Source organism: Moschus berezovskii, chromosome 8 (genome assembly GCF_049115385.1).
Source record: "Moschus berezovskii isolate FMDL1 chromosome 8, NW_MosBer_1.0, whole genome shotgun sequence".
NCBI classification, from domain to species: Eukaryota; Metazoa; Chordata; class Mammalia; order Artiodactyla; family Moschidae; genus Moschus; species Moschus berezovskii.
Genome location: NC_142467.1, coordinates 93,275,005 through 93,344,469, shown reverse-complemented (window position 1 = coordinate 93,344,469; position 69,465 = coordinate 93,275,005). Strand labels below are relative to the sequence as shown.

The window sequence follows — 69,465 nt, the reverse complement described above, 5'->3', positions numbered from 1 at the left end:
CCACAATGTACAAGTTCATGCACAGGGTCAGCCCACTGCCCTCTCCCCTGCCTGGACACCCATCTCCTTTCTTCCGTAACAGAGTTGGATTTTGCATTGGGGACCAATGAGATTTCAAGGGCAGCCACATCAGCCCCCACACCCCACCCTGATGCCTGTGAGGGGACCAGTGTACAGGGGTAAGGGCTGCCCAGGGGTCAGAGTCAGGGAGGAGGGGTGGGAGGGAAAGAGGGAAGGGAGAAGGAAGGGGAATGGGGAGGGAGGGGGAGGGGAGAGATGTGGGGGAGGAAGGAGAGGGAGCCGGGAGGGAAGGGAAAAGGCAGTGCAAGTCTTTCACTCACTCTTGGCTCCCTGTCTTTGCACCTGCGGTTCCCTGTTCTGGAATTTCCCATTCCCCCTCTCCCCACTCCCAACTCCTGCTTAAGCTTCAGGCACCCTTTCCAGCCCTGCTGCCAAGGACAGACAGAACCCCGAGTCACATAAAACCCTCAGCAAACCTTTGACCTTCCCATCTCCCATCTTCATGTCCTTGAACTTGGCAATGGATTCTTCACCATGACACATACTGCACAGGCAGCAAAAGAAAACATAAATGAACTTGGACTTAATCAAAATTTAACACTTGGGTGCACCAAAAAGGACACCATCGGGAGAGTGACGAGAAAGCCCACAGAGAGGGAGAAAGTGTTTGTAAATCCTGTAGGGGAGACGCGTCTATGCCAGAAGAGATAAAGAATCCTTAACTAAAAACACAAAAGAAAGAAAAAATAATCCTTATACCTTAGCAACCAAAAGAATCACCACAATTAAAAAGGCTGGTGTCTGGTCTTCCCTGGAAGTCCAGTGGTTAAGACTGGGCACTTCCAGTTCCGAGGGCCAGGTTCCACTCCTGGTCAGGGAACTAAGATCCCAAGTGCGTGGGTGTGTTCTCAGTCACTAAGTCGTGTCTGATTCTTTGCAGCCCCATGGACTGCAGTCCACCAAGCTCCTCTGTCCGTGGAATTTTCCAGGCAAGAAACCTAGACTAGGTTGCCATTTCCTTCTCCAGGGGATCTTCCCCACCCAGGGATCAAACCCGTCTCCTGCATTGCAGGCGAAATCTTTTACCGCTGAGCCATCGGGGAAGCGGCCAAAAAAAAAAAAAAATCCTGATTCATAACCGATAGGTCATTCTGTGGGATTACATCTAAAATAATATTTACATTTTTTTAAAATAAAAGACGGTTATCTCCCAAAGATGTACGGGTGCCCAGTGAACACGTGAAGAACTGCGGGATGGGGGTGTCCCCACACCTGGAGCTGGGCTGGAGGAGAGGGCGGGGCGAGGGGCATCCGCCTCCACACAGAGGGCTGGGGTCTCCCTGTGATGTGTGAACACGGAGGAGCGCTGTCTCCTCTTTACCCCCACATTAAAGAGCAGGAAGTGGCTCCGGAGTGGCAGGAACGGGGTCCTTGTGACTCCCCGCACTCCTCCTCCTCCTCCCCTGCGCTAGGGGCTACCCTCCAAAAGAGAGGCGGGAAGCCTGGCACAGGTGCGAGGAAGCCGCCTGCCTACCTGCCCTCTGAGGACGCCCCGCCCCGGCCCCGCGCTCCTCCTCTCTCCCCTCCCTCCCCCTCCTCTTGCCGCTCCTCTCCTCTCCCCGCCCCTCTCCTCCCCGGCGGCGTCCTGCCCACCCCCAGCCCAGCTCTTCTCCTCATTAAAAGGGAGTGGCCGCTTTCCGGCCGGTGTTCCAGACTGCCGGCCCTGCTGCTGCTCCGGGTCGGCCCCTGAGGTTCTGGGAGGTTCTCAAACGCTCCCTTTTGACGTTCTGGGTTCCCAGTGGAACCAGCCAGGGTAGGGGTGGGGAAGAGGTTTCCCCAGCATCCAGCAGAGACCCAGGGAGTCTGGGTGCCAGGCTTGCCCCTGTTGGGGGGGGCTGCTCCTTCTTTCTGTATCTTTTAGAGTGTGCTCACCCTAATCGCCCAGAAAACTCGGGGTCCCCAGACATCAGTTATGGTGGGCTGACATGCACCAATCAACACCTACTTGGGTCAACACCTGCCTTCTTTCACAGCAGCCCAAAGTGCAGACCATCCAATGTTCATCACTGCATAGTGGATACACAAAAAGTGGTCCCTCCACACCTGGGAGTCTCACTCAACCATGAAAAGGAGAGAAGCCCTGACACTCGCCACCACGTGGACTGATCCTGAGAACACGATGCTCAATGAGAGAGGCAGACACAGAAGGAGACACAGGGTGTGATTCCACTGATGGGAAACGTGCAGAGCAGGCAGGTCCACGGACACAGAGAGTGGGTTCCTGGTGGTCAGGGGCTGGGGGAGGAGCTGGGGGTGATGCTAATGAGGATGGGGTTTCCTTTTGGGGTGATGAGAGTGTTCTAAGATTAGATAGACCCGTTGCACAACACGGTGAATGTCCTCAAAACCACTGAATTGCACACTTTAAGTGGGTAAACTGTATGGCAGGTGAATTATATCTCAATAAAGCTGCTAAACTAAAAACGAACCACCCTCTCTCATTGGCTCCCACCCACATTCTATCTTGCTGAGTTGTTTCCTTTTTGTTTTAATATTTATTTTGATTTATTTATATGACTGCGTTGGGTCTTGGTTGCAGCCCATGGGATCTAGTTTCCTGACCAGGGATCCGAACCCAGGCCCCCTGCATTGGGAATGTGGAGTCTCAAGCCACCAAACCACCAGGGAAACCCCTGAGCTGTGTTCTTGACATCCCCAAGGTGATTCTCCCTGGCCTCTTCTTGCCCAGTCTGGGGAGTCCTTTTCAGGCCCTGAACAGGGTTCTGGGGAGAGAAGACTGGGCCCAGGTCCTGCCATCCAGGGCTCTCAGCCCAGCCCAGAAGGCAGTGGATATGTGGCCCAGAGGTCAGCTGTGGGCCCGCCACCCTGCAGGAAGAACAGCAGTAGTGAGGGGGACAAGGGCACACCATTGTCCAGAGACAGGCAGGCCTACTGGAAAGCCACTGGAGCAACTGGGCCTCCAGACACTTCTGCCAGAACAGGAGCCCCACGCCACAGCAGGTGAGTCCAGGGGACTCCCCGCCCACCCCCGACTCCAGCCACATGGAGGGAAGCCTCCTTCCTGGTGCTTTCTGGGCCAAGGGTCCCTGCTGGGTGAAGGCAGCAGACATCCTGTTCTGCCTGGGACCGTGCTCCGCCCCCTCCCTAAGGGGATGTTGTGAGACTGTCCTGGGTCAGCAGTCAGCAGGGCTTTGATCTTCCCAGCATCCCATGGGGGCGGACGTGATCCCCAGCCCCACTTTTACCGGAGGCTGAGGGTGGGATGGTGCGGGGAAGGAGTCCAGGATAAGAGGGTGGCTTGTGAAACCCAAGGTCGCAGTGGGAACTTGCCCTTGACCCCTTGACCTTTACTCTCAGGATTTACCCTTCAGAGGAAGGTCAGGGAGGGAGCTGCAAGCAGGCGGTGGCCCCGCAGGACAGGACAGGGCAGAGGCTGACCCCAGCCCCCACCCCGCACCTGATAGGGCTGCCCTCCCTCTCTCTGGCTCCCTCTTCTCCTCTCTGTCTCTGTCTCTCTTCTTTCTCTCCCCGAAAGTGAAACCAGTGACACCAAACTGAAACCGAAGCCACTGCCTGGCCGCCAAGCTGGCGGAGGGAGACAGCAGACAGGCGGGCCAGTGGGCGACTCCTCCGGCCAGCCCACGTGGCCGGCCGCGGGATGGAGGGAGGAGCCGCTCCTTAAATTGCGGTGATTTTAAAAAAAGAAAAATCCGAGGGGGAGGTCTGGCCGACCGGAAAGGCTGCCACATTCTCCTCTTCGGCTCCCCTGCTGCCTTTCCTGGCTGTGGTCCCCTGCTGCTCTGCAGGCTCCCCTGGGGAGGGGGGTTGCCATCTTGGAGAAGGTCCTGGGGGGGGCGGGGGCGGAAGACAGGACTGGCCTGGTTCGCTCGGGGTCCCTCGGGTGAAGCGGACCATGGAGACCGTCTCCACTGAATATCCAGCCTCGGGCCCCTTGCACAGATAAAAAGCCAAGCCTGGAGACCGGCATGGAGACGGGAGGCCTGAGACAGTGTGGGGGTGGGGAGGAGGCTTTGCTGGAAGGCAGAGGGACGGCTCCAGTGCTGGGACCAGGCCACTGGTCAAGCTGAGGCCACAATGCAGTGGTTTTCCTTCTCTGCAGAGCATAGGAAGCAAGCTGGCATGTTAGATCCAGGCTGGTGTTTCTGTCCCCTGGTCACTGTGGACACTTGGGACCAATTGTTTTCTGGGTTGGGGATGTCCTGGCCACTGGGGGGCTGCTGAGTGGCACCCCTGGCCTCCACCAGCTCCATGCCAGAAGCTCCCCCAATATGATAAGCACAGTTGTCCCCAAGGGGTGGGGAAATCACACACACCCTGTCCCCCACCAATGTGACCCCCTTGCCCTAAGCAAATACCCTCGTGGGACCCTGCTACAGAAAGAAGGACAGAGGCAGGGCTCCAGGGTGGACCCCAAAGGCAGGCAGGCTGGCCCCCAGCTTTAGCTTTAGAGCATGCCTTCAAGGTCCTGAGAGGCTCTGGGGAGCTATCACCCAGCCTGGAGTGAGGGGGTGTCTGGGAGACCAGCGCTATTATGCTGGGTGGAGACTGGGAGCTTCGGGCTGGAAGGACCCGTTGCACAGACGGGAATCCTGAGGGGTGGGTGGGTGGAGGGAGGGACGGAGGGACATCAGTGCCAGATCAGACCACCACTTCCGTCTCTTAAGTGAGGCTCCCTAGCCCCACAGGAAAACAGCATGGACCACCGTCACCCCACCCTCTGCTTCTTAGAAACACTTCTCAGTGCTGCTGGGGGCCATGCATGCAGCTGCTGAAGCATTTTGATACTTGCACACCTGGTTTGACCACCCTGGGGTGTGCTGGTTAAATGTTAGCTCATCTGGGAGGGGCCCTGGGGACCTGGGAGGAGCCTGGGTGGGAGGAAACTACCGTCCACCCACCAGGGAACCAGGGGCTTCCGGCGGCTCACCTGGCCTGCCCTGCAACCAGGGTACCAGTTCCGGGTCTATGGGGCACCGGGGACAGGCAAAATCCCTGCCCACAAACCCAGCAATGTGCCTGTGAGTGGTCACAGCAGGGCTGGAAGTCTCCAGAAGCCGAGCTGGGAGCCATTTGTCTCTGCACTTGCGGCTGGTGGCTCCCGGGTTCTTTTCTTTCCAATGTCATCACTTGCCAAAATAAAACGGCTGGACTCTCTTTAGTTGGGCCCCAAAATAGTTTCTTTTGGTTTTATTTTTTTAGTCTTTTTTTTTTTTAAACAGACCTGGATTTTTTCACTGTATTCAATTATACATGAAAGTTACTGTCTTAACCATTTTTAAGTGCACAACTCAGTGGCATTCGGTATGTTCACGTTGTTGGGCAAATATCTCCAGAACTTTCTCATCTTCCCAAACTGAATCTCAGTCCAGATTAAACACTGACTCTCCATCCCCTTCCCCCAGACCCTGTCTCCTCCCCATCTTACCTTCTCTCTCTAAGGATTTGATTTCTCTAGGGACCTTCTGTGAGTGGAATCAGATACTATTCACCCTTCTGTGTCGGGCTTCTCTCGCTGAGCATCATGACCTTGGGGGTCCTTCCACGTTGTAGCAGGTATCAGAACCTCCTTCCCTTTTATGGCTGAGTAATATTCCACTGTGTGGATGCACCACAATTTGTTTATTCATCATATGTCTACTTGACTGCTCTGGACTGCTGTGATGAACACAGGGGTGCAAACACCTGCACAGTTTTAGAAACCGAACTTTGCTCTGGATTCTCTGATTTAGGCCTCGGCAGCCCTGTCAGCACTTTGACCCAATGAGTCTGGTGGAAAGACCCCCACAAGGCTTCCAGAAGGTTCTCTTGATATTGTGCTGATTCAGCCCCCAGGAGTCAAGTGTACCACCCATTGCCTGAGCCCAGTGTGGTATGCCAGGCAGTGAGAGGAACTCAGATAGGACGGGACCATGTCTGACATTCATTTTTCCATCCCTCCCTTCGGAAGACCCCAGAATCAGTTTCACCTTCCACCCATAAGCCAAACAGAGGACTTCTGTGAACCAGACCTGGTTATCGTCTATCTGTCTTTTTCTTGTGGGACATGGCTCTCTATCTCTTTTCAGCATCCTGGTCACATCCCTGGAATGTTTTGAAAAGACCCACCATCTCCCTTGAGCTAAATGCTGCTGCTGCTAAGTCGCTTCAGTCGTGTCCAACTCTGTGCGACCCCATAGAGGGCAGCCCACCAGGCTCCCCCATCCCTGGGATCCTCCAGGCAAGAACACTGGAGTGGGCTGCCATTTCCTTCTCCAATGCATGAAAGTGAAAAGTGAAAGTGAAATCGCTCAGTCGTGTCCGACTCATAGCGACCCCATGGACTGCAGCCTACTAGGCTTCTCCGTCCATGGGATTTTCCAGGCAAGAGTACTGGAGTGGGGTGCCATTGCCTTCTCCGGAGCTAAATGCTGCTGCTGCTGCTGCTAAGTCACTTCAGTCGTGTCCGACTCTGTGTGACCCCATAGACGGAAGCCCACCAGGCTCCCCCATCCCTGGGATTCTCCAGGCAAGAACACTGGAGTGGGTTGCCATTTCCTAGACCTCTATTAATGCGGCCTGAAATCACATCAGCTTTTTCAGAATCTTAGCTGCATTTTTTTCCCCCCCATGCAATACAACATGCGGGATCTTATTTCCCTGACCTGGGATCGAACCTGTGACCCTTGCATTGGAAGCTTGGAGTTTTAACCCTTGGACCACTAGGAAAGTCTCCCTAGCTGCAGTATTTATTGCCTGGTTTGTCCCTACAAGCTGTGGAGGGCAAGCTAATGGTCTCCCAGGGACATCTGAATCCTAATCCCTGGAACATATGAAGATGCTCCCTTACATACGTGGTAAAGGAAATCTGCAGGTGGTATTAAGTTAAGGCTTCTAACAAGAGAGATGATCCTGGATTCCTCGGGGGCCCAGTGTCATCACAGGGTCCTTGTAAGAGGGAGGGGGAGGTCAGAGGCTGAGAGATGGGAGATACTGCTCTGCTGGCTGTGAGAACGGAGGGAGGGGCTGTGAGCCAGGGATGTGGCACCTTTGGAAGCTGGAAAAGGCAGGAGCCAGTGCTCCCCTGGAGCCTCTGGAGGGACCAGCCTAAGACACCCATTTTGGACTTCTGACCTCTGGAAATGGAAGAAAATTAATTTGCATTTTTTTCAGTCACTACATTTATGGTAATTTTTGCTCTAGTCGATCTGGGAAACCCATACAAAACCCTCATAGGATATTCTGTCTGGTACAATTACCCCACCTTTTTTTTTTAAGAAAAGAAATATATGCTAATTGAAGAAAAGGCAAATAATCAGAGAAGCAAGAAAAAAAAAATCACCCTTTTCCCACCATGTAGAGATAAGCACTGTTGATACCTCAATGTATATACAAAGATTATACATGTATATATATTTAAGAATAGTGGAACCTTACGTTTTGGGGTTTTTTTGTTTTTTGCCACACCATGCAGCATGTGGGATTTTAATCGAACCCGAGCCGCTTGCATCCCTGCTTTGGAAGCACCGTCTCAACTTCTGGACCACCAGGGAAGTCCCAGGACCTTTTAAATGTACTAGTTTGTAACCCATTTTTCTAGTTACTATACCTTGACCATTTCAAAATATTTCCTTTGGATAAATTTCCAGATATGGAATCTCTGGGCCAAAGGGTATGCATATTTTTAGGCACTTTTGGTCAAGCAACTTCTTTTTTCAGGTGTTTTCATTTCTGTGTGTTTTTCTAAAATTAATATATAGGCTATAGACAATAAAACATACAGATATTATGTATAGAGTTGGATGAATTTCACAAATATACACACCCATGAAAACTCAATTTTTGCTTTTTTTGTGATTAAATAAATGTTTTATTTTGGATATAGTTTCAGTTCAGTTCAGTTCAGTCACTCAGTCATGTCCAACTCTTTGCGACCCCATGAATCACAGCGTGCCAGGCCTCCCTGTCCATCACCAACTCCCGGAGTTCACCCAAACTCATGTCCATCGAGTCGGTGATGCCATCCAGCCATCTCATCCTCTGTCGTCCCCTTCTCCTCCGGCCCCCAATCCCTCCCAGCATCAGAGTCTTTTCCAGTGAGTCAACTCATTGCATGAGGTGGCCAAAGTATTGGAGTTTCAGCTTTAGCATCAGTCCTTCCAATGAACACCCAGGACTGATCTCCTTTAGGATGGACTGGTTGGATCTCCTTGCAGTCCAAGGGACTCTCAAGAGTCTTCTCCAGCACCACAGTTCAAAAGCATCAATTCTTCGGCGCTCAGCTTTCTTCACAGTCCAACTCTCCATACATGACCACTGGAAAAACCAGATATAGTTTAGATTTACAGAAAAATCACAAAGATTCCAAAATTAGACTTCCTATCTACCCTTCACCCAGCTTCCCCTAATGCTATCATACATCACCATGGTGTATCCATCACAAAGAACCAACACCTGTAAACCCTACACTGTTTTCACATTTCTCCAGTTTTTTCCATGAATGCCCTTTTTCCATTCAAGACCACATCCTGCAGTGAATCAACTGACTTTCCCCCCTCAAAAAAAATTGTAGGCACTTTCCTGGCAGTCCAGTGGTTGGTTAAGACTCTGAGCTTCTGATGCAGGGCGCATGGGTTAGAACCTTGGTCAGGGAACTAAGTTCCTGTGGGGAACTAAGCCCCACACTGTGGCCAAATAAATAAAGATAAATAATTATAATAAAATATACATACCAGGTCTTCCGTGGTGGCTAAGACAGTAAAGAATCTACCTACAGTGCAGGAGATCCAGGTTCAATCCTGGGTTGGGAAGAGCCCCTGCAGAAGGGAATGGCTACCCACTGTAGTATTCTTCCCTGGAGAATCCTATGAACAGAGGAACCTGGGCAGCTACAGTCCACGGGGTCACAAAGAATTGGACACAACTGAGTGACTAACACTTTCACTTTCATACATACCATAACATTTACCATTTTAACCCTTTATAAGTGTGCAGTTCAGTGGCACTAAGTACATTCACATTGTCATGCAACCATCACCACCATCCATCTCCAGGCCTTTCTCATCTTCACAGACTGCAGCTCTGTCTCCATTCATTCAGTTGGCTTTTGAGAGTGTGCACAGAACTTTGCAGCCCTGCCAGGAAGGCAAGCGTGTATTTGTGTGTTTGTTGTGATACACTGTGAATCCAAATTTATCTCCATTCTCTCAGAACTGATAAGCTAGCCTTCACCATCTTGGCATCTTTATTCAAAGTCACTAGTGAAAAAGATTAGATTGATAAGGACTTCCCTGATTGTCCAATGGTTGGGATTTCCCCTTCCAGTGCAGGGGATGTGGGTTCAATCCCTGACTGCTAGGATCTCACATGCTTTCTTGCCAGGGGACCAAAACATGGAACAGAGGCAATATTGTAACAAAGTCAATAAAGACTTTTTAAATGGCCACATCAAAAAAATCTTTAAAAATTAGATAGATAATGCTTAGATAGATGTATAAACATAGACACACACACACACACATATATATGACATGTTGAAGTCCTAACCTTCAGTACCTTAGAGGGAGACTTTATTTGCAGATAAGGTAATTGAAGATGTAATTAGTTAACACGAGATCATGCTGGAGCAGAGTGCACCCCTAACCCAATGTGACCACTGACCTTACAAGAAGGGGACATTTGGACAGAGACAGATGAGCACAGAGGGGAGATGACCTCAAGGGACTTGCAAGCCAGGGGAAGCCTGAGGCTACTGGAAGGAAATGAGGAGAAAGGTCTGCAACAGATCCTTCCCGCAGAACCTTCAGAGGGAGAATGGCCCTGCCCACAACTCACCTCTGGGCTCCTGGCCTCCAGAACCAAAAGGGAATATATTTCTGCTGTTCCCAGCCACCCAGCTTGTAGTCCTTCATTACAGAAGGTCTGTTGTTGTTCAGTTGCCCAGTCCTGTCTGACTCTCTGAGACCCTGTGGACTGCAGCACACCAGGCTTCCCAGTCCTTCACTATCTCCCGGAGTTTGCTCAAACTCATGTCCATTGAGTCAATGATGCCATCCAACCATCTCATCCTCTGTCATCCCCCTCTCCTCCTGCCTTCGATCTTTCCCAGCATCAGGGTCTTTTCCAATGAGTTGGTTCTTCGCATCAGGTGGCCAAAATATTGGAGCTTCAGCTTCAGCATCAGCCCTTCCGGTGAATATTCAGGGCTGATTTCCTTTAGGATTGACTGGATTGATGAGCAAAAAGATATAACACAGAAGCTGTAGAAAATGAATTTATAGACATATTTCATAGGGTCCTTATATGAGGGAGTTCCAAGGGTCAGAGTCAGAGAGAAATGAGAGGCTGTTGAGCTGCTGGTTTTGAAGATGAAAAAATAGATCATGAGCCTTTAAAATACAAACATAGGGGACTTTCCTGGTGGTCCAGTGGCTAATACTCCAAGCTCCCAAAGCAGGGGGTCTGGGTTTAGTCCCTGGTCAGGGAACTAGATCCCTCATGCTGCAACTAAGATCCAGCTCGGTCAAATAAGTAAATAAATAAATATTTTAAAATATAAGTGTGGGGACTTCCCTGGTTGTCCAGTGGTTAGGACTCCAAGCTTCCACTGCAGGGGGCACGAGTTCCATCCCTAGTTGGGAAACTAAGACCCCACATACCTCATCACATGGTTGGAGGGAAAAAAAAAAGATCCTGTCCACCTTCCCCCACTGTGGTCTCTATCTATATAGGCTGGGATGCCCATACCAGCATCCTAACTGGCCTAGCCCTGCCCAGGCCTCTTACACAGTCATCAGTGTGATTAACAAAACATAAAGCAGGGCACAGGTCTGCTCAAACTCAAGCTGATATCTTTCCATCAATATTTTTGGGGTAGGAGGAACATTTTAATTTTTTTTTTTTTTCGCTGCACCATGAGGAATGTGGGATCTTAGTTCACTGACCTGGGATCAAAACAATGCTCCCTGCATTGGGAAGGGAAGTCCCTAAACTTTTTTAATTTTAATTTTTTGAAAAGAAAAACATTTGGGAATTCCCTAGTGTCCAGTGGTTAGGACTTTTCACTGTCACTGCTGAGGGGCTGGGTTCAAGCCCTGATTGGGGAACTAAGATCCCACAAGCCATGTGTCGTGGCTAAAATAAAGAGAAAAAAAAGGAAAAACATTTAATTTTACTCATAAATGACCACAGTTCATAATAATGGGATGTGAGAAATCACTAAGGACTACAGGTATATCCAGACTTCGGAATGAGATTGAGCCCAGCCACTCTCATCTCCTGTTCCAGGCCTACTTTTTTTTACAACCTAAAGAAAAAAATTTGGGGGAACATACATGAGACATAAATTTTACAAATTTAACCATTTTTAAGTGTTTATTTAGTGACACTTAAGTATATTCACACTGTTGTGCAACCATCCCCACCATCATCTCCAGAACTTTCTCATCTTCCCAAACTGAAACTCTGTCCCAGTGAAACACTGACTCCCTATTCCCTCCCCCAGCCCCTGGCCCCACCGTCTACTTCCTGTCTCTGTGGATCTGACTCCTCTAGGGACCCCCAGTGAGTGGAATCAGACAGTGTGTGTCCTTCTGGTTTATTTCACTGAGCATCATATTCTCAAGGTCCACCCAGGTTGTAGCAGGTGTCAGAATCTCCTTCCTTTTGAAGGCTGAGTAATATTCCACTGCGTGGATGGACCACATTTTGCTTATTCATTCATCCATCAATAGACATTTGGGTTGTTGTCACATTTTAGCTATTGTGGATACAGCTGCTGTTAAACATGGGTGTTGCTTTGCTTTTTAAAACTGATATGTCATTCACATACCAGAATATTCACTCTTTAATATGTACAGTTCAGTGGTTTTTCACAGAATTGTGCAATCATCTGTTCATTCGCTCAGTCGTGTCGGACTCTTTGCGACCCCATGAATCACAGCACGCCAGGCCTCCCTGTCCATCACCAACTCCTGGAGTTCACTCAAACTCATGTCCATCGAGTCGGTAATGCCATCCAGCCATCTCACTCTCTGTCATCCCCTTCTCCTCCCACCCCGAATCTTTCCCAGCATCAGAGTCTTTTCCAGTGAGTCAACTCTTCGCATGAAGTGGCCAAAGTATTGGAGTTTCAGCTTTAGCATCAGTCCTTCCAATGAACACCCAGGATTGATCTCCTTTAGATTGGACTGGTTGGATCTCCTTGCAGTCCAGGGACTCTCAAGAGTCTTCTCCAACACCACTGCTCAAAAGCATCAATTCTTCGGCGATCAGCTTTCTTCACAGTCCAACTCTCACATCCATACATGACCACGGGAAAAACCATAGCCTTGACTAGATGAACCTTTGTTGGCAAAGTAATGTCTCTGCTTTTTAATATACTATCTAGGTCGGTCATAACTTTCCTTCCAAGGAGTAAGTGTCTTTTAATTTCATGGCTGCAATCAACATCCGCAATGATTTTGGAGCCCAAAAAAATAAAGTCTGACACCGTTTCCACTGTTTCCCCATCTATTTCCCATGAAGTGATGGGACCAGAGCCATGATCTTTGTTTTCTGAATGTTGAGCTTCAAGTCAACCTTTTCACTCTCTTCTTTCACTTTCATCAAGAGGTTTTTGAGTTCCTCTTCACTCTTTGCCATAAGGGTGGTGTCATTTGCATATCTGAGGTTATTGATATTTCTCCCGGCAATCTTGATTTTAGCTTGTGCTTCTTCCAGCCCAGCATTCCTCATGATGTACTCTGCATATAAGTTAAATAAGCAGAGTGACAATAAACAACCTTGACGTCCTCCTTTTCCTATTTGGAACCAGTCTGTTGTTCCATGTCCAGTTCTAACTGTTGCTTCCTGACCTGCATACAGGTTTCTCAAGAGGCAGGTCAGACAATCATCACCACTATATAATTTTCAAACACTTCCATCACCCCAAAGAACAACCCCATCCCCCTTAGCAGTCACTTCCCTCCACCAGGTCCTGGCACCCACAAATCCACCCCCTGTGTCTGTAGATCTGCCTGTTCTGGACGTTTCCCATCAGTGGAATCACAACCTGTGTCCTCCTTCTGTGTCTGCTCCTCTCATTGAGCATCGTGTCCCCAGGGTCCATCCATGTAGTAGTCAGTGTCAGGGCTTCACTCCTTTTTATGCCTGAATCCATGACTTGCAGGTGCCCTGGACACTGCCCTAGAATCTGTTCCTCCAGCCTCACTGGTTTCCTGCCTGATCCTCCATCATGAATCCCAGCCCCATACTTTACCCTTTACCCTCACACTTGGGAACCTGCCCATCCTTATTCAGATCTCTGTTCTTTACCACCTCCTTGGAATAATTCTCCCTGATGATCATTTCAATAAAAGAACTGACCCCTTAGACAAACCTAATCTTGGTCTGATTCTATGGGGTTTCTTGGGGTCTCTTGCTTTTTGCTATTTGGGGGCTATTTTACAACTATGTACGTTGTAGAAAATGGATGCTTATGGTTTTTGGTTTTATTTATTATTATTTTTGGTCACATTGCACAGCTTTTTGGTTTTATTTATTATTATTTTTGGTTTTATTTATTATTATTTTTGGTCACATTGCACAGCTTTTGGGATCTCAGTTCCCTGACCAGGGATTGAACCTGGGACCATGGCAGTGAAAGTGCAGAGTCCTAACCACTACACTACCAGGAAATTCCTTGCAATCACTCATTTTTTTAAAAAAAGCATTTGTCATTATTCAGTCACTAAGTCGTGTACAACTCTTTGCAACCACATAGACTGCAGCACACCAGGCTTCCCTGTTCTTCACCATATCCTGGAGTTTGCTCAAACTATTGTTCATTGAGCCAGCCATGCTATCCAACCATCTCATCCTCTGCTGCTCGCTTCTCCTCCTGTCCTCAATGTTTCCCAGAATCAGGGTCTTTTCTAATGAGTCGGCTCTTTGCATTACGTGGCCAAAGTATTGGAACTTTAGCTTCAGCATCAGTCCTTCCAATGAACATTCAGGACTGATTTCCTTTAGGATAGACTGGTTTGATCTCCTTGCTGTCCAGGGGACTCTCAATAGTCTTCTCCAGCACCACAGTTCGAAAGTATAAATTCTTTGGCTCTCAGCCTTCTTTATAGTCCAACTTTCACATCCATACATGACTACTGGAAAAATCATAGCTTTGACTATATGGACCTTTGTTGGCATATTTTTAAATTTTTCTTCCCCAATTCATTTATTTTCTTATTTTTATTAATTTACTCTTTGGCCACACAGCATGTGGGATCTTAGTTCCCAGACCAGGAATCAAATCCGTACCCCTTACAGTGGAAGCACAGTCTTAATCACTGCACTGTCAGGGAAGTTCCTGGTGATGATTCTTGTCAATAGAGATACAAATTAATTGTGCACAATCATGTCCTTGCTTCTGTCTGTAATTCATCCAAGCGTTGCTCACCTGTCTTTATGTGAGTGTTCTTTGGATTTCCCTTTGAACCCATTGTAACACCTTGCTGGTTCCCTCATTAATGAATGAATTAAATAAAATCTTTTGACCTGTGTTCTTTAAAAAAAAAAAAAAAAAGGCCCCAAGCCCCCATCACAGTCTATTCAGTTTCTCTTCTAACTGTCTTCAGTGAATCATGGATAATTTTCTGAAATTCTTTATGTATGTGTCTATTTGCTTATTATCAGTATTCTCCACTAGAATGTGAGCTGGAGATTGGGAACTTGGCCCATGGGAGGCGCCAAGGGCTAGCTAAGTGGGTTTCCAGGCAGACCAACCACTGAGCAGAACATTCTAGAATTTTCAGGGTTTTAGGACCTTCCTACAACCCTGCCATTTTCAAAAGAGAAATGCTTACCCCAGCTTTCTTTCCCAGAACTTCTTCTAGAAATATCAGCTAGGATTTCCAAGGCTTGTGTGCAAACTTCTTCAACACCTCAATCTGTGAGCTCCCTAGGCCCAGTGACAGACCCCAGTGACATCCCCAACAGCCAGGGAATGCCCCCCATCCACTCCCTCTTGGATCTTGGTTGAGAGAACAGTCAATGCCTAAAAACATAATCTAAATGGGAAAAGAATTTGACAAAGAATATATACACGTCTATGTATGGGCTTCCCCAGTGGCTCAGTGGTAAAGAATCCACCTACAATGAAGGAGACACAGGAGACGTAAGTTTGATCACTGGGTCGGGAAGATCCCCTGAAGGAGGGCATAACAACCCACTCCAATATTCTTGCCTGGAGAATCCCATAGACAGAGGAGCCTAGTGGACCAAGTCCACAGGGTCACAAAGAATTGGACACAACTGAAGCACTGCAGATGCTGATTGCAGCCATGAAATTAAAAGATGCTTACTCCTTGGAAGGAAAGTTATGACCAACCTAGATAGCATATTAAAAAGCAGAGACATTACTTTGCCAACAAAGGTCCTTCTGGTCAAGGCAATGGTTTTTCCCGTGGTCATGTATGGATGTGAGAGTTGGACTGTGAAGAAAGCTGATTGCCGAAGAATTGATGCTTTTGAGCAGTGGTGTTGGAGAAGACTCTTGAGAGTCCCTTGGACTGCAAGGAGATCCAACCAGTCCATTCTAAAGGAGATCAGTTCTGGGTGTTCATTGGAAGGACTGATGCTAAAGCTGAAACTCCAATACTTTGGCCACCTCATGCGATGAGTTGACTCACTGGAAAAGACTCTGATGCTGGGAGGGATTGGGGGCAGGAGGAGAAGGGGACGACAGAGGATGAGATGGTTGGATGGCATCACCGACTCGACAGAGATGAGTTTGAGTGAACTCCAGGAGTTGGTGATGGACAGGGAGGTCTGACGTGCTGTGATTCATGGGGTCACAAAGAGTCAGTCACGACTGTGCAACTGAACTGAACTGAACTGAAGCAACTGAGCATGCATACATATGTGTAACTGAGTTACCTTATTGTACACTTGAAACTAATACAATATTGTTAAGCAATTGTGCTCCAACATTAAAAAAAAAAACAAACAAAAAACAACTAAAGACACTTGATCCAAGTTGTCAAGTGCCTTCTTTGCTGGCTGCTTTGTAAGCCTGTGAAAGAGCTATGGTGCCTGCCACCATTGGTATATTGAGGCCCAGGGGATGGAAGAAGATATTCCTGCAAATGGAAATTAAAAGAAAGCTAGAGGAACAATACTCATATCACACAAAAATAGACTTTAAAATAAAGACCACTGTAAAAGACAAAGAAGGACAGTATATAGTGATCAAGGAATCAATAAAGAAGAAAATATAACAATTGTAAATATATGTGCATCCAACATAGGAGCACTTCAGTATATATTTGCCATATATATGGCAAATATCAACAACCATAAAGGGAGAAATGACAGTAACATAATAGTAGTTAGTAGTGGGGGACTTTAACATCCTACTTTCATCAATGGACAGGTCATCCAGACAGAAAATCAATAAAGAAACACAGGCCTTAAACAACACATTAGACCAGATGGACTTAATTAATATTAATAGAGTGTTCCATCCAAAAGTAGCAGAATACACACTCTTCTCAAGTGCACACGGAACATTCTCCAGGTTTGACCACATGCTAGGTCACAAAATAAGCCTTGGTGAATTTAATAAAATTGATATATCAAGCATCTTTTCTGATCACAACACTATGAAATCAGAAATAAGTTACAAGGGGAAAAAAATATCAAAAAACCACAAACATGTGGAGACTAACAATATGCTACTAAACTGAGGCCCAGAGTGGGAGGATTCAACCTGGGTTGCAGAATCAAAACAAGAGGATTGGTCTTAAGAAATGCCAGCTTTGGGACTTCCCTGGTGGTTCAGTGGTTAAGAATCTGCCTTGTAAGACACTGGTTTGATTCTTGGTCTGGGAAGATCCCATATGCCTCAGGGTAACTAAACCTATGCACCACAGCTACTGAGCTAGCTCTCTAGAGCCCATGAACTGCAACTACTGAGCCCATGTGCTGCAACTACTGAAGCCTGAGCACCTAGAACCTATGTGCCCCAACAAGTGGAGCCACTACAACGAGAAGCCCATACACTGCAACAAAGAGTGCCCCGCTTGCCACAACTAGAGAAAGCCCAGGTGCAGTAATACAGACCCACCATGCCCTCCCCCCAAATAAGAATAATAAATAAATAAATCTTTTTTTAAAAGAATCCTGTCAGCTGCAAAATACTCCTCTATCAAAAAATAAAGCCACTGTAAACCAACTCTACTTCCATAAAATAGTAATTTTATATATATATATATAATATTTACTGAGATATAATTCACATGCTAAACAATTCACCCTTTTAAAGTATGTAATTCAGTGGTTTCCAGCACAGTCACAGAGATGTAAAATCATGGCCATTATCTACTTCCAGAACATTTTCATCATCCCCAAAATAAACTTCATTTCTATTGGTATTCATTCCCCACCCAATTCCAAACTTCATTTCTATTGGTATTCATTCCCCAACACCTCCCAGCTCCAGGCACCCACTAACCCATATTCTGTCTCTGTATTTGCCTGTTCTGGACATTTCGTATAAATGGAATTATACACTGTGTGGCCTTTTGAGTCTGGTTTGTTTCACTGAGCATTCTATTTTCAAGGTTCATTCACATTGTAGCCTGTGTCAGTGCTTCACTCCTTTTTAAGGCTGAATAATATTCTGTTGTATGGATGGACCACATTTGATTTATCCATTCATCAGTTGATGGACATCTGGACTGTTTCTACCTTTGGCTATTAGGAATAATGCTGTTATAGATATTCGTGTACTCATTTCTCTTGGGTAGAGACACCTAGGAGTGGAATTGCTGGATGGTATGGTGGCTGTCTCTTTTAACACTTGAGAAACTGCCAAACTCTTTTCCACAGCAGCTGTAACATTTTATGTCCCCACCAGCTACAGATGAGGGTTCCAGTCTCTCCCCCATCCTCATCAATGCTTGTTTTGGTCTGTCTTTTTGATTCAGCCACCCTAGTGGAGCGAAGTGGTGTCTCCTTGTGGTTTTGATTTGCATTTCCCTGATGACTAGTGATATTGGGTAACTTTTCATGAGCTTGATTGGTTATTTATGTTTCTTTTCTTTTTTTAGAAATGTCTATTTAAATCCTTTACCTATTAAAAAAATTGGTAATGTTTTTATTGTTGAGTTTAAGAGTTCTTTATATATCATGTAAAGAGTAGACTCTTATCAGATCTACGATTTGCAAATGTTTTCTCTCATTCTGTGGGTTTTTCTTTCACTTTCTCGATGGTGTTCTTTCAAACACATAGGTTCAAAATACTTTAGACATAATTTTTGTTTTATTATAAGTCATAAGTGCAGGATACAAAATTCAAAAGATCAAAGAGAGTGAACAGGATCTATCTCAGTCTGCTCCCCATCCCAAAAGCAATCGCTGTTGATGGTCAAAAGAATTATCTGTTCAAATGTTATATAACTTTGCAACCTAGCCCTTGTAATTGGAATTCAAGTCCCTCTGCTCAAATGCTGTGTGTATTTGGTAAGTTTGCCAAGTTTACCCTCTCTGGGTCTTCAATGTCTTTATCGTGTACATAAGGGATGACAATTCCGGGTTCCACAGATGGACTAAAATAGCACACAAAAGTGGAATTCAGAAAAGGAGAGCTGGTATTACAACTCATCCTAGACCAAATCTATTTTGAGGCAAGTTTCAAGTATTTAACAATTTTTATATTGCTTTATTGCTATGATGGAGTTGGTCCTGATACATTCCAAGAATCCTTTAGCCAAGCATCTTAAGTAAGGGTCTGCCAATGAAATTAAAAAAAAAAATGCCTTGAGTGTGTGTGAAGTTTTCACCTTGGGAGATGTGGGTCTCGCCTCTATCCTGGCCAGGAACAGGGCATGGTGGTCAGGGTATGGCCCAAATAAAAGTAATAATTCCATCTGTCCTGTGTTGAGGACCTCCCACCAGCAAGTACCATGCTGTTTAAGTATGTTACATGTACCATCTTGATTCTCCTTTGTCACAACCCTAGGAAGTCTCTACCATTACTCTTTTTTAATTTTTAAAATAAAAATTTTAAAAAGTTTTATTATTTTTTTGGCCATGTTGTGGCATTTGAGGGAATCTTAGTTCCCTGACCAGGGATCAAACTTGTGCCCCACTGTAGTGGAAGCTTCAAGTCTTAACCACTGGACCACCAGGGAAGTCTCTCTACAACTATTCTTTACAGAGGACTCTGAGGATCAGAGAGCTTAAGTAGTCTGCCCAAGGTCACACAGCAACTCAATTTTATACTTCATTAGGTTTTTCAACTAGCATCTGCTTGGGTATCTTTTTAGGGGGCAGGGGAGTGGGTGGGACTGAGGAGTGAGAGTTAGGACAAAGCTTTACCCACCTCCCTCTCTTTTCATTGCAGGGGCAGGAATGGGCACAGGGTATGCCATCCTGGCATTTCTTCAAGGACTTGCCTGCAGACCCTCTGGCAGGGTCCAAAGCCAGATGAAGCTGGATCCAATATCCTTGGGCTCTCTCCCTCTCTGGGTCTCAATTTCCTCAAATGTAAAATGGAAATCACATAATCCCTGCTCTTTCCTGGGGCCTGATAAGGATTAGATTCAATGCCAATCTTACATGTAAGTTCTCTTGCCCCTTCTGAGTCAGGTTATCAACTGCTGAGAAGAGTACCAGATATTTGAGGCTGGGTGGTACAGAGGGGACACTGAGTCACCCTTCTCTGGCTGAGTGGGTGGAGCTTGCAAATAAGACCATTTAGGACGAAGGTCTGAGCTTAGGGTATCTACAGAGCCCAAGTGCTATCCTGGGACCTGCAAATTCTGTTTCTGCTTGGCCCTTCTCCTCCCAGGGTGGATGAGAGGGTGGTTTAAAGAAGGAAGAGGGCTTATTTCCCAGGTAGGGTCGTTAGAGCAAAGTCCCTGGGTTCCGCCCTCACTCTGGACGGCTGTGGCCCCTCCCTCAGTCCCTTTCCACCTACCCAGGGGCTGGTTTCAGGCTGCAAGTCCTGGGGCTGTCACTTCCCTTCTGGGGACCTCCAGGGTTTCCCCTTAAAGACAAATTATTATTACAAAGCCCATTCACCCCGTTTGGGAGTGGAGAGGCAGTAAGCTGCCGAAGGTTGGGGTGGAGAGGTGGAAAGCTTTGAAGTCAGAGAAGGACAGACGTGCGTTTCACTAACGGCAGTGGAAGTTTCCTGCCTGTAAGGTAATGGTGGTAAAAAATGATAATAAAAAGAAATAATGATCATGGTCATGGCATTAGATGTTGGAATGGAAGTAAACAGGACCCCGGACAGAGCCAGCCACCTGAAAAGCGCTCAGTAAAAGACCGCTGTGGAGCAGGTGCCAGCCCTCTCCGACCGAGGGAATGAGGAAGGGGGAAACTGAGGCGCAGAGCCTCCGCCAGGCGGCTGATTGCACCAGCCAGCCGTCCTCGGGTGCCTACTGTGTGCAGCGGGCAGCGGGCCTGGCCGGGTCAGTCTGTTCTCAGCGCTCGTCCCCCTCCTCCCCCTCCCCCGTCCCCCCGCCGGACCTCTCCCACGACCGGGGAGGAAGTGGGAGAAATGGACAGGGGAAAAAAAAAAAGTTGGGCTGAGCCAACGCCTCCCCACTCTCCACCTCCGCCCCTCCCAAGCCACGCAGACCCTTGCGGGAGCGGACCGCAGGACCCAGGCGTCCGGGGCTGGGGCCGCGTCCCGCCCAGCGGCCCGCAGTTGGGTGGGGGAACTTGGAAAGCCGGGAAAACAACAGCCCAGCCCGCCCCTCGCCAACCCCTTCCCCCGCTACGCCCCTTGGCGCAGCGGGCGGAGGCGACTCCTTTATATAATCGCGGGCGAGCAGGTTGGCTGTTTCATTTAGGGACCCGGGAGCCCAGCGGACCCGAGCCGTCAGCCGAAAGCCCGCCCCCGGGTCCCCTTCCGCAGCTGGGCAAACTGAGGCTCCCGGAGAGGGCGGGCGCCAGGCCCGCGGTCCCCACCCCTTCGCCCCCTACCCACCCCCAGCAGCCAGGGCAGCCGCGACCCACGCCCGCGTCGGTCCTCGCAGTGCGCACAGCCCTCCCCGCCCCCGCTGCCATCCTGCCACGCCCCAGGCGTCGGGGGCAAAGCCCGCGCCCCCCCGCACCCGCCTCCGCGCAGAGGCTGGGGGCCTGTTTATCTGGAGGCCCCTACCCCCCCTCCACCCCGGGGGGCCCGCTCCCCCCGCGCCCCGGGGAGCTCTGGGGCCAGATAAGCTGGCAGGCTGGCACGGCGCCGCGCAGCGGGGCGGAGAGGTCAGAGGAGGGGGGTTGCCCCGGGGGCGGGCTGGACCCCCCCCCCAACTTGACAAAACCTAATAACAGCCCGGTCTCCCCGGCGCAGCGGGCGAAGCCCCACGGGAGGGCAGAGACGTGGCAAGAGGGGACCTGCCGAGCCTGTTCTAGCCTCTGAGGCCGGGGTGGGGGGGGCGGGCAGGGCGTGGGGGGGGCCGGCGGCTGCGGCACCTTTAAGACAAGGGAGGACCCCTCTTGCCCTCGGAGAAACCAGGAAGGGAGTCGCGAGCATCATACGGGGCTTTGGCTGTACTGTACAGTTACTGTAGGGGCAGTGACGCCGCCGCCGGAGCGAGGGAGCGACGAGGGGAGAGCCAGAGAGAGGAGAGCGAGACGCGGACCCCAGAGGCGAGCGGCCAAGGAACCCAGTCCGAACTCCGGCCCCGGCCCCGCGCGCCCCGGCCCCGGCCCGGCCCCGCGAGGTAAGTCAGCGCCCGACGCGGCCCCCAGCGCCGGGTGCAGGGCGGGGACGGGCCGGGGGCACTGCGCCCACCGCTGCCCTCTCGGGAAGGGGCGATCCCCGGAGCCGGGGACGTTCCGCAAGTTTCAGGGGAGGGGGTGGTTGGCAGCTGCCCGGAGGCGGGAGGCGCCCTGGATCCCGAGCTCGGGGAGGGGGCGCCGCCCGGGAGGGGGTATTGGGGGCGAAGTGCACGGGTTTGTGCGGCAGCCCCCCCGCCTCCGTGCATGGTTTTTGGGGGCTCCCAGACGCGCGGGGAGAGGGGGAGGGGAAGCGGGGCTGCATTGAGGGTGGGGGGAGCCGGCGTGGGGAGATAGGGGGCGCGTCGCGTGCTAAGTTTGCAGCTGGGTACTGGGGGCGCTCTTGCCCCCCGGGGGCCTATTCGGTGTTGCGTGCAAACGTTGGAGTTGGCCAGGATTGAGCTCCATGGGGAATAGGGGGGAGGGGGCTGAAAAAACAGGGAGGGGGGCTTTGCAAAGGAGGGGGAAGGGGTGGGGTGTCCGGGTGGGCGGGCGCGGCCGCTGGGGCCTCTGGGCTTCGTAGTTCCCTCGCGCTTGTGGCTGGCAGGTGGCAGGCGGCTAGGACTACTAGTTCCAGGGTGCCCTGCGCCGGCAGCCCGCCGCGGTCCGCGGGTAGGGGCGGTGCGGAGGAGGGGCGGTGAGCGGCGGGCTGGCGAGCCAATGACCACGGGCCGATAGCGCGGCGCGGCTCGAGGGCGGGCCCTGCCGGCCCGGGGGCGGGGCCTGGAGCCGGGCTCCCCTTGCCGGGGGCCGGTGGCGGTCCCCGGCTTCCGGCTGCGCGGCCCGCGGGCCGGCCCCCTCCCCGCCCCGGGGCCCCTCCCCGCCTGGTTGTGTAACCGTCCCCAGCCCCCCTCCCCTCAGCCCCCCGCCCCCGGGGGGGGGTCACCCACCCGGCGCTCCCCGGGGAGGGCGGCGGCCCGGGCGGCCGCGAGGCGCAGGCGAGCCCGGGGATGCGCGGCCTAGTGCAGGCTGGGCCCGGGTGTGGGGGAGGCGGGCGGGCGGACCCAGATCCGGGGTAATTTGCATCGCCCTCCCCCCAGCCCGGGTGGGGATTGGCCGCCGGCGGCGGGGGGTGGCGCGGGGCCAGGCTCACTGCCGCCTCCCGGCCCCTCGGAGGGAGCCAGCCCAGCCGCAGCCGCCGCCACCACCGCCGCCGGGGCCGGGCCCCCTCGCCGCTGCCCCGGGAAGGAGGTAGGAGCACCCCGCGCTGGCGGCGCGGTGGGGGCCCACGGGCCGGGACGGGGGCTGCGCGCTGCGGCCGGGGCGGGGGAGGGGGCCGCTTCCTGCCCCCGCCCGGGCCTGACTCAGCCTTGGGCGGGGGGACCGGCCTGGCCCCTTGCCCTGCCCGCGCGGCCGTCCGGCCCTGGCCCCGGGTGAGGGGACAGAGAGCACCCCTGTCCCCCGCCCGCGCCCCCAAAGCGCGTGACCCCGTCTCCTCTGGCCCGGACACCCCTCCTTCCCCTTGACGCCACCACCACGTGCGAACCCTGAGCCCGAGCAGAGGAGGGGGTAAGCTGGTGGGATCCGGCCCTCTCCCTCGCCCTCCCTGCCTCCTTCCGTGGCCTAGGAACTGGCCCCCTCCCCCAGCCCCGGGCCTGGGAACCAGGCAGGGGCCGGAGCTGAGCGCTGGGACTGCTGCACCCCCCTGGGCCCAGGCCTTTGCGGGTACTGGGAGGCACTGTCCGCGCCGGCTGGCCGGTGGTGGGGGAGTCCAGTAGCCCGCAGCAAGATATTGCTGTCCAACCGGGCCTAGGCACCCAGTGGGCGCCTGCTGAATGTTTGGGGAAGGTAGCCAGCACTTGGCGGGGTGGCAGGGGGAGGCAGGCAACTCCTCTCTTCCCCTCGCCAGGCGGCGGAAGTGAGAGAGCTGTTGGTGCCCCTCCACCGGGTGTGCCCACCTGGCTCACCCATGGGTGGCGAGCTTGGTTTGCAACCCCCCCCCCCCGCCCCGCCTCCCAGAGCGGGGCTGGAGCAGGCCTGGCCGGAGAGGGCGTCCGGGATTCCGTGTCAGCACCCCCCCACCCCACCAACAGGGCCAGGGCGTAACCCCGAGTGCGCCGCTCCCACACTGGGGGGGCCCTCCCCAGGGTCAGTGGATCACTTCCTACTGGGGAGTCCAGGCTGGGCTTTGCTGCTGCCCAGGCCCCCAGGGCTCCAGGCTGGGGGCATCTCCCCCGTGGGCCACCCCCAGGGGGGCACTTAGATCACCCAGGGCTGGCACTTATCGGCTGGGCTCGGGGCTCTGTTTACCTCCAGCCATCGCTGTGGAGACGGGAGCCTGGGGGAGAAGGGGTGGGGGCAGGAGCTGGTGGCTGGAAGAGCGAAGCCCTGGGATCCGCATGCCTAATGAAGGAAAGAGGAGCCATCGGGGACACTGAAATTTTAATTCGTGGGTCACTTTGGGGGGGTATTTATTATTCAGTCCTGATTGGCTGCGTGGTGGCCAGTCAGCTCCCTGGCCCGGGCGGGGAGCCACACAGCCCTTAGCACAGGCCCTCAGCAACGGTTGAGCGGCTGCAGGGAGCCCCTGCACCCTTTTCTTTGTGTGACAGACTGAGGCCTGGCCGCGCTCAAGCCCCATCCACTGGGGAGAGTTCTCCAGGCAAGAGCTAGTCATTCTGTGGGCTTTTTTCCTTCCTTCCTTTTCCCTGGACCCTTGTGACTGACCCAGAGTCGGTTGGGCTGGAGGTGGTCCCTGATGCCATGTGAGGGAAACTGAGGCCAGGAAGGAAGGCCCAATACAAGCGTGGGGCCACAGGGGCTTAGACAAGCCTCAGAACGGTGCCGAATGGGGCAGGAGTGACTGAGGCCTGGGGGAAGCAGAGAGCAGGCCAAGGTCACCCAACCAGGGTTGGGTCTGACCCTTCTGGTCCTACCTCCCAGCTCAGGTGGTGTCTAGAGTTCTCTGCATGTCACAGCCAAGGGGCACCTGCTCACCTGTCTTACAGAGGGCCTGGAGGTTGACAGTAGGCACCTGTCAGCCAGATGGAGCCTCTGCCCCAAGAGGACAGTGAGGCTCAGAGAGGGGAGGCAAGGTGTCCAAGGTCACACAGCAGGAGCCTCAGCGTCACAGGCCCTTCCCACCCCATCTGAGCTGCAGCTCCACCCCTTGGCACCTTGGTCCCTGGGGACTGTGTGTGTTTTACAACCCATTATTCCCGAAGAGTCCCAGGTTGCCTCACAGAGCCAAGACTTGGGGCCAGGCCCTCTGAAGCAGAGCTGGCCCGAGAAGGGGGTCCACTGGGGTTTCAGATTCTGGCCCACTTGCTCTGTGACCTTGGACAGGTCCCATGGTCTCTCGGAGCCTGAGCATCCTTCTCTGTAAAATGAGGTTACTGTCAATTCCCCCATGTACTGCCTGCAGGCCCACCTGTGCTCCCTTTCCTTCCCTCCCTTGTGGAGGAAGCACCTGGGTCAGCTTAGGGTGCAGCAGAGATCCTGTTGGGGGGTATGTGTGACTATGACACACACCCCCACCTGTCACCTTGTGCTCCAGGCACCTGATAGACCATAAACTGAGCTGCCACAGCCCTGGGCAGTGGAGGCCAGAGGAACAGGCTTGGGTGGGGGCCAGTGTGGTCCAGTCTCAGCCCGGCCCTCCCTCACCTTCATCTGAGGTCCACTTAGGAAGGTTGCCTCCCCTTCGCCAGCCTCAGTGTGGCCATCACTACAATGGGGAGATTACATTTAGCCCCAAAGCGTTGTTCTGAGGATATACTCCGTGATTCTCCAGGGATGTTTGTCACGTGTCTGCTGGGTGGTGTCAGGGCCCAGGAGAGCCCCTCCTGCATTTCCGTTCTGAAGCCCCCCCCCCCCCCCCCCCCCCGAGTTCACAGGTGTCAGCTGGACTCCAGCCTGGCCCCAGGCTCCCTGCGTGACCTTAGGCAGACCTCTCCCTTTTTTTCCTGGGCTGTCATAAGGCAGTTCTGAGGGGGTGTGAGAATAAGCTATCCTCAGCCCCCAAGGCCCCCAGGGTGGGGGGATTTAGTCCCCTGCTGGCACCTGGGGCAGTGTGTGTGGGGGCAGGTGGGTGGAGCCCTGGAAGGACTAGTTAGGCGAGATGGAGCCAGACAGACGACCTGTGTTCGAATCCTGCTCCACCATGCGACCTGGGCAGGTTGCCTCAGTGACCTGGCCCATAAGTGGGGTGGTGATCACAGGTGCCACTTCCCAGAGCTGTGAGGGTTGACGCGGAGGCAACCAAGACCTGTTGGGGGAACAGCCCCGGCCCTGGGGGGCCTGAGGCCCAAGTTTCTGAAGCAACAGAGTGCGGAAGGCGCCCTCTGGAGAATCTGGCCAGAGAAGCAGGCCCTCCATCTGTCCCCCAGCAGGCCGGGAACAGCCACGGGGTGGAAGTGTCCCCACCCACGCCTTTCTGGTTCGACTGGAAAACAGAGCCCTGTCCCACCTCCTGTCAGGATGTGTTTGGTAGCTGGGAAGGGCTGGATCTGTAAGCACAGGAGCCTGTGGCCCCCATGGGCCATGTGCCCCTCTGTGCGTTTCCAGGCTGAGCCCTCCACCTGCTCCTGCAGGTGGGGGCAGGGGTGGTGCCTCCGGGTGACAAGCCAGCCTCTGCGGAGGGCATGAGGGAGCGATCTGGATGAAGAAAGGGGCAAGGGTCCTAGAAGTCACCCAAGCCTCTTCTGGGCATCTTGGATAAGCACGTGCAACCTGAGCTAAGGGCAGGGTAGACACTGGTGGGCTTCCATGGAGCCCAACTTTGGTTACCCCCAGTGACAGGAAGCTTACTCCTTCCACCTCCACTGAGAACAGATCTGTCTTCTCAGGGCTTCCTCTTGAAACCTGGGCTTGGTGTCAGGGCTGCACTTCCTGGCCCACTACAGCGCTCAGAGCGTGGGAATAGGGTGGGCCCTGGCCCCACGCATGAGCTGGGGGTCAGATAGGAGCCCCATGACCTCCTAATCCCCACCCCCTCCGGTCTCCACACACACACTTCCCAGTGGGCCCACAGCCTTCCTGCTTCTGGCCCTTTAAGGCCCGGGCAGGAAGCCCCTCCCCATTTAGGGCAATAAATGGACACATAAAATGGCCGAGGGCCTGTTTGCTGGTGTCTGGCCCGGAGGGAGGCCTGTGAGGACAGGCGGGCAGGGGGCCGGCTGACAGCTGGCAGCCACAGTCACCCTGAGCCGTTGGTGCCCCCCACCCCCCAACCAGGACGCTGCATTCCTGTCCCATTAAACCCCAGGCCGGGGACCGGGCCAGGCAGGGATTGGCACCAGGTCAGGGCGGGGTAACCCGTCAGGACCAACCTTGCAACACAGGCTGCCAGGCTGGGAGGGGGTGGGGGCGGCCGGGCGCTGGCCTGGCAGCCGTACCTGGGTGCCAGACTTGCTGTGTGACCTTGGGCCGGCCGCCTACCCTCTCTGGGCCCGTTTTTTTCCCTCTAGATGATGGCTCAGCTTTCTCCTGGGGCCTGCCTGGTACTTCCTTGGCACATAGTAGATGGAGAGGGAGATGGATTTCTTCTGGTATAATGTTCAGAAGTGAAGTTGAAAGCCCCACCCCCATCCACAAGAAAAGGGGCGAACCACCTCATCAGGCCTTTGGGGACTGTCACTGGCACATAGTATGTCCTAGGCCTAGGCTTACTGAGTGAACTAGAGTGGAACCCTTTGCTACCATCACAACTCCCAAGGAAACTGAGGTGCTTTTCTTAGCCCAAGATCTCCCAGCTTGGAGGTGGACGGACCAGGATGTGCTCCTGGGCTGCCGTGGCACATAGTAGATGTCAGAGGTCCCTGAAGGAGTTCCCTTTTGTTCTCTCCCTGGGTGGGTGTGGGAGCCTGTAACTCCCTGGACTCTCCTCCAGAAAGGCATCAGCTGACGGTTACCTGCCTACCTGCTGCTGGCCACCCCCTTCCTGGAGGGTGTGGGTAGGAGGGGGAGGCCCGGCCCCAGCCCTCACCTTTCACCTGACCTTGGGGACTCCTCGGCCTCCTTCCCCTGACCCTCTACCTGGGCGCTACCCTGGGCTTTGCCCCCTGATGTTCTGGGGACCACGTTTGGATGCTCCCAGCCTCACCCTGCATCCCCAGTGGGTGAGTGCTGGCAGCTCAGGTCAGAGCATCTGAGTCCCAGCCTGGCCACTGCTCTGCTGTGTGACCTTGCCCTGGTCTTAGCACCTCTCTGAGCTTCTCATCTCTACAGCCTAGGGTCCAGTTAGGTCTTAAAAGTTAGGGGACCGAGGAGGGCCCAAAGCTGGCCCAGGTCCTAGCTGCCTGCCACAGCAAGTGACCCTAGGTTAGATTGGAGGTGGGACTGGCACTGTCCCCTGGTACTGGGTGTGCCTGCCAGCCAGGTGGGCAGGGCTGGGCGTGGGCTCACTCCAGTACATAGCTCTTTGGTCTTTGGTTCCTCCTGCTGTTTGCTGCACCCCTACTGTGTGCTGCCCAGGGAAGGGCCGGGTGAGGGACCTGGGAGCAGCCCAAGAGGGAGGAGGGCGCCCCACCTCCAGCCCAGGAGGAGCCTGCCGAGGCCTGCCCCCTCGGCCGGCCGCCGAGTCAGCACCAAACGGCCCCGGAAATCCCATGGAGGCAAGTGTGGGGGTGGAGCTGTGATGAAAGACCGTGCCTTGGGTGGGTGTGGGCCTGAGCTCAGGGACCCTGGCCGTTGAGGGTGTGGATACGGCCAGCGTGGGGGGTGGGGCTTCCTGAAGGAGAGAGGTTTCGTTGGCTCATCATTACCGAGGAAACCGCCAGTGCGGGAGCACCTACTTTGTGTCAGGTGCCGCCAGTAGAGCCTCTTAGAGCAAGGAAGGGCTCTCCCGGTGAGACCCTGCTGTGGCGCACAGTGGGTGCTTAGGCATCAGTGCTTTCTGCCACCAGGACCCCACCTGACCTCCCTCTCCCATCTCAGACGGACTTCCTCCCCTTTCTTAGAGGGAGGGCCCTGAGAGGCCCCTGTGGGGACAGCAGGCTGGGGCGTGGCAGGCAGGTGGCATGAGTTCTTGGAGAGAGGGTTAAGCAAGGTGGCCAGTTTAGTTTCCAGACCGAGAAAAGAGGCTGCGGCTTGGTGGCCAGTTTAGTTTCCAGGCCGAGAAAAGAGGCTGCGGCTTGCTGGGAAGTGTGTAGGGGAAGGTTGGGGACCACCAGCCTCTCGCCTCTGTGGGCTTCTGGGTCAACCTTGCTGGGTGCTCTCGGCCTGGCGGCTAGCTGTTTCTGGACCTCAGTGTTCACATCTGTGAATGGGGCTCACGCTGCTTTCTTGGGTGCTTCCCTTGGCCCGCATTACCCCAGGCCTTGCCCTTGAGAGGAAGGTCTCACGTGACTTCTTGTTGTTCAGTTGCCAAGTTGTGTCTGACTCTTTGCGACCCTGGAGACTGCAGCACACCAGGCTCCTCTGTCCTCCATTATTTCCCAGAGTTTGCCCAAATTCATATCAGATGATTATCTGGGGAAATAAGAGGCCTCAGCTGGGGAAGGGCAGGGACTCGGACTCCCAGACCCAGTCCAGACCCAAGGACTGCCCCACACAGCAGGCTGTGTGCACTTGGCCCTGCTCTTCCAGCTGGTGGAGACCCAGGCCCAGGGCTTGATCCATCGCCCCAGGATGGGTTCAAGGACGGAACCCGCTCCTTCCCAGCTGGGTGACTTTGCACTTGAAGTAGGTCTGCGCCAGTGCCTGGCCTGGTGGGGAGGTGGGGGTGGAGTGGCCATGGCAGGGGTGAGTCACCTGGACCAATTCAGGTCCCGACCTAGAGGCCCCAGGAGACACCTGAAGGGACACTGGCAGGCAGGGCAAGGGTGGCCATCTTGGCGTGTTGGTGGCCCGGATCAGAGGAGGGGCCGAGGCCTGTCTGATCCGGAGGCCCATCTGCCCACTCACTCCCAGGGGCCCGGGGCCAGACGGCAGATGGTGGCAGGGGGTGGGAGCCGCCACAGGGGGCTCTGCTGAGGCCTCCTGTGGCCGAGCCTTGGATGGGGTCGCGCCCCCCCATCCTCCTGCTCCCAACCACATCTGAGCCTCCCCCCGCACCCACCGCGGACTGGCAGAACAGAGGGGGGAGCTGAGCAGCTGGTGCGGTCGGCGGGAAAGAGGGCGGGCCGTGGAGAGAGGCGTCCCGGGAAGTGTACTGGCTGCCTGCGCGCCACACAAAGGCCTCTGTGTCGGTCCCAAGGCCCAGACCCCACTCCCAGGGCAGCCCTGGGTCCTTGGGACCGGCTGGGCCAGCCGCCTGCATCCCACGAGAGGCCTACTTAACAGGAGGGATTGGGTTAGACCTGAGCTGGGTCACTCAGCTGGGGGTCCCGGGGAGGCTGAGGACGGCTGGATTCAGGCCCTCTCCCCAGGGACAAGCGGGGGCTCCATCCTGAAAGCAGGCCAGTTGGGCCCAAGGAATGTGGATTTTGTTGGGTGGCTCTGGGCAGCCAGGGGTTCCCCAGAGAGGGTGGAGGGTGGGGACAGGAGCCAGGGGGTTGCACAAGCGCCCGAGTGGGTGGATGAGTCACAGCCCAGGGGAAGGCGGAAAAAAGGAGGCAGGGAGAGGGGCAAGACTGAGTCCTCCTCTGACCCTGCTCTGCCAAAGGCTTCTGCCCATTTGACAGATGGGGAGACTGAGGCCTTAAGAGCAGCAGAGTCTTGTCCAAGGCTGAACAGTGCAGACAGGGTGGTCAAAAGGAGAGGAACTGGCCGGGCAGGAGGTGGACAGGAGGCCCCTGGCCCCCCATCACTCCTTGACAGGGTCAGCTCAAGTGGGCAGGGAGGAGCATCTGACAGTGGCCTGGTTCCCCCCAATTATTCACTGCAAGGGCTGAGCCACGTCCTGGGGGCTCCACACGGCAGGAAGGGGTTCCTCTTGCAGAATCATGGCTCCACCCCACCAGGGCACACCCACGGCCCCCATAGTTCTGGCCAGGTCCCCGGGTCTTGGCCTCACCCCTTCCTGCTGACTCAGATCCCCCCAAGAGAACCGGGCCTGACCAAGCAGCAGGAGGGAAGGTTAGGGAGGCCGAGGGGCCGGGCAGGGATGGGAGGCTGAGGGGCCAGGCAGGGTTGGACAGCCACGCTGTTTGGGTAGTGGCTCTTGGGTCAGGCACCCTGGGTTTGAATTGAGGAGCAGACATGGGGACTTGGGACTCATTGAGCCTCACTTTCTCACCTCTGCAGTGGAGACCACGCTGCCTATGGGACTGCTGAGCACTCAGCCAGGATGGCGTACAGTGGGTGCCTTATGTCACCGCCCCAGCCTCCTAGAGAGGGGGTGGGCAGAAACCTGTGCTCAGATTCACTAGGATGCAACTCATGCTGGGCATTTATTGAGCACCTTCTGTGTGCTCCCATGCCACTTCAAACTGCCCCTCAGCTGGGCTTTTCCATCCATTAAAGAGGGGAGGGGGCTCGTGTTCATCTCTGAAGCACCCGGCTGGGTTTCGCCAGTGTCATCCCACAGTGATGACCACGGAACGCAGACCATCCTAATGCAGAGCCAAGGAAACTGAGACTGGGGTGAGGGGACTACTCTCCGAGGGTCCTGCTGCCTGGCCAGTTGGCCCCATCTCTCCACCCCGATCCTCACGACCACCCCTTCCTCCCTGGTGCTGCAGGTCTCGGCGCGGAAGATGGCCGGCGGCGTGGACGGCCCCATCGGGATCCCGTTCCCCGACCACAGCAGTGACATCCTGAGTGGACTCAACGAGCAGCGGACACAGGGCCTGCTGTGTGACGTGGTGATCCTGGTAGAGGGCCGTGAGTTCCCCACGCACCGCTCAGTGCTAGCCGCCTGCAGCCAGTACTTCAAGAAGTTGTTCACATCAGGCGCTGTGGTGGACCAGCAGAACGTGTACGAGATCGACTTCGTCAGCGCTGAGGCGCTCACAGCCCTCATGGACTTCGCCTACACGGCCACGCTCACTGTCAGCACAGCCAATGTGGGCGACATCCTCAGCGCCGCCCGCCTGCTCGAGATCCCAGCTGTGAGCCACGTGTGCGCTGACCTCCTCGACCGGCAGATCCTGGCAGCCGACGCAGGCGCCGATGCCGGGCAGCTGGACCTCGTAGATCAAATTGATCAGCGAAACCTCCTTCGCGCCAAGGAGTACCTCGAGTTCTTCCAGACCAATCCCATGAACAGCCTGCCCGCCACCGCGGCCGCCTCCTTCCCATGGTCTGCCTTTGGTGCATCCGACGATGACCTGGATGCCACTAAGGAGGCCGTGGCCGCCGCCGTGGCCGCCGTAGCTGCTGGTGACTGCAATGGCTTGGATTTCTACGGGCCTGGCCCCCCGGCTGAGCGGCCCCCAGCCGGGGATGGGGATGAGGCCGACAGCAACCCAGGTCTGTGGCCAGAGCGGGATGAGGATGCCCCGGCAGGGGGCCTCTTCCCAACCCCCGTGGTCCCACCATCCACTGCCACGCAGAACGGCCACTATGGCCGGGGCGGGGAGGAGGAGGCGGCCTCACTGTCAGAGGCAGCCCCGGAGCCAGGCGACTCTCCAGGCTTCCTGTCAGGTGCGGCTGAGGGCGAGGACGCAGACGGGGCTGATGCGGACGGGCTGGCGGCCAGCACGCTGCTGCAGCAGATGATGTCGTCGGTGGGCCGGGCGGGGGCGGCCACGGCGGGGGACAGCGATGAGGAGTCACGGGCAGACGACAAGGGCGTTGTGGACTACTACCTGAAGTACTTCAGCGGCGCCCACGACGGGGACGTCTACCCGGCCTGGTCACAGAAGGTGGAGAAGAAGATCCGGGCCAAGGCCTTCCAGAAGTGCCCCATCTGCGAGAAGGTCATCCAGGGTGCCGGCAAGCTGCCGCGCCACATCCGGACCCACACGGGCGAGAAGCCCTACGAGTGTAACATCTGCAAGGTCCGATTCACCAGGTGAGTTGGCGCCTCCGCGGTGGGGAGTTGGGGTGCTTCCCGGGGGCCCCTGGTCCAGTGGCCGCCCATGGCTCCCTATGCCATCATGGGTGCACACACACGTTCACATCCTGCCTCCATGTGCAAAAACACCCCACAAGGGCGCCTTCTCCATTGGTGCACCCCCACCCCTGTGTGCCTGTCAAGAGAGCCTGTGACGGGAGTGGGCACACAGCGCCTAAACAGACTGACCACTTGAACCTAAAGTGTGCCAGGCGGTGCCGAAATGTGTGAAGCTGGAAGGAAGAGACCAAGGAGCAGCTCTTCTTTTCTAAAATATTTTTATTTATTTATTGCATCGGGTATTAATTGCATCATTCAAATCTTTCTTTTCGGCACACGGATTCTCTGGCTGTGGTGCTTGTGGCCTCAGGAGCTCTGAGGCATGTGGGATCCTAGTTCCCCGACCAGGGACCAAACCCACGTCCTGGGCATTGCAAGGCAGATTCTTAACCACTGGACCACCAGGGACGTCCCTGACATAGCTCTTCTTTTTCCCTGTGGTGGTTCTTTTCCAGACTGGAGAATCTGGGCCTTCGGAGAACACCACAGCCCCACTGGGAGCAGGGCGCTTAACTTGTTGTGTTTAACTTACAAGCCTTCCCTGAGCCCAGGGAACCTGCTTCATTCAGCCAACATGTACGAGTGCCTGCCGGGTGCCAGGCCCTGTTCTCAAAGTAGTGAGATACCAAAATCCCCATGGGGCGATGGGCATATGCAAGATATGACCACAGAATTGATAACATGAATTGGTAGAAAGTGCTAGGGAGGAAAAGAGCAGAGAACTGGGCAAGAGGGCAGCTGTGGGTGCTGCCCACCACAGGGAGGCTTCTCCGAGGACTGAGACCTAAAGGAGGAGAAGGCAGGAGCCACAGGGAGAGGGGAAGGGAAAGGCAGAGAGGTAAGCGCCAGTGCAAAGGCCCTGAGGTTGGTTCAGCTTACAGAATGGGCCACAGCCAGTGGAGGAAGGAGGGCACGGGGGTCACTGGGCTTGGTCCCTGGAGAGGAGGAGTCTGAGGCCAGGTTTTAGGAGTCCACAGGTGGCAGGCTGGGCTTTGTGGATCAGCCCAATGGGGGCGGGGGGCTGGCTGGGGTGCGGGGGCCTTGCCAAGCTGGGTGACTCAGCATCACCCCCTACCCTCATCCGCCCTGGGGTTCCCCCAGCCACACCCACCCAGACTGAAGAAAGAGGCTATTGTCCCAGCTTCCCAGCCCCACCCCATGGGGATAGAATCTGGGGGCTGACCCCCGGCCCAGTACCTGGGCCCCTTCCCAGCAGGCCAGGAGAGGAGGGTGTGGTTGGGACTCCAGGACCCAGGAGTGCCAGGCAGGGGCAAAGGGCACTGGCTGGGAGGCAAGCCACCTAGTTGGTGGCTTGGCTTCCCCTTTTGGTGAGATTGGTGTGCTGGTTGTCTTGGGGTCCTTCCTCTCCCTCCAGACATGGGGAGGGTGGACTGGGATAGCTGGGGTCCTGCCCTCAGGATCTTTGAGCCTGGGAGGAGCAGCTTGGAGGAGACCTAGCAAGCCTGGGTCTGGAGAGGTAATACCCCCACCCCACCACCCATCCTGCCAAGGCTCAGTTTCATCTAATCTGGAGTTCTCCTGACCGTCTCACATTCAGCTCAGGGCTGATTCTGTTTACTGTTTACTAATTCCCTCAGTCAGGGAAACTGAGACATGGAGCATCTTCCTCCCATATGCCCACCTGGCTCCTCTCTGCCCACCCCCACCCAGGGCCCCAGCTCCCACCCCCCCCTCCAGGCCGGGGAGCCTAGGGGCCCCTCTGAGTCACACTAGAGAGTTGAGTAAGCGGGGCCTGTGGCGGCCCGGGCTATAATTACCCGGGCCGGGGCTTGAAGTGATGAAACCCAGGCTGCCTCCACCGCCTACCGCACCTTGGCGCAGCCCCCAACCCTCTGTGCAACTCAGGGCAAGTCACTTCCCTCTCTGAGCTTCTAAGCCTCAGTTGGGGAAATCTCTGTGTGGTGCTAGAATAGTCTGAGTCCCTCCTGTTCCCTCCATGACGTGGCCCCAGGATGTGAGCAGGGCACCTGGGAGGCCATGTTAGTGGTCTCTGAGCAGGCAGAAGGGGGAGTGCCTGACAATTGCTATCGTCTTCCTGGTGACAGCCTCAGTTAATCTAGGGAGCATTGAGTTCATTGTGGCCCAAATTCTCTTGGCTCATGTGAGGGTAACAGGCCAGAGAGTAGTCAGGGGTCTAGTTGCATTGGGCCAGGATTTGATCCTCAGGACAGCAAGGAGCCTAGAAGAGTTAGAACAAGCAGGGACATCAGCTCTGTGAGTGGTGCCAGACGAAGAGACTTGGGACTGAAAGAGGCCAGGTGGTGGCAGGGGATGGGTGCAGGCCTTTGTCTTGGGGTTGGGAAAGACTTCCTGGAGGCAAAGGGGCATTTCATGTGGGGTTTTGAAGGATGAGTAGGAGTCTATTAGTCCTGGCACTGAAGAAGTTCTCAGTCTGGTGGACATCAGAAGGGAGAGACCCAGAGGGACTTAGTAGAGCGCAGGAGTCTGCAGCACAGAGCATGTCAGATGCTTGCCAGACCTCTGGAGATCCAGGTCCCTGCCCCTGCCTTGTGGATTCCAGGCAGGAATCCACCCCCCATCAGTGTGAACCAGCATAGTGCAATAGAAATGCCATGTGAGCCACCTCTGTGAGTTTACATTCTCTGGCAGCCACATTTTCAAAAAGTAAAAGCAATAGGTGAAAGTAATCTTAATCATACTTTGCATAATCTGTTAGTTCCATTTCAACATATGATTAATAAGCAAAATTATAAATGAGATATTTCACATCACTTTGAGTAAAGGAAGTCTTCAGAATCTGGGGTGCCTTTTGCACTTCTTGCACACCTTATTTTGGACCAGTCACATTTCAAGAGCTCAGCAGGACAGAGCAACACTTGCACCATGGTAACCCCAGAATTGATGAGATGATCAGTTTTGTAGGCCAGAGGTCCCAGGCTAAGCCTGGTCCACACTGCTGTTTGTGGGGTGTGAGGGGCAGGAAGGGACCCTGGAATCATACCCTGCTCTAGTGGCTCACAGTTCAGACAGGGAGACAGACGAGAAACAAGGCGGTAGCTCGAGGGACCAAGAGTGAAGGAGTCTGGTTGGGCCTCTCTGAGAAGGTCACATTTGGGCCAAAATTCAGTTGTGAAGATCTGAGAGGAAAAATAGTCCTCTGGTCATGAGAGCAGCACGTGTGAGGGCCCTGATGTAGGCTCGAGGTTCTTGGTGTGCTGGGGTCATAGCCAGGAAGCCAGCATGGCCAGAGCGGAGTGAGGCAGGAGAGGGGGGATTTGACAGGAACTGGGGGGTGGGGAGACTTGATTACTGCTATGACCAACTGCCCTGGATTTCCAGTGACCCAGGGGTTTCCCAGGACAGAGATCTTTCAGAGCTAAAACCAGGACTATTTAACCCTCTCAGTCACCAATTCTTCCAGCACCCACGGCATTCCGCCTTGTTCTCTGGAGCATTTTCAGCACCTGGAACAGGGTTTCCCTGGTGGCTCAGGGAAAGAATCCATGGTAAAGAATCCACCTGGAATGCAGGAGACCCTGGTTTGATCTCTGGGTAGGGAAGAGCCCCTGGAGGAGGGCATGGCAACCCACCCCAGTATTCTTGCCTGGAGAGTCCCATGGACAGAGGAGCCTGGAGGGCTACAGTCTATAGGATCGCAAAGAGTCAGACTAAGCATGCACGCACTTAGCAGGCTTAAATACCTGTAGTGTGAAGCTATGCGTCTGCCACTGGGCAGAACCCCAGGCAGCAGAGAGGCGTCTTCCCTTCCTCCTTCTATGGATAAGAAAGGGGTTTCAGTGGGACTTCCCTGGTGTTCTAATGGTTAAGACTCCAAGCTTCCACTGCAGAGGGGACAGGTTTAATGAAGGCCCCAGTTTCCCGCTCCAAGGCCAGTGGGGCGGGCTGGGCAGGGCTGCCATCCCCGGAGCGGGGCTGCGGTCCAGCGCCCGCGCTGACCTTCGGCCCGTCCACAGGCAGGACAAGCTCAAGGTGCACATGCGGAAGCACACGGGCGAGAAGCCGTACCTGTGCCAGCAGTGCGGGGCGGCCTTCGCGCACAACTACGACCTGAAGAACCACATGCGCGTGCACACCGGCCTGCGGCCTTACCAGTGCGACAGCTGCTGCAAGACGTTCGTGCGCTCCGACCACCTGCACAGACACCTCAAGAAGGACGGCTGCAACGGCGTGCCCTCGCGCCGCGGCCGCAAGCCCCGCGTGCGGGGCGGCGCGCTCGGGGGGCCAGATCCCGCCCCGGCCCCGGGGGCCCCCGCGCCCCCACCGCCTGGCGCCCCCGCCCCACCCGGCTCGCCCGAAGATGACGCCGCCGCCGCGCGGCGCAACGGCCAGGAGAAGCACTTTAAGGACGAGGACGAGGAGGAGGACGAGGCCAGCCCCGATGGCCTGGGCAGGTTGAATGTAGCGAGCGCTGCAGGGGGAGGCGACGGGGGCTCCAGGGCCGCCACCGCCGACGGCAGCTTTGCGGCCGGACTCGCTTGAAAAACCAAAAAAAGCAAAACAAACCCAAGAAAGTGAGAGAGAGAGAGCAAATCACCCACCACCCCCCAAAAACACACAAAAAGAAAATCTATCTATATACAGATATCTATATCTATATATATATATATACAGATATATATATATGAAGCGTCACAGAATCTAGGGTAGTGCTTTTCTCCGATTTTTCTCCTTCATGACCGTTCTCCCCCTCCACGGGGACCCTTGCCCCACCCGCACCCCACCCCCAGCCCCCAGCCCCGCTTCTCCCCTACCCCATCGATGGCTTTCGGGGCTTGGTTTGGGGTTTTTGTGGGACACAAGGATTCTGAACTCCCCGGGTGACCCCCCCCACCACTGCCACCGGGTTTGGGGTCTGGGGTCCCATCTGAGGCCTGATCAGGATCCCAGGTCCCGGCAGGGGTGAGGGTGGTCTCGGGGGAAGCTGGGGACCCAGGTGGTCTTTTCTTTTACTTCCCTCACTGGTTTCTAGAGTCTTTGAGATAAGACCTTAAAAAATGATTTCTGTCCACTGTGAGCGGACGTTAAAATGGCCCCATCCCCACCCCCACCCTCCTTCCTCAGGGCACTTCCTAAGTGGGGGTCTCCCCCTCCATCTCTCCAACTGCCTCCCATTCCTGCCTGTGGGCCCCCATTCTCTCCTGGCCACTGCAACACAAATCTATTTTATTTCCAGGCGTGGAAAAAGGGAAGAAGATGGGGAATGGGGGGATGCCAGGGTGACTCCCCAAGGGCCCCCGCCGCCTTCCTTCACGGCACTTACAACCTGGCGGGACCCAACGGGCCACCACTCAGGGCGTCCCTGCCACCCCCTGTCTTCATCCCCTGACCCCGTGAGACGCTTGGAGATTGGAAACTATTTGTCTTCACCCACTCCCCTCCCCAGCCCTCTCCCAGTTTTTAAAAGCACTTTTTATTAGATTTTTTTCCCCTCTTTTCCTCCTTAAAGACAAAATTTATATATAGATATATATATATATATAAAATATACTTTTCCTCAGAGGAGCGGATGATAGCGAGGGGGTGAAGGAGCCAAGAGCAGGAACCCAGGGTCTCACAGTGTCAGGGATGGGGGAGCTAGAGTGTCCAGAAGTTCCAGTGTCACAAAAAGCAATAAAAACAAGATTTTACAAAAACGAAAGAAAAAAAAAAACACAACAACAAGACAACCAACCACGAATAGGAGTCTTGGCACTTTGTAACAGAACGGGTACTACACTTTATCTTAATTTAAAAAAAATGTTTACAAGTTGCAACCAACTTCTATGAAAAGTCAAAAAGACAAAAAAAAAAAAAAGAGCGAGAGAGAGCGAGCGAGAGAGAGAGAGCAAACAAATTCCTAAAAGTCGATTTATTTTTGTACAAAATAATAAAAAGACAAACCCACCACAGACGTAGAATCCACTTCTGTTCCCTGAGGTGAGCAAAGGGGGTCAGGAAGTCACGGGCGAGCGAGGGCAAAGCCGTCTAAGGCATTTGTGCTTTACCACAGGGGCTTGCCTTCAGGCAGGACTGTGGGGTTTTTATGTTTCTGCCGTGTCCCCCAACCCCCACCCCCACCCCACCAAGCCCGCCCCTTCTCCCTTCTGTCCCTTTTTTGGGTTCAGGTTTTGAGATGTCTCATCAACTGCTAGCCATACAGTGGCCACCATTGTCCGCGGGGACCCTCCTTACCGACTCCCCAGCTCAGGGATGGGCCCGAGAGAGGCTGGCCTTCCAACCAGCCAGAGCATTCCTGTCTCCCTGCCCTTGTCCCCCCCACACACACACACCCACCCTTGCTGTCCCCCAACCTCCAACATGGCCGCCCTTCCTGTGGCCACCGGGGAGCTGCCATCTTGGATCCACAATCCCCGTTGAGGTGGGCAGCAGGGGGCCCCACCTCCAGGGCCTTAGATTCCCCCTGCACCCCTCTTTTTACTCAAAGGCACTGACTGTAATTGGGGGCTGGCACTTGCCTCCCCCCAGCCTCTGGCCCCCACCCCCCCAAAGGCCCGGTGTTGACCGAGCCACAGGCCACGGACTGGGACCAGGGCTGGGGAGACCATGTTGCCAGAGGCCAGGGCACCCTTCCCCCAACCCCTAACCCCCTGTCGCATATGCAACCCTAGCGTGGGGCCCTGTAAATAGACACTCTGCTGAGCTGAGACCCTTCCTAGTCAAAAGCCCGAGGTGCAGGAGCATCCCTGCCCCCTCCCACTTCCAGCCACTAGCCCGTCACCCCGCACCCCTCTGTTCTGTGACAGACCCTATCTTGTTCTTGTTTTTAAAGGGAAGCTTTTAAAGAAGGCAACTTTCATCATTGTTTCTACAGGATAGTTTTTGTTTCCTCCTGCTCCCCCTACCCCCCGAGCCCATCAGCCCCCCAAATGTCTCAGGACACCCCCTCCTGAGGGGGGTGGCAGGGGAGCCCAGGGCCGGGTGGCCCCGTCCACACCCCAGTGTCCTGAGGCGAGCTCGAGTGCCCAGGCCAGGGACCCCCACCCCACCCCAGCTCCCAGAGAGGTTCCCTGAGGGGCTCAGCCCTCTCCCACACACCCCCTCGCAATAAAACCAACTGAAAAATCACAGCTGTCGTCCTGGCCGGGGGGCGGCGACCTGACTTAGGGGAATCCAGGCCTCTAGGACTACGGGGTGGGGAGTGGGGCCAAGGGCTGAACCCCCTGCCGAGCACACTTTAACACAAACCTCCTTGGGAATTGCACTAAATCCTTGCCCCTAGCTCTGCGCTCAGCTTCTGCCAGCCCTGCCCACCCACTCCGCCTTAACCCCCCTCTTGCCGACCGCCCGCTAGCCTGTCTCGGGGGACCACAGCATCTGCATGGGCCCAAAGCCGGGACCCCCTCACCCTCCCAGCTCAGCCCCCCACCCCCAACTCCGCGCAATCACATACTGTATATAGACGTGGATCAATTTTATTTTTATTCTTTAAATTAAGGTCGTGATAAAGTGTTGCCAAAGATAACTGCTGAATTCTCGCGTTTCAGGAAACAAACAAACAAAAAACTATTTGAGGGGGAACGTGCTGACTGTTCAGAAAGGACACAGCAAAAAGTTTTTTTGTTTGGTTGTTTTTTTTTTTTGTGGTTTCTTTTTTGGGGTGTTTTTTTTTTTTTTTTAACTGCCTGGTACAAAAAAAAAAAAGAAAAAAAGAAAAACAGCGAAATTGTTATTTCCATCATCTTGGTGAAGCTGAGTGGATGTGTGTGTGTGTGTGTGTGTGTGCGCGCGCGCGTGCGAGTGAGGTCCAGGCACAGGGGGAGCTCCAGGTGGGGGCTCTGGGGGCACCCCGGGGCTGGGGGCAGCGGTGGGCCTGGCAGAAGGGTGGGGGCCAGAACCCTCACCTGGAGCCGTCTCGAGCCTGCAGGACCAGAGAGAAAGAGAATTAGCATACTTGCTGCTGCCCCTGGCTAGCCCCCCACCTTGATCCCCACCCTGCCTTTTGAGATTAAGAGAAAAAAATAAAAAAGGAAAAAAAAAACAAACTTAAAAACCAGTGAATGTAAAGTGCCGGACCAGGCCCAGCCTGGCAAGGGTGTGGGTCTGGGCCTGTACCTAGGCAGGCTCCCCTGGGGCCATACCAAAGTCTGTCCCCCCCACCATGGCCGGCTCGCCCAGGAGACCCCTCATGGCCCTCCTGTCTTGTCACCCTGTTTGTACCTGGCTGTCCCTTTCCTTTCTGGAGCGGGGTCTTGGGTGGGGGGAGGAGCCCCCAGCCCCTTAGAGGGTCCTCTGGGGGAGTCTTTGCACTACTGAGATCCATCTCATCCCATGTGGTGGGACAGAGGCAGGGGCCCCTCCAGGACCAAGGCAGTTCAGGAAGCCAGGATTGCAGGAGGTGGGAAACTGAGAGACTGAAAGGAAGAGCAGGAGAAAAAAATAAAAATCCACACAAAAAAGCAAAAATCCTATTTTTTGAGAAAGAAAGATATTTATATTTGCAGTTTTATTTTAAAAAGTTATTTAAGCTGAGGAAGCAGCCTTCCTGGAGCGGGAGTAGGGGGATGTTGGCTGGTGCAGGACAGGTCAGGGCCTGGGGCACCCCAGGAGTGATAACCTCAGAGTGAGACTAGCTCGCACTAAATACATAGATTTACAGGGGGGTGGGGGGCAGGGCTGGAGAGGGCGGGGCCTGGGGAGACCCCCATCCCGCAGCTGGAACTGCCTGAAGGCTGCGGCCACGGGTCCCCCCTGCCCCACCCGGGCCCACAGATATGAGGTGCCTTGGACTTTGGGGGGCCAGGCCTGGTGGAGCAGGGCGGGGTGGTGCCCACGGGGGGCATAGAGCACAGAGCAGACATTCCAGAGACTGTATTTGAGAGTCTTTATAAAGTGTGGGAGATTAAAAAAAAAATCAATTGATAAAAATGCACTTTTTGGGGGTGGGGAGGGAGAAGCTTTAAAAGTAATAATAATAAAAAAACAAAAAGACAAAAGATGATGAAAAACTAGATAAAAAAATCATTTTTCTTGTACATAAAAAAAAAAAAAAACCACTAAACGCAGCCTGTTATGACCGCTGCTGTCTCAGTTGCCTGATTTTGATGTTCTTTGTGTTTTGTTGCGGGCTGGGGAGGGGGGAGGGCGAAAGGGGAGTGGGGATGGGGGGTTGGGGGGCCCCTTCCCTAGGGGCTGGGCCCCTTGTCCACACTCTTTGGAGGCTCTGCCTATTCGTGTTCCTTAGCTCAACCTGACTCTTCCTGCCAGGCCTGGATGCAGTGACCCCACCTCTGGGCTCCTAGGGAGGGGTAGGTGTCACCAGCAGTGCCAGACCCGGGGGCCTCTACAGAGGAGGTGACCTGTACCCTCCAGGCACGGGTGGGTGGCACCAGGAAGGGACCTGAGGAATGGTGAGGGCAGGGGTGGACAGGGAGAACTGGCCGGGCAGGCTCCTTGGTCACCTGCAGGGCTTCTGGAGGCCCTGGGTGGGGTGGCCTTGGCCAGGGAATCCCAAGTCTGCCAGAGGGCCCTGCTGACATGCTCTAAGATCTGAGCTGACCGCTCCCCATACATTTCATGGTGGGGGAGTCAGTCCAGGGCCCACTCACTTGGGAGGGGGCCGTCAAGAGGCTGCAACCCCCACCTCTGGTTCGGGGCCCTGGGAGGGTCCTTCCCACTTCTGTCTTCTAGACTCACTGGGACCAGCAGGGCTGGGGTAGGGGTGGGGTGATGAAGGGGCCACCATGGCCTGGGAGGCCCTGGCTAGGAGGTTGCAGAGTGACGACTCCAGGGGTCCTCCATCAATGGTGAGGTCACTTACCTATCTGTGCTCACATGGACCCAGGCCTCCAACTTGGGCTGGGTAGGGTGGGGGATTAGGGGTTCCATGGCCAGATCCCAAGGGGACCTGAGCCAGCCATGAGAGAGACCGGAGGCCTCTGATGAGGATGGTGAAAGACGATGGCTCCGAAACTCCTCGGCCCAGGAGGGCATCTTCACTCAGACTCCCCTGCCTCCCACGCTGCAAGAAGTCTTGCCGTGTTCAGAGAACTGTGCAACCATCCCCTCCATCTAGTTCCAGAACATTCTCACCGCCCCATCAAGACACCCCTCCCACCTTGAGCACTCACTGCATATGCCCCTTTCCCACCCCGGGTGCCCACCCTGTCTGTGGATCTGCCAGTTCTGGATGTTTCATGTAAATGGGATCACGCCCTATGTGGTCTTGTGTGTCTGGTTTCTCTCACGGACCATCGTGTCCTCAAGGTTCATCTGCATCGTGGCGAGTGTCAGTGCTTTGCTCCTTTTTAAGGTCGGATCATTTTCTCCTGGGCTGTCTCAGTGGTAAAGAATCTTCTTGTAGCATAGGAGACTCAGATGTGGGTTTTGATCCCTGGGTCTGGAGGATTCCCTGGAGACTGGCAACCCACTCCAGTATTCTTGACTGGAGAATCCCTTGACAGAGGAGCCTGGCGGGCTACCGTCCACGGGGTTGCAGAGCCATTCATGACTGAAGTGACTTAGCACCCGCATAATCCACTATGGATGGAGTGCATGGTGTGTGTGTCCGTCCATCAGTTGACGGACACCTGGGTTGTTTCCCAACCACCTTTTGGCTGTTGTCAATCATGCTGCTGTGACATGAACACTTATGTACCACTGTTTATGTGAACCTGTTTTCATTTACCTTGTGGGAAGACACCTGAGCAGAGCCACTGGGCCAGATGGCAACCCTGGCCAGGACTCTCCCACTGTGGCTGCTCCTCACTTCTCCCCAGTCCTCACTGATTAGCCATCCTAGTGGGGATGAGGGGCACATTCCCATTGACTGGTGATGGTATCTTTCTATGAGCTTATTAGCCATGTGTGTATCTTCTTGGCCCCTCAGAGCTAGCAGGGACCCTCCCTGCATTTTGGTGGCTCTGTCTGAACTGGCCCGGTCCAGCAGACACACACTGGACCTCAAAGTTCAAGGCAGAACCTTTCTCACTGGACTTGATGCTGTGCCTCCTGAAGCCAGAAGGTCCCGTGGCACAGCCAGAAGCATGGAGCATGGATGGGCTTCTGGCTTTGCCCTCTGCTCCTGGCCATTGCCCTCGACCCACAGAGAGGCAGACACCATGGTAGCTTCACCTTGACTTTTTTATTTGCATTTTTAAAAAACAATTAAATTAGAATACAAATATTAGAAAACAGCGGCCCTCAGCTGCCAGTGCAGACGGAGGTGGGGCCGAACTGCACAACCAAGTTTATACAGCAAAACTGAATTTGCCCTCGACCAGATTTACGTCCCTTTCTTCTCTAGACCTGAAATGATATTGCTTCCTGACTAGGAGAGTTCTGTTCATACAAAGAAAAATTATTCTGGGGTCTGAGGGTGAGGGGTGCAGGGAAGAATAAAAGCAAAAAAGAACGGCGGGCACAGGCGGTCTTGGAGAACCAGGTGCGGCCTCCAGGGGACAAGGGTGCTGGGCGGGGGGCTGGGCACCCAGTGGAGGCGTCTGGAGCCGCTGCGGGAGCCCCCATGGTCGCTGGACCACCCCCCAAGGCTGGGAGCCACTGGGGGGGCGGGCGGGGCCGGGCGGGGAGCTGACGCCCAGTCCTGTTGGAAGACCAGAGTGAGGCTCCCGGGGGAGGGGGGAGCCGGGCAGGCCTTGTACCCGTCGGAAAACCCAAGAGCAAGAAGAGGGAGGAGGAACCACCCCAAATGGAGAGGCCAGGCAGGTCCGTGCCGCCCCTCCGAAGTGGCGGCCCCCACCCCGCCGAGGAGGCGGCGTCCGTGGACACCTGCGCTGTTCCCTAGGGAAGTTAACCTGAATTGGAGTTACCGAGGTAGCTGGCTAGAAAACTGAGACCCACCCCCCCAATCACGCCACACGGTGCCGCGCCCTGGGGCCCCCACCTGCTGCCGGGGTGTGGGGGGGCCCTGGCCACATGCCGAGTCTTCAAAATACCAAGTTATTGCACTTTCAAAAAATACAACACATCTGTGGCTAAACCCTCCCTGGCCCCCCACGTCCCCCCATTGCCCACCCCTGTCCCCCGCAAGGCCCCACCCCAACCCCCACCCACTCCATGGCTTCTTGGCTAAGAGGCTCCCTGCTCTGGGCTCTCATGAGAGCACGTTAGCAGGGAGAGAGAAAGCAAAGGAACACATGAATGTCAAGAGTTGTGGCCACCGCTGCCACCGCTGCCAGGGAGAGGGCCACTTGGCTGCCAGTCCCCCTGAACTCCCACCACCCGGTCCCTCGCACCAGCTGGAATGGTCGTCGGGGGGCAAGGCGTCCTGGGCCTCCCCCCCACCCTTCCCAGGGTCGGCTCCGACTTTGGACTCCGACACTGGCCGGGGAAGTGGCTGTGTGGGTGGCTTGCCTTGTTTTTAAGTTTGCTTTTTGTTTTCTTTTTCTTTTTATATACTTTTTTTTTGTCATTTTCCTTTTTTTTAATCCTCCGATGGGAGAGTCCAGAGGTACAGGTGCCAGGAGCCAGGGAAAGGGGTGGAAAAAACAAAATGAACAACAATGAAAAGAAAAAGAAAATCACTCCTCCCTCTGTGCCCAAGGCCCGCCTGTGCCCCTCCAAGTGGTGAGCACCAGGAAAGTCGAGTGTCCGGCCGGCGTGGCGGCAGCCAGCAGTCAGCAGGCCGACACCAGACCCTTTTGGAAGGGGCAGCGGCGCTTGGGCCGGGGGCCCTCCTCGTCGTCCTCCTCCTCCTCCTCTTCTTCTTCCTCTTCGTCCTCCGAGGATGACGAGCTGTCCAGCGTTAGGTCCACCACATCAGCTCCTGGCTTCCCATTCTCCACGCTGCCCACTGGGCCGCCTCCGCTGCCCGCACCCCCAAGCACGCTGCCGCCCCCGCCGTTGACGCTAGGAGTAGAGAGGAGCCCATTGGCGTCCGAGGTGCCTGCAGGGGAGAGGGGACAGATGCTCGGGGGGGCTGCCAACCTGCAGAGCAGGGGAATCGAGGCCGGAGAGGGGCAGGGGCAGCCTGGCTGTGTGGCCCACTTTGGAGGACAGGGTGAGGGGCCTGATGCCCCCAGGCCCCTTGCACTCTGGATGGGGCTGGCACTTGGACCGCCTCTGACCGCTCACTGACCGCCTTGGACGCTCCTCTCTAGAGGGATTGATTCCACCGGGACAGTCGTGTTTCAGATAAAAAGGCGGCGGGGCAAGAGACAAACCCCAGGAAGAGGTGGGTGGCCTCACCAAGCACGAGGATGGGGCACTGGGGGCTGCAGCTGCGCTCCTTCTCGGCGCGAATCGGGCACCACGAGCCATCCACCAGGTACTCGATCTCGTCCGCGTCCTCGCACTCGCTCAGGATCTTGGAGAGGAGCCTAGGGGTGGGAAGAGGGGTGCTGACTCCAAGGTTGCACTGTGCGCCCCAGGAGCCACCTCCTCCAGAACAGTGCTTCAGGGCATGATGCTGAAGAGAAGCTGGAGGCTCTGGTGTGTGCCTTGCTCCTGGCCTGGGCACTTGTCCTCTCCCCAGACCCTTGTAGCTGCTGCAGAGGGTGGGCCCTGAGCCCGCCTCACCCTGCAGGCAGGGAGATCCAGGCCAGGAAGCAGCAGGGGTAAGCACACAGCACTGGCCACACCTGGTGGCCTGAGGTTCTGCAAGGGCCACACACAGTGAGCCCTCCAGTCACACCCCCTATGGCAAGATACCTGGTGGAGAATGGGACCCGCCCTCCAGCTGCTCTGGAGCATGAAGCCTGGGGAAGCCGCAGGAGGGCCCCGACCTGGCCCCCACCCTCCCGTCCTGACACTGTGCTGCCTGTTTTTACAGATGAGGAACCTGAGGCTCAGAAAGGAGACACACACTGCTCAAAGGCCCTGAGAGGCTCTGGGCTCACCTGGGAGCAGGAGGGGCCCAGGTCACTTGCAGCCAGCCAGCAGCACCCCCGAGGGCACCTGAGGAAAGTCACAGCCCCAGGTGCTGCTCCTAATGGACCGCCAGCAAGTCTTACCTTATAGCTGGAGACACAGAGGCCGGGGGAGCAGGGGGTGGGTAGGGTGAGGGAGTGAGTCCCCCTAGGCCATGAGGCCATGTGATGGCAGGCCTGAATTCTGGTCCTGCCACGGCTGCTCCTGGGCCTTGGTCTCCCCGTCTGCACGGTGAGGCGGGCCCAGCACCCACCCTTTACAGCAGCTACAAGGGTCTGGGGAGGGGCTGGGAGCAGGGCACACCCACCAGAGCCCTCAGCATTTGTTCAACATCCACACTGCACCTGCCTGGAGGTGGCTTTGATCCCCTCTGTCACGATCACACAGGAGCGAGGCCTTGTTCAGGACACCCTCTGTGGCTGAAGGGGCCCCTCCAAACCCCATCACCTCCTGGTCACCACAATATGAGCACAGCTCTGGCTGCCGTGCATGGCACACCTGGAAAACTCCTACTCACCCTCCAAAGCCCTACTCTATGCTCCTCTTCTCCACTAAGCAGAGCGTAAGTAACAGTGTCTGCGTCTGGCTCAGTCCTCCCATCCCACATGCCCACAGGAGAGTTCCTTGAAGGATGGAGTTCTTTGGGGGGCCCCCTAAATCACCCAGCTAAGGGCCAGAAAAAAAACAGCAGAGCCTTGAGGAAGAACTGTATGACTCAAGGACCCCTCCTCCAAGAAGCCTCCCTGGTTACAATCAGGCCCTGCAGGCTGATGGAATCACAGTCTGTGCGGGACACCATCACACTACCGAGCCCTAGGCCTGTGTGTCCCTAGAGCTGTCAGAGTTACCAGCACTGGGGCCCAAGTGACCTGCTCCAGGCCTGTGGGGGGAGGCGGGCCCAGGCTGCACAGCTGCCAGGCAGGGAACAGAGCTGCCATTCAGGCCCAGCCTGGTGCCCGGCCCCAAGGGCCTCCTCACCCCACCCCAGGCTGGACACTGTGGGAGGGGACCCAGGCTCATAGTTGGCCTGACTGGACTTGCTTCTTCAAGTCCTTGCCTGGCCCCCTGGGAGCTGGGGGCCTGGGTTGTGGGACGCCCCTCCTGAGACTCAGTCTCCTCATCTGTAAGGTGGGGATGATCAAGGCCCACCTCCCTGAGCAGTTGAGAGGGAGGGCTCGCAAGATATCTAACGCAGTGAGTGGACTGAGACAAGTGTCTGACGGTGAGGACCGTCAACATGCGGCCACTGCAGGTCAGGGCTACCCCATTCCTCACAGCACTGGCCCAGCTGCACCTCGACCATCGGGTGTGGGTGGGGCTGTCATGCAGTCAGCTGTCCGGAGCTTCCCCATGGCCCCTCCTGCCTGGGCCACCCAGTCTCCACCCCCACCAGCCCCAGCTCTGGGGTCAGAAGTGGGTGCGGCCAGCGTCTGGCAGGAGCCTGGCTGTCAGGTGCTGGGCTTCTGGAAACTTAAGCCCAGAGCGAAGTTTCCCTTTGGGGAGAATGGCCTCTTTCCCCATGTCCCCCTCAGTGTGGGGAGGGCCTGCTGACTAGGCTCAGGGGACAGTCTGACCGCACACTGCTGCCCCCTAGGAAAGGGACAACAGAACTGGGCAGAGTGCTGGGGAGATGTGTGTCTGCCTCACTCTTCCACATGAAAGATGCGATTAGGCCTCTGCTGAGCACCGCTGGAGAAGCCGCTCCCCAAGCTGTACAGGTTCCCGGGGGAAGAAACAGGCTCAGAAAATGCAAGGTCACGGGGGAGCAACAGCAGACCTTGTGGGTCTGGAGCCCCTCTTCTGAACCCGAAGCTACACTATCGCCAAGCAGACAGCAAAGACCCTGACAGATCCTTCAGGGCTGACATTGGCCTCTCTTTCTAGCCCAGGGCCATTGGAGCTGCCATGGGACGAGAGGCACCAGGAGGGACCATGAAGGCCTCAGAGGTCGCAGGGCCCGGCTCCTCTTTCCAAAGGCCCAGGGAGGCAAGGGGTCCTTATGCCCCGGGGACTCACCCGTCGATGATGAGCTGGTCATAGGGGGCTGGCTTGTCACACACCGGGCACATCCAGGTGGGCTTCTTCTCATTCATCTGGAGGTAGAAGACTGCATCGAAGCACTGCAGGTGCGCGCAGGTCTCCGCACGGCAGGGCACCGACAGCCGCATCTTCACCAGCTGCGGGGGCAGAGAGATGGATGTGAGCGGCCACCCAGCCAGTGCCGCCCACCACTGGCTGCCCCTATGACCTCACGTGCTGACTCACCGGGCAGATGAGGGAGACCCGCACGCCCGTGGTGGCAATCTCACTGTCAGGGTCCAGGCGCAGCTTCTCTTTGACTGTGGGAAGGGGTGACCGATGTCAGCAGAGAGAAACAAGGGTGCCTGCAGACCCGGGGCTGAGCAGCGGGTTCCCTCAGCACACAGAGATGCTCAGGAGGGCAGCAGCTAACAGCTCAGTGCCCCACTTCAGAGGGTCCACATGGCAAGTCCGTCACACCCACCTCCCCCAGTGATGAGACACATGTCTGAGCTCCAGGGCCCAGGACTATGAGGAGCAGCTAACGTTAAAGTACCCTGGGCAGTGGCCACTCATTTCTGACCACAACCTGAGTGCACACAAGGGGGCCCCCTGACAAGCCTACCCTTTCTGGAAAGACCCAGATGAGCTGATAAAGGTCACCTGCCGTGGCTGTTCCTTCTGATAAAAATTAAGGCCTCCAAGAGCTGGGAAGCCCCAAGGCTGGGAGTGCCCTCTGGGGGCCCCTGGGGGCTCACAGGAGCGAGCCCATGAGATAGCTCCCTTGCCCTGCTCAAGTCTGCTTCTCTCACAAATCAGAAGACAGTGGGCGCCGACCACAAAGCTACCTGGCTATGAGTACACCAGGTGTAGACGGAAAAAAGCCTGGAAGGAAATGGCGCACTGCAGCCCTGGGGATGGGCCTGCAGGGGGCGCAGGCAGCTGGCCGACCAACCTGAGGAGCAGCCGTTGAGCTGCAAACCCCAGATGGCTCAGGACTGTGCCTAGGCTCGCACAGTGGAGGGCACGCTGCTCTTCCCTCCTCCTCCCACATGGGGCTGAGGGCGACCGGCCAGTTTGTCCCCCACCCTGGATGCCCTGCTGTTCTCAGCCACCCTGTGGCCCCTCTCTCTGGCTGAGAAGGACTAACAAAGGATAGACCCCGAGGCCCTGGCCCCTCAAAAAGACCCAGAGCAGCTGAGAATGGATCCAGCGCACACCACACTTCACAGCAAGGCCCTGGTCCTCCTGCACATTACAGAGGGAGGGCAAGTGCAGCAGGAGGGGTTCCAGTGAAACACACAGAAAGACTTCCCCGCTGCGGCCAGAGAGGAAGCCTGGCTGCCCGAGTAGGCGGTCAGCTGTCCCCCACACCGGGACACCACACTGCTGCTCCTCCTGGCCATTCACTGAGGAGTCAACCCAGGCCTCTAGGCCTATGCCCCCTGGGGCCCACAGTGCCTGGATGACCCTGGCGAGCCCCACACCAAGCCCAGTGTGGGGAGCCCGCCTCCCCTCGTCAAGCTGGCCATTGCCCCCACAGGGAAACAGGCAGGTGAGGGGTAGGGTTGAAGAAAGGGCCCTTTGAAGAAAATGGGGGGGCAGGGGGGTTGCCTAGGCTGAGGCCCTGGGGTCACAGAGCCCTAACTCTGCCACGCTGGCCTCAGTGTCTCCACTGGTCAGACTGGGATGTGGCCAGGCCCTGCTGCCCAGATCTGCATGAGGATGGAGTCAGAAGCCAGCCCACCAGGGCCTCCAGGTGACCAGAGAGGGAATTCCCAAGCCACTGCCATACAGGGCAGCCCCAGGGTAGGATGCAGGAAGGTTCTATCTGCCCAACTAAGCTGTCACTTTGGGCTTTTAATGCTCTGTGTATCCCCACTCCCTTTAACTGGTTTAGAAAAAAGAAAAAAAAAACCGAAACTGAATGGTCCTAGCATCCCTGGTCAGACCCTCATCTTCACCCTGAATGCTGACCCGTGCACCGTATCTGCACATCAGCCTAGAAGCACCTGCCTGGACCACTGATCACAGGGGTCCTCCCTTCCCCCACAAGCTCTCCAAGGACCCTTGCCCCATGGACCTCGGTGGCCCTCACCCTGCCTCTCTGTGCCCACTTACTGAGCTCTGGCTCGTCCCTCCTCAGGGCCTCTGCACTGATGGTTCCCGGTCTGGCTCCCCGCTTCCTTCTGCGCTCCCTAGAGACCTCCCAGAGCGCTCCAACCCCAGGGTGACAGCTGGACCCTGGGAAGTCCAGTTTCCTCCACGGAGGGCCCGCCCACAGCAACAAGCCCCAGCAAATTCGGGGGTCAGCACCAGGGACCAAGGGGAGCCCCACCCAGCAGTGCCAAAAGCCCCGGGGCTCACCCAGTGCCTTGCACAGCTCCGGGTGCTTGACCCCGATGGTCTTCAACCTCTGCAGCAGCTCCGAGGAGGTCAGCTGCCGCACCAAGTACAAGGCCACGGAATAGCTCTGGGGGTGGTGGTGGCGGGGGGGGGGGGGGGGCGGTGAAGGGGCGGGTGAGTCAGGGCCGGGCGGGGCGCAGAGGCGTGGGGCGGGGCGGGCGCGCAGAGGCGTGGGGCGGGGCGGGCGCGCAGAGGCGTGGGGCGGGGCGGGCGCGCAGAGGCGTGGGGTGGAGGCGGGCGGTCCCGCCGCTCACCTTGCCATAGTTGCCCCAGGTGACAGTGATGCGGTTGGTGGCCGAGGACAGGTACATGAGGTGGGTGAGGTTGATGGGGCGGCACGGCCTCTTGGGCTCCACTCCAGGCTTGTTTGAGGGGTAGTAGCCCTGGGGGCAGATGCGCCGGCTGCGACCACCTCTGGGTGCTGTGCCCCCGCCCCAGCACTCGGCCCCACGCCCAGCAGACCCGGGATGCTGGGCGTCCACTCACCGGCACCGAGCAGTAGCTGTGGTTGACCTTCACGGCGATGTTGGGTGGGTACTGGTCTTCCTGAGGGCTGCTGGTGTCTGAATAGCAGATTCTGCGAGGACAGTGGGGACCGTGGGGTGGCGAGCACCGGGGGTGGGGTGGCGAGCACCAGGGGTGGGGTTGGGCCCGCTGGGAAAGGCGGGGAGGACAGATGGGGGCGAGGGGGAGATGACGTGACCTGTGTCTGGTTTGGCCTGACAGGGGGATCTCAGTGCTAGACTGTACGGGTGTGGGGACGTCCTCAGGGACCCAGTGTCTGGCCTGAGGTGGGGGGGGCGGCAGCATACTGGTGTATCCAGGGACAAGGCCAGGGAGCAGGAAGGGAGGATCGGGTGGGACGGCAGTCTGAGAGGGTCCTGGGCGGGGCAAGGCAGGGCTTCAGCCATCCAGGATGGCAGAGGGGAAGGTGGGCAAGGGTCGTGTCCCCACCCGCCCCTGTGACCAGGCACACCTGGGCTTACCTTAGGACAACCTGCACGGCCTTGACCCCAGGCTGCAGTTCTCTGTGTGGGGAGCAGAGGAGGGTCAGAGGCCTGTGCCCAGCAGCCAGTCTGAGCCTTCGCCAGGGACCAGCCAGGTGGACTAACCTATGACCTCCCACGGCAACCAAAGGCCTCAGGGCACTCCTAGAACATTCTCCCCCACCGTCCACTTGCTGGTGACTTGGGCAAGATCTCTCTGGAGAATGGGGGCCAGTGTGGATGGTAAGAGGGCTAGTGGGTGTGGGCCTTGTGCCCACCGGGTGGCCGCCCTGGTGGTGACTTGTCCCAGCTAGAAACTGAAGGCCTCAAAGGGCAGAGTCAGAGCCTGGGACCAGTCTGCCTCCCCTGTATGCTCACCCAGGGTGGTCCTGCCCCCAGGGGACACAGGTGGTCACCTCTGGGGGGCTCCTGGCCTCAAGGGGGTGGGGGCAGGATGTTGCCCCACACCCCACAGAGAACGCCCCCATCCTGGATGTCGGGAGCAGTGAGGGGGGACCCTGTGAAAGGGGGATGACTGGCCCACCTGGGGGCAGTGGGTCAAAGGTGCTGAGAGCGTGTGGTGGGGGCCAGCCTTCCTGGTGAAGGCTCCCTGGGCTGCCTGGTGGCAGGCACAGCGCACCTGGAGTTCCGGATCAGCTCCACCTGTCTGGGGGTCAAGGCGAAGATGCAGGGGCTCTCCTGAAGCTTCTCGTTATTCTGTGGAACTGACAACAGATGTGGGGTCAGGGTCAGGCCTGGGCCCTGGCAAGGGTGCCAACCACCATCATCCCTCCAGGCCTGACCCTCTTCAGACTGGGCCCACCCAGGTGGGATGGATGCGGGGCCCACTGGGGATGGTGGGGGGTTGGATCCTGCCCCTTCCTGGGGCCATTCATCACGGCCTATGGTCCAGGGAACACTCACATCCCCCATGCCCTCATTGAGGGCCTCTCCGGGAGCAGCAGCCTCTACAGCCCCTCTGTTAAAGCGGGCTGAAAACTGGACTTCCCTGGTGGTCCAGTGGTTGAGAATCCACCTGCCAATGCAGAAGGCCCAGGTTCCATCCCTGGTCAGGGAACTGGATCCCACAGGCTGCAACTTAAAGAGTTCACATACTACAGCTAAAGATGCCACTTCACAACTAAGGCCTGGAAGAGCCCAATAACTAACTAAATAAATGTGTGTGTTTTTAAATGAAATGGGTTTAAAAGACAAAAAAAAAAAGAAAAGGATTTTTAAATGAAAGCTGTATGCTTCCTCCACAAGAAGCTAGAAAAAAAAAGCACAAAGCCATTAGAAGGAAGGAAACTAAAGATAAAGATGAAAGTCGATGAACTAGAAAGCCAACAACAGAGGAAACCAACAAAGCCAAAGTTCTTTGATAAACACTGAGCTAGACTGAACAGTAAGACTGTGAGAATACAAACTGTGAGCAACGAGAGGTGGACAACAGTACAGACCCGAGGGCCTTTGATCAGGGCTGGCGGGGGTGGGGGGGGAAGCGGGAGAGGGGGCTCTAACTCCACACCAATAAATTCAAATACGTAGAGGATACAAACAAACTCTTCCAAACACACAGATTATCAAGACTAGCATCGAAACATAGAGAAAGTTTGAAAAGCTTTTTATCAGTTAAAAAAAAAAATGAACTCATGATTCCATCAGATGTTTAAGGAAGAAATCATATGAACTACATATAAACTCTTCCAGGGAATTCTCTGGTGGCCTAGTGGTTACGATTCCAGGCTTTCATTACAGGGGCCGGGGTTCAATCCCTGGTTAGGGAACTGAGATTCCACAAGCCTCTCAGCAAGGACATGAATAAAACAGACAAACTCTTTCAGAAAGTAAAGGAGGAAGGACACTTCTTTACTCATTTTAATGAGGCCAACATAACCCTGCTTCCAAAACCTTACAGAACTGCATCAAGAAAGGAAAAACACAGTTGACAATCTCTCATGAATGTAAAATATCTTTAACAAAACATGAGCAAACAGCCAGGCCCCCTGGGATTTGGTCCAGGAATGCAAGGTTAGTTTAAAAACCTCTACACAGGGACCTTCCTGGTGGTCCATTGGTTGCGGATCCGCACTTCCACTGCCGGGGGGCTCAGGTCTGGTCCCTAAGGCACTAAGATCTGGCATGCCCTCAAGGCATGGCCAATAAATACACAAACAGATGAAACCTACGAAACCTCTACTTACAATGGCTAAAATGACAAGGCCAGCCATTCCAAGTGCTGCCAAGGATGTGGAGCAACCAGAACTCTCAGCTGAGGTAACAGTGAACATGGTTGTAACATGGAACAACCACCTTGGAAAACTGCTAGCCAATGGCTAATAAAATAAAACATATACCTGGCCCTGTAACCAGCAACCCACTGTTCAAGGTATTTCCCAAATAAGCAGAAGTAAGTCTACAAATAGACTTGTGCAAGAATGCCTGGCTAATCTATTCCGAGTAGCTCTGAACTGGAAGCAACCCGAGTGACCATCAATAGAAGAACACGTGGACAAGCTGTGGTACCTTCATACGATAAAACCTGTAATCCATTCATCAACATGGACGGATGTGAAGCTGTACAGCTGAAACAAAGAAGGCAGATGCAGAGATGGCCATGCTGTGTGTGTGATGTCACCTTCCTGAAGAGGCAAAACTAATCCACGATGACAGGACTCAGAACGGAGGCGGCCTCTGGGGGCTGTGCGTGGGGGGGGGTGGCAACTCAGCAGTGATGGAAATGTCCTGTATTTGGTGGCACTGGGGTTACTCAGCACGTGCCTCTACTACAACTCAAATGACAAGCTAAGTATCTGTGGATTTCAATGTATGGAAACTGGATTTTAAAGTTTAAAAATTTAAAACTACCCTGAAGAGTGGTGATCATTCTGTGATGAATCAAAACATGAAGTCACTTTACACTAGAAACTCGTATCAGGTTGCTGAATTATTGTCAATAATACTTCAACTTAAACATAAATTTGAAGAAGCAAGAAAAAAAAATACCCCTCAAAACCAAAAACAAACAAAAAAATCCTCTACACTGAGAAGTCATCTGACTGCAGACTGGAAGGGATTGAAAAGTTTGATAAAAGTTGATGAGGCTGGGACTTCCCTAGCAGTCCAGTGGTTAGGGCTCTGCACTTCCACTGCAGAGGGGCCTGGGTTCAATTCCCGATCCAGGAGCTGGGATCCCACAAGTTGTGTGGCAAGGCCAAAAAACACCAACACCACAGACTAGTTGATGAGGCTATGGCTGGTAGGAGTGACAACCTCTAGGGAGGGCAAGCTAGCTCTGTCTACCAAAATGACTAACAGCTCAGAAGCAGCCACTGCAGGTGGCCCACACACAGGAGGACCAAGGACCACTGTCAGACTGCAGAATGGTTTTTATCAGCAACAGACGGTTAAGGACCTAAACGCCCACCTATGTGATGTGGCCCCACATGAAGGAATGCTAAGCTCTGTGAACACGGGAGCTCCCATCAGGTCGTTCTCTGTGCTCTGACAACAGACCAATCCCCAGGATGGTTTAAGTGAGAAGAACAGGTGCAGAGCAGTGTGCAGCTCAGGCTGCCAGGTGCAGAACCAAACTGGAGGAGGGGGTCTGCGGCACAGCTGCCGCTGGGGAGGGGGCACCAGAACTGGCTTCGACCACAGCCTTGGCAACAAGCCTTGGGGAGGCAAGGTGTCGGCTCTCTTCCCATGGCAAACTCTTTAGAACACTGGTGGGCAGACTGTCCCTAGAAGGGGCTGGGTATAAATATTTTCGGCTTCAAGAGCCACATGGTTTCTGCCTCTACGTCCCCACTCTGCCCAGTACTGCAAAAGCCTGGAGCACATGCCTGGAGTGGCCAGGGTGCGGTAGGGAGTTTCAGAACCTTCTGAATTCCAAAATTTAAAAAGCAAACAGAATTTGAATGTTACAGCAGCTGGGGCCCAGAAGCCAGACCTCGTGGGGCCGAGGGATCCCATCCCAGCTTCACTGAGCCCAAGCCCCATCCCCACCCAAGCCTGGGCGCCCCTCATGCCCGGGACCACCAGGACTGGACTGTTACTGGGGGTGCTCAGTGAGCACTAAGCTGCCAGCTCCTGTCTGCATGGAGGGCTGGTCCCTCCGGAGTCCCTGCTGGGCCCCTGAGAAGGCTGCCTAATTGCAGGGCTGGGCTGCGCAGGCTACCTGCAGATGTGCCCAGACCTGCCCGAAGAGCCCGGGGCAATTATTTATGGGGTTGGGGGAGAAGCCTCAAAACACCTGAGTTGGGCCGCGAGGCTGAGTTGGGGGTCAAACACACTCCCCCAACCCCACAGAATCTCCTGGGAGGCAAGGGAAGGGCCCGCCCACCCACCAGCCACGGAGCAGAAATGGAGAGAAAGGTCACTGACGGCTGGGTCCTGAGTCCATGCAGCAGGAGCAGGTGGCGCTTTCCAAAGCCATCAGTCCAGAGTGGCTGACTCTTACTCTAGGAAGCCAAGTGGCCAGGGGAGGCCAGTTGCCACCTAGGCTGGGACACAGTACACGCTGCACTGCTGGGAGAGGGCGGGGGTCCCCCAAACCCAGGTCTTTGCCATCCACCTCCAGGGGCGGCCCCACCCTCCCAGTTGTTCAAGGCCAAGATTCCACGACCCTTGCCCCCACCTCCAACCCTCACCCCCACCTCCGATCTTGGCTCCCCTTGACCAATTCAATTGGCGCAGGCTTCCAAAGGTGCCCCTTCCCCATCGGGGCTCATCTGATCAACGTGCAGACCCCTCCTGGTTTCCCCCAGCTCAGGGGTCGGGGCAGTGATGGGGGCGGGGCTCTGTCCCCAGCCCTGGTGGCCCTGATTCCACCGCAGCCACCCTGGCTGCCTCCTCCTGCTTGCCACCTGCCAAGAACATCCTGCTTCAGGGCCTCTGCGCGCGTGCAATCCCCTCTTCCAGAACACTCCTCCCCCGACAATCTACTCAGCTCTGATGTCTTTTAAGTCTGTGCAAATGCCACTGGGACGAAAGCCTTCCCAAGTGGCTTTATTTAAAAACTGCAACCCCCACCCCACCCCAGCCCACCAGCAGCTCCGGCAACCCCCACCTTCCTCCCAGCTTCCTTTTTCTCCAAAACCTCTCTGTCCTGAGAATTACCACTATTTCCCCATGTCTTCAGTTCACTGTGGACACTGAACCAAAGTACCTCTGCAGTCACCCGTGCCACACAGCGGGGGGGTGGGGGAGGCCCTGCCAGGTGGTGTGGGGGCCCCAAGCACACCCACAGGCCTCAGAGCCTCTCTGGAACTGAAGGGAGAACTCTGCTCCAGGGTCCACGGCAGGCGGAGCAAGTGAACCAGGGAAACCTCCCCCAGGACCCTGACAGAGAGTCAGGCAGCCCTGCAAAGCACCGCCAGCAAAGAATATGTAATGATCTCAGCAGGTACTCAGTGTCTACTGGGAGGGTGGAGGTAGTGGTGACTGCTAAACCAGCAGTAGGGGCACACTGCACAGAGAGAAGACAGCCGCAGCAAGAACAAGTGCCTGACTTTACTGTTAACCTGCCTTTGCTCAGATAAATATATATTTTTACAAAAGTTTAAACAGAAAGAGACTTTAAGAAGTCAATCAGCTGGGACTTCCCTGGTGGTTCAGTAGCTAAGCTCCCAATGTAGGGAGCCAGAGTTCAATTCCCAGTTGGAGAATTAGATCCCACATGCTGCAACTAAAGATCCCTTGTGCTGTATCCCTGGACTTTTCCCAAGCCAGAATACTGGAGTGGGCTGCCATTCCCTTCTCCAGGAGATCCCGACCCAGGGATCAAATCCCGGTCTCCTGCATTGCAAGCGGATTCTTTACTGTCTGAGTTACCAGAGAAGCGCGCGCGCACACACACAAACACACAGTCTGAGCTACCAGAGAAGCGCACACACACATACACACAGTCTGAGCTACCAAAGAAGCACACACACACACAGTCTGAGCTACCAGAGAAGCGCGCACACACACACACACAGAGTCTGAGCTACCAGAGAAGCGCACACACACATACACACACACAGTCTGAGCTACCAGAGAAGCGCACACACACATACACACAGTCTGAGCTACCAAAGAAGCACACACACACACAGTCTGAGCTACCAGAGAAGCGCGCACACACACACACACAGAGTCTGAGCTACCAGAGAAGCGCACACACACATACACACACACAGTCTGAGCTACCAGAGAAGCACACACACACACAGTCTGAGCTACCAGAGAAGCGCGCACACACACACACACACACAGAGTCTGAGCTACCAGAGAAGCGCACACACACACACACACACACACACAGTCTGAGCTACCAGAGAAGCACACACATACACACACACAGTCTGAGCTACCAGAGAAGCGCGCACACACACACACACACAGTCTGAGCTACCACACACACACACACACACAGTCCGAGCTACCAAAGAAGCGCACACACACACATACACACTGTCTGAGCTACCAGAGAAGCACACACACACACAGTCTGAGCTACCAGAGAAGCGCACACACAGACACACACACATACAGTCTGAGCTACCAGAGAAGCACACACACACACACACAGTCTGAGCTACCAGAGAAGCACGCACACACACACACACACACACACACAGTCTGAGCTACCAGAGAAGCGCGCGCACACACACACACACACACACACACACACACACACACTGAGCTACCAAAGCGCACACACACACACACACACATACACACTGAGCTACCAGAGAAGCACACACACACACGAATTCGATTGGCTATGACCGGTCTTCCTCCCACTTCCATCTTTGGCTGGCAGGCCCCTGCCACTGGGCTCCCAAGGCCCCTCCTCCTGGCCAAGGCCTGGCCCCAGTGGTAACAGGATGGCGGGGGCAGTCCTAAAGGAGGTAAAAGAGGTGCCCAGGGCTGGGAGCAGAGCAGGGGGCTCACAATGGAGGGGGAGCGGGTGGGTACAACATGCCCAAATTAGGGGTTCTGGGTTCAAACCCCAGCTCCTCCACCTGGGGTGAGCACCCCGACTTCCTGCTGGAGGGATTAGTGGAGGAATGAATGCAGAAGCAGGGGCTCACCATTCTCCCTGCAGCCTGCGATTGCTTCTCAGCTCCAAGCCTTTGCTTACACTGCCTGCAACCCCTCCATCTTGTGGATGTGGTGGGGACAAGCCAGCCCCAGGCCTCGGAGGATGAGAGAGTGATGAGGAAGAGAGGGAGGTGAGCTTTAGATCAGGCCATGAGGCAGGGAGGACCATGCTGGGAACAGCATGTACAAAGGCCCCAGGGCAGGACCAGGCCAGGAGTGTTGGAGGTGGAGCAGAGTGGGTGAGGGTGAGGGTTGGACCAGGTGACAGGGAGCAAGTGAGGGCAAGGAGGGGATCTGGCAGACAAGTCAGCAGATCAGGAGAGTGCTTGGAGTAGAGGAGGAATGGGATCAGCCTGCTGTCTAAAAGCTTCCTCTGGTTGCAGTGGTGGGGGGGCAGTTAGCATGTGGAGATAACAGGAGGGACAAGGAATGTTGGGCAGGTGGAAACCAGGGCTGTGCTGAAAGTTGGGAGGTGAGGGGATCATGGGCAATGGAGGTGAGCCTCTTCCAGCAGGACTGAGGCCTGCGGGCAGGAGGCCTTCCTTGTGAGGAAAACCTCCACCTCCACCCGAGGAGCCCTTCACAGGCTGTGCTGGGCGCTGCCCAGGGCAACCACGTGCTGCAGAGCTGGCAGAGACCCTCCCACCACCACGGAGAGGGGAGGCCCAGGCGGCCCAGGGGCTCATGCCACCTGCCCCTGGAGCTGGGACACAGGACGCCTTTGACCATCCAGGCTCCCACGGCATGGAATGCCCAAGAATGCCACAGAGGGCCTGTGGGTGGGGTGGGTCCCACACCAGGCTATGGGGCAGCAGGCAGCTGACTCTGTCTCTCTGCACCTCAGGGGTATTTTCTGCCTCAGAACAAAGGTAAAATAAAGCCCCAAAAAGCTAGGAAGCCCTCAGGACACGCCAGCCGGTCCCCGCTACCCAACAAGCCATCCACGTCCAGGCCACTCTCCTGCCTCCGGCCTGTGCCATACTGTGCTCTGGTCACAACGGCCTCCATTTACGAGCTCTCTCACCACTGGGCCTCCGCCTGGATCATACCCACCCACCCACCCATTTACGTCCAGCTTAACTACTACTTATCCCGCAGATCTGAGTGGGATTGTGACCTCCTCCAGGAAGCCTTCCTGAATGCTACCTTCCAACAAATGCACAGTACAGGGCTCCTAGTACTGACAACCCCCACTGCTGCTCAGAGTGTTCCTTGCCAGTCAGGGACCCCACTGCCTTGCTTGTCAGTTGAGCAATACCAGCCAAAGGGCTTAGACCTTGAATGAGGTACCTACACGGGCTTTGTCCAATGGGGTGGGCACTAGACTGGCGGCTCTCCACCAGAGTCAGCTGACCACCTCCTGGGACACAAGGAGACCTGGCGGGGGGCAGCTCGACCACCTGACCGGGCTGCCTGAGTGGTCCCACCCCACTGAGCACTGCCCACAGGATGCCGGGAGCCCCGAGGGGCAGTGCAGGGCCAGGTTGCGCCTCCTTCCTTCTGCCGGCACATCTCATGACAGCACCTCCTCTCGCCCACACACTGTGGCCCTGAGGTCTGGCCCTCCCCAGTTAGCCCAAGTGGCCAGGCCTGGGGAACCCTCAGGCCATCGGGGGGTTAGGACCCAAGCAGCAGCACTGGATCTAAGATTGCATTCCCGGCCCCCTGTAAGCGCCTCTGCCTTGGATGCTTGGCACTGATGGCTGGGCTCCCAGTCCTGAAATGAGGCCCGGAGTCCGGAGTGGTTCAGAGACGGTGCTTCCCCACAGGAGAGCAAGGCAGCCATGGTGTGGGGAGGGCTCAGAGCTGGGAAGCTGGCTGAGCAAAGGGCTCCAGGGGCCCCTCCTCAGGATGATGTGTGACCTTGGGCTAGTCTCCTGACCTTTCTGGAAGCCATCCCCACCCCTGTGGAGTGGATCATCTGCCTCCTAAGGTCCTTCCAGCTCCGGGTCTGTGGCTCCATTATTCCCCTCCCCTCCCCCAACCCGAACATTCCTCTGTGCGTGATTTATGTCTCCTGTCGGCCAGGCGCGGGCTCCATCCCGGAGCCGGCTGCTGGCTGCTCTGGGAGACAGAACCAGGCTGTTTGGGCCTCCTTTCAGGTGGCAGGTCAGGATCCAGGGTGCGGGAGAAGGGGAAGCTAGCTGGCTTGAGCTTCCTGAGGGGGCTCCAAGGCTGTGCCAGCCATAGGAGGCACTGTGAGGCGGCGCCCAGAATCGCTGGTCCCACAGCAGAGGGGACCAGCTGGCTCAGGGCCGGTATGTGTGCTCCCTCAATCATGCCTCCCCCTAGGACCGCGGGCAGCCCCTGGGGGTCCTGGAGACTCGGGAGAAGGGTGCATCCTGGGGGAGGGGCAAGGGAATGGGTGGGAGCACAGGCAGGGTGGGGTCGGACTCTTTGTTCTGAGCAGAGCCGAGTGATTCCTGGTGCAGACAGGGGAGCAGACTCTCCCGGAGATCAGGTGACCGGGGTCCCCGGGGGCTCAGGGCAGAGTGATGCATTGTGGGCCGGGAGTGACTGCACATTTGCGTGCAGGAAGGAAGCCCACGGTCCAGGCCAGGGAGGGAGGCTGCCGCCCCAAGTTCAAAGTCACCTCCAGTCCTGGCCCTGGCCCCTGTTGAGTGCCGAGCCCGCCACGCAGCCTCCCTGTAAAAACCCAGCCTCCCTGTTGCAAAGATGGTGACTGAGTCTTTAGGAAAGAGAACTGTCACCTCAGTCTTCAGAACAGCCAGCCAGCCAGGGCTGAGGCCCCACAGTCTACAGGGATTGTGGTGGGAGGGTGTTAGGGAGTGAGTCCTGACATCAAGAGAGGCCACGACAGGGGGAGCAGAGACAGAGAAACTCAGGGAAGGGCCTTGGGTCCCCAGTGCTGTCACGTCACCCCCATGACAGGTGCTGCTGGGCCAACCTGCCCCCACCTGGCTGGCGAGAAACACCTCCTGATGCCAGACAGAAGGCAGTGGAGGGCATAGCCCTGGGCTGCAGTGCAGGCCTCAGACCCCAGGACCACCCATCAGTGGCACCTTCTTTACTTCTGATCCGACCCCACCCTCCTCAAGTCCAAGGGTGGCAAGGAGAAGGAGAGAGGTAGCCGCCAGTCCTCCCCTCCCCTTCCACTCCCCACTAGGGCAGGACAGAGGGGCCAGCAGGTGGGGGCTGGAGTTAAAGCCTGTGGGCAGAGAAGGGCCCCCACCGAGCAAAGCAGGGTGCTGGGTCAGCAGGGTTGGGAGGGACTGAGCCATGTGGCCAGGGGCATGGTGGGCAGGGGCGTGAAGCGGCCATGACCTCTGGCACAGTGTGCCGGGACTGACTCGTGACCAGGGCCCACCATGTTGGGCTTCAGGACACATAGCACCAGGTTAGGCTGGGGTACCTGGAGGCCCCAAACAAAGGGTGCTAGCAGGGAGCCTCTACAAGTGTGGGGGCTCTGTCTGCATCCCTCACCCTGCAGGTGCTCAGAGATACGCTGTGATGGAGTGTGTGGGTGAGGGGGAAGAGGAGAGTGTGGGTGAATAGGAACACTCAGGGACCTGGGAAAACCGGAGGGACCACAAACACCCCATTGCATTCTACTCGCTCTCTGGAGCCTTGGAGGCCCAGGAAGCTGTGGCTCAGGAATTAGGGGCTCAGGGCAACTTCTGAGGCTGAGTCCAGGCTGACACCCACTCCCAGCCCAGTCATCTGGCTGCATGGAAGTGGTGGGGGCCTACTCACGTGACACCCTATAGGCCTGACACACAACGGGTCCTCAGTCAACAGAAGGGATAGAGAAAGGAGAACAAGGTTCCACGACATCATCTCCTCCACCCGTGGCTGTGCCCACCTCTTGCAGACACACCTACCCACACCCTGATGGCCCGCCTGTGTGGAAAGGCCTGATCCTGCTGACCAGGGTCACTCCCACAGGCTGCCTGCTAGGAAACAGCCTTCTGCTAGCGAGGCAGGGATGGTGGGGCAATCCGGTTGAACCTCAGATCAAACCTCCAGCTCCTTTGCCACCAGGAGTAAGAGCAGAGCGGCCACCCCTCCAGGTGGCCCCCAGTGATCCCTGCCTCCCAGTGGTCCAGCCTGGTGAAAGCCCTGCCCACAGTGCAGCAGAATTTGTCCCTGTGACCAGTGGGATACGGTGGAAGCAAAAACATGCTACTTCCAAGCTGAGGTTGCAGGGGAGCCCTTGGCTTCCAGTGGGGTCACATGCTCACACATGTGACCACATCCACTTTCTCTCTCCCTTTCTGCAGCCCCCTTCCCCTGCCCCATCACAGTCAGGGGGAAAACAAGCCACCACTCTACACCACACTGGGAGAACACTCAATCAATCCACAGAGGCCCATGTGGCAAGAGCTGGTGTCTCTAGCCAACAGCTGGTGTCTCGGTCCCATGAATAAGCATGCCATCCCTGCCCCAGTCGAGCCTTCAGATTAGGCAGCCCCTGGCAACAGCTGGACCATGACCCCCTGAGCGACCCCAAGCAAGAACAACCCAGCTAGGACACTCCCAAGTTGTAACCTTTGGAAACTGAAGTGTTGGCTACTCCAAGCTGTTGGGATCCAGGGTAACTTGTTACACATCTATAGCTCACTAATTCAAGGACCCAAGAGTGGTCCCTGTGCCTTCTGGGAGGGGCAAGCTCCCCGCACGCAACCCCTTAGCTCTTGATGCCCCCCCCCCATAAAATGCTCCTGATTGGCCACTTGGTGGGCCTTGGATGCTGGGAGAACCTGGGAAGTGGGGCCACCCTGGGGGGTGGCGGGGACTCACCCAGCTCGGTGGGCTTCAGCAACTCATCCAACATGTTGAAGAAGGGCAGCTTCACCAGGCGCACTTCTGGCTTGAGGGTCTTGGCAGGCAACCGTCCGAGTCCGTTTAAGTACTTCCCGTAGAGCACGGGGTAGTCAATGTTGGGGCCTGTGAGGGGAGTCCTGGGTACTGAGCTGGCCCGCTCATAGGTGGAGTGCATGGTCAGGGGGTCCAGGGGCCGGTGGGGTTGGGGTACAGGCTCTGAGCTCTTCTTGGCGTAGCGTGTCTCGTAGAGCTCCTTGATTTTCTTGAACAGCTCGGGGCTACAGTCAAACTGGACCAGCTGGAGGGCCCGCGTGACAAGTTCGTGTTTAAGTCCACTCTTACTCCGGCCGACAAAACCCAGGAGCATCTGAAGGTCAGAGACTCGGAAACTCATCACCATGTTCTGGGGAAGAGCAACCACAGACACACACGCTCAGACGGAGATGATGCCAGGGCGAGGGGCCACCTGGGCCAACTGGGAGGGTGGCAGGGAAGACCGAGCCCCCAGCCTGGGCTCGGTCCCACTTCCATGCCTGCGCTCACCCTCTCCAGTGAGGCCCCGTCCCAGCTCAGCCCTGCTCCCCTCCTCCAGCCTTTCTCAGCATCACCAACGCAGCAAAATCTTCTCTGACTGCCCCTCAACCCCACCCCGCCACCACACCACGAATGCTTCTGTTTTAGGTCCTCTTTTCCCATCTTCAAGCCTGAAAGCAGTCCCAGGGCAGGAGCTGGGAATCTTGCTTCCTGGTCAACAGTCTCAGCCATTCCTTAGCTGGGAATACCGATGGCCTCTCTTCATCAGGGAGGACGGCAGGTCTACCCCATCAGCATGTGGAAAGGGCCAGAGAAGACGCACAGAAGCAGAATGAGTACTCAACCAACGTCGGCCACAAACACATCTTCCCTTCGGTCCAGAGGACAGTAGCCACCACTTGCTCAGTACAACTCATCTGCTGGGGACTGAGCTGGGTGAGTGATTACGGACTTAATTCTGGCCCTTCAACTACCCCTGCCAGGCTGGGTTGGGCTCCAGTTACAGACAAGATCCAAACCTGACTCTGAACCAGGGTGGCTCCTCCCTACCAGGCTGCCCCTGCACTGGCTTATTTCAGCCGAGCACTGCTGAGGCCATCAAAGAATCTGCAGGTCACCCCAGCAGACATCCTCCCCTCGGCACTGTGGGCCTCAGGACTGGTTCGTTCTCTGGGGTGTGGCTGTCCTAGGCATAGTGGGGTGTGAGGCAGCATCCCTGACCCCACCCACTTGATGCCAGGAGCTCCCCCAAATCCCAGTTGTGACCACCACAAACATCCCACAGACATCAGCAAGTGACCCCTAGGGGCAAGAATTCCCCCCCGAAAAGAGAAGCACGGGGACCCAACAGTCAGAGGTTGTAACTGAGCTGTGGCAAAGCGATGACTGAGGTCTGGTGAGTATCACCTGGTGGTGTCCCTCCAACGAAATCTGATCAAACACAAGAGCACAGTGGACCCTGAGGCTTTCTGTGGGACTGACCAGCAGTGGCCTGCCGTCCATGATACTGTGGACTCCCTAACATGCTCCATAAGCAAAGTATCCCAGAAGGATGGGTCAGCCAGGTTTGGGGGCCACCTGTGCTGAGCCCTGAAGCTGGCCTGTGATAAATGAAATGTGGTGGGAAAGAGAAACTTCCAGGGGGAATGGAAAAAAGAAAAAGTACAGGCGACAATTGTGGACGTGGAAAGCTGGCAAGCCCAGGGCAGGACAGCAGCCAAAGAAATCAAGAAATCACTTAAAAGCAACTAGAAAAGGTCCGGTGGTCTAAGGTGGGCAGGACCCCTGCCAGGCTGTTTATAGCAGTGGCCTCAAAGCCAGAAGGCGCTGGTGCTTCCTGGCTATCAAAGAGTGAGATGTACCATGTGACGGTGGCCCCAGGACTCAGGAGCCTGAGGCCCAAGTGTAAGCTGTGCCTTACATTCGCAGAGGAGCCTGGGTCCCTGTCAGCCTCACAATCGTGAGGGGGGCCCAGTCCTGCTTGCAAAGCCTTGAAGGGGAAGCCTTTTGCTGCTGCAGGATCTTCTTTCTCCTCCAGTGCTGCAGATGGGGCGCGCCCACCCATGCCAAGCTCGCCGGCCTTCACACTCATTAATCTCACCGGGACTGGCGCCCACTATACAGGTGAGAACGCTGAGGCTCCAAGAGGGAAGCAGCTGGTGCCAGGCCTCCCTATGTGTCCACAGGAGAGTTGGCGGTATCTAGACTCCTGAGGCTATCTACCTCCAGCTGCCGAGGAGCCCCTCACTCCCCAGCATGCCCCCTGGGTAGGGAACCAAGCAGTCTGCAGGCCCCCAGAGTCCGAAAACTCTGCAAACAAAGAGGCTTTACCTTCCTCAGCCTGACTTTCTACCTTGAACAGAGGAGAAAGGTTTGCAGACAAGATGTTTCTTCTGGAAGAGGCCCAAGGCACTCAAGGGGAGAGGCGAAGTCATGTGGAAGAGCTGACCGCCAGCCACTGAGCCTGAAGCAGGTGGGCCTGGCCTTTAAGAGTCTGACCACGACAAGGCACCCCGCCCTGGGGAGCCCCTGCCCCCACCTGCCCCTTCCACCAGGTTGGGGACATCCGGAAGCCGCCTGTGCACGCGCAGCCTGGGGCACACCTCTTGAGCTGCCATATGTTCAGGACTCGGATTTCTCAGCAGCTGCCACTAACCAGGAGCCTGCCCTTGACACTGGGCAGAGGTGGGGGGGGGGCAGGGATGAGCGGGGCACAAACATTCAGGAAGAAGCCCCAAGCACTACACAGATCACTTCCTGCCTGGCTTTATCCTGACCCGCCTGCCCCTCAGATCTATGTTTATAAACAGCGCCAGGCCCCAACAGCTTCCAGAGCCTCAACTTTGGGCCCCTCAGGAGCCACATGGAGAAACAGCGGCCTGGATACAACAGCCACACTCAACTGAACAGGGGCTCCTCACTGCAGGAACTCAGAACTCAGCGCATGTGGGTACACACCCTCTAGGGGAGTGCCCAGCCCAACCCCTCCCCCAACCCCTCTCAGGGGCCTCAGGTGAAGAGTCTCAGATTTCCAAGTCTATGAATAAGCCCCCCTTGCTCTCCTCTCAGATCAGCCCATTTTTGCATCCCAAAAAATAAGTCTCTGGTTATCACTATGAAAGGTTTAAGAAAGTGCCTCAAGAGGGGGTCATTTCAATGACATGTAAAGCACTCCATGGGGACAGCAAGGCACTGAAGAAGTAGGAAGGTTCCAGAGGATCAGAGCAGGCTGAGTGGCAGTCCTAAGACCCCCTAGGACACAGGGTCATGGTCTAGAGAACTTGAAAAAGGGTCAACCTGATCTAATTGGGGAGGGGGCCCCAGTCATGGAAGGGTCAAGTAGAGTTCATCAGATCATATTTCAAGGCCCTAGATGGTATAATAGTTCAGACCCTACTCTCTGGCTGGAGTGACAGGCCTGCGTCTAGAGCCACAGGCCCACAGTGCCCTGAGGAGGTTAAATTTCAGGGCTCCAGGGGACTTTAGGCCACAGGTTGCCACCTTGGGCTGGCAGGGTTCAGACCCCTGCGCCTCTAGGGCAAGTCTCAATTTCTCAGAACAGAGCGGTGGCCACGTGTGTGATGTAGGTATAGGCGGAGGGTGCTCAGGGGTGAAGGGAGGGTAATACCCGATAATCACAGAACCGTGAGGGCTGTATTTCAGATCCCCGTGGGAAGGGAAGGGAGACGGAGGGAGAGGGAGGAGCGAGAGAGAGAAAACATTTACAGGTCAGGACCTCGGGGAGGGGAGATCAGCCGGGGAGGGGGCGGGGCCACAGTCTTGCTAGGTCCTGTCCCCCACCTCCGAAAGATGAGCGGCCTTGAGTAAACTTCTCAGGCAAGAACCCTAGCCTAGTCAGGGGCAAAGGTTCTGGAGCCTCACCTCGCAGGGGCATCTGACAGTAGATACTTGCCTGGGAGAGGGATGCTCCCAGCTTAGTCACAAGACAGTTAAAAGAGGCCTCAAGCTAGAAGGAGTGACATCTTTGGGATGTAGAATGCGGACCCCAGACAGCAACACAGGGTAGACAGACTAAGAACCATTTTAAAGAAGCCTACCTTGCAACCAACTGGGGACACTCCAAGGATCGACGTAAGAGACCCGCAGAAAGAGCGGGGCCTCAGACGCCAGAGCTGGGGTGTCTAAACAGATCTAAAGAGGGGCTATGTGGGGAGTGTGGTCTGAGCAGTAGACTCGTGATGGCGTGAGTATAAGGGAAGCAGCTGGGGTTGGAAATGGGGTCTGATCCTGCGAGAGTGGAGTCTAGGGCTCCCAGGAGCAGAGTTCAAAGTTGCACAAATGCTGTCGGGAGGGGAAAGAGTGAGAAGGAACGAAAAGCCCAGGACCTATGACTGAGAGAAAAGAGTTAGGAAGGAGCCGACACCAGGTCCAAGGCTCCATCACACCGGGAAGGCAAGCTCAGTTAACACCGCGCCCACTCCGGGGTGAGGAGGGTGAAAGGAGGGGGGCGGGGCTCTGGGACCAGAGCGGGAGCTGAGTAAGGGCTCTGAACCCCAGCCTGGGGTACAGACCCCCAAGAGGCACCCTGTGTTTGGGAGTGGTTCAGGATCCCCAGCTCATCACCCAGGATGGTGGAAGTGGTGGCAGAAAAGTCAGAGGACCCTTCCAAGCAGAGAGCCGCCAGGCGCAGCCTGATCAGCTGGGCGAGGAGACTTGAGACCCAGATGCCAGCCCACTATACCATGGGAACTGGTGAGAGGCAGACACTCCCCCAAGCCAAAGAGCGCCGACCTCAGGAAGGGACGAGCAGCCCAGCCCGTCATGCTGTCCTGGGGGAATGTGCCTCAAGCTGGAGGCGCGGCCCTGTGCCCGTGTTCAGCGCGATCTGGACCCCAGTAGCTCGGGTTGGAGAGGGGAGGACCCAACCTCACGCCTGGGGGGGCCGAACCCCCTGCTCGGAGACTGGGGTGAGGTTTTGGGGGCCCCGCCCCCGGCCTCCCCGCGCCCCGCCCGCAATCGGAGCCCCCGGGCCAGGGGTGGGCGAGGGGGCAGGACGCCGAGCCGCAGGCGGGCCACGCCGTGGGGCCCCGAGCGGAAGGCACAGACCTCGGCCTGCCGCCCGGCCCCCGACCCCCGCCCGCCCTGGCCGGCGCCGCCGCCGCTCACTCACTTTGGCCTCCACCAGTTCCGCCGCCATCTTGGCCACCAGCGTCCCCCGCGCCGGGAGCCCCCAGCCGTCGCGTCACGTGATCGCCCTCTACTCGCGGGCGGGGCCCTCGCCGCGGCCAATTATCACCCTCGAGCCCTCCTCCCCTAAGGCGCGCGCGACCGCACACTGCGCAAGCGCGCGCGGCCACCGCCCGGGCCTCGGGCCAATCAGGGCTGCCCGACTACGCACCCCCTCCCCGTTCACTCACGGCGACCACGCCCACCCCTGGCCGTGTCTGGTTTCTTAAAGGGGTACAAGGCCGGCACAGGTTGGGGCGGTTGCTGGGTCCTGTCTGAGGAAGAGTAGACAGTTGAGACGACAACAGTGCAGCCAGGTGTCGCGGTCCCATGCGCGAGGCAGCCTCCAGGTGCGTGACCGGCCGCCTCGCTGCCTGGGGGGAGGAAATG

The 69,465-nt window shown here is 56.1% G+C and overlaps 2 protein-coding genes across 6 annotated transcripts; one reads left to right on the top strand and one right to left on the bottom strand.

The window, feature by feature from the left end:
• The first annotated feature begins 21,456 nt into the window (after nt 1–21,456).
• Nucleotides 21,457–41,761, top strand: ZBTB7A (zinc finger and BTB domain containing 7A). 5 transcript variants are annotated; one of them, XM_055429564.2, is made up of 3 exons: nt 21,457–21,749; nt 31,368–32,641; nt 36,700–41,761. In XM_055429564.2, the coding sequence occupies exons 2-3, from the start codon at nt 31,383–31,385 to the stop codon at nt 37,223–37,225; spliced, it is 1,785 nt and encodes a 594-aa protein (XP_055285539.1). In that variant the 5' UTR covers nt 21,457–21,749; nt 31,368–31,382; the 3' UTR covers nt 37,226–41,761. The 5 variants fall into 5 exon arrangements, with proteins under 5 accessions (XP_055285539.1, XP_055285540.1, XP_055285541.1 ...); XM_055429565.2 differs by lacking the exon at nt 21,457–21,749 and adding an exon at nt 22,657–22,995; XM_055429566.2 differs by lacking the exon at nt 21,457–21,749 and adding an exon at nt 23,033–23,313.
• A 2,050-nt stretch (nt 41,762–43,811) lies between these two features.
• Nucleotides 43,812–69,152, bottom strand: PIAS4 (protein inhibitor of activated STAT 4). Its single transcript, XM_055430196.2, has 11 exons — nt 69,020–69,152; nt 63,832–64,258; nt 52,622–52,706; nt 51,982–52,023; nt 51,482–51,572; nt 51,250–51,378; nt 50,957–51,062; nt 48,836–48,909; nt 48,587–48,747; nt 45,890–46,020; nt 43,812–45,587 (listed from the first exon to the last, which is right to left on the bottom strand). The coding sequence occupies exons 1-11, from the start codon at nt 69,044–69,046 to the stop codon at nt 45,319–45,321; spliced, it is 1,542 nt and encodes a 513-aa protein (XP_055286171.2). The 5' UTR covers nt 69,047–69,152; the 3' UTR covers nt 43,812–45,318.
• Nucleotides 69,153–69,465: the final 313 nt, after the last annotated feature.

Excerpts from the sequence above, each read along its gene's own strand:
- PIAS4 (XM_055430196.2), bottom strand. The coding sequence starts at position 69,046 with ATGGCGGCGGAACTGGTGGAGGCCAAA. Across the intron at positions 51,063-51,249 it reads CCTGGGGCAACTATGGCAAG|AGCTATTCCGTGGCCTTGTA; the intron begins GTGAGCGGCGGG and ends CACCACCCCCAG. Across the intron at positions 48,748-48,835 it reads GGGTCTCCCTCATCTGCCCG|CTGGTGAAGATGCGGCTGTC; the intron begins GTGAGTCAGCAC and ends CTGCCCCCGCAG.
- ZBTB7A (XM_055429562.2), top strand. The coding sequence starts at position 29,374 with ATGGGTTCAAGGACGGAACCCGCTCCTTCCCAGCTGGGTGACTTTGCA. Across the intron at positions 29,428-31,367 it reads TGGGTGACTTTGCACTTGAA|GTCTCGGCGCGGAAGATGGC; the intron begins GTAGGTCTGCGC and ends CTGGTGCTGCAG. Across the intron at positions 32,642-36,699 it reads TGCAAGGTCCGATTCACCAG|GCAGGACAAGCTCAAGGTGC; the intron begins GTGAGTTGGCGC and ends GCCCGTCCACAG.